The sequence below is a fragment of the Cenococcum geophilum genome, assembly GCF_001692895.1.
Source record: "Cenococcum geophilum 1.58 unplaced genomic scaffold K441scaffold_74, whole genome shotgun sequence".
NCBI lineage: Eukaryota > Fungi > Ascomycota > Dothideomycetes > Gloniales > Gloniaceae > Cenococcum > Cenococcum geophilum.
The window spans coordinates 627,889-688,836 of NW_027137632.1; the positions used below are offsets into that span (position 1 = coordinate 627,889).

General features: G+C 35.2%; 4 protein-coding genes across 4 annotated transcripts; 3 read left to right on the forward strand and 1 right to left on the reverse strand.

Annotated features, from left to right (window-relative positions):
- The first annotated feature begins 31,815 nt into the window (after positions 1–31,815).
- K441DRAFT_647346 (putative glycerol uptake facilitator) lies at positions 31,816–33,491 on the forward strand. Its single transcript, XM_067646853.1, has 4 exons — positions 31,816–32,349; positions 32,435–32,586; positions 32,684–32,866; positions 32,987–33,491. The coding sequence occupies exons 1-4, from the start codon at positions 32,151–32,153 to the stop codon at positions 33,398–33,400; spliced, it is 948 nt and encodes a 315-aa protein (XP_067497600.1). The 5' UTR covers positions 31,816–32,150; the 3' UTR covers positions 33,401–33,491.
- Positions 33,492–34,144: 653 nt separating this feature from the next.
- On the reverse strand, positions 34,145–36,204 carry K441DRAFT_528856 (HET-domain-containing protein; the record flags this gene model as incomplete). The annotated part of the gene is made up of 2 exons (XM_067642167.1): positions 34,145–35,625; positions 35,832–36,204. Coding segments are annotated over 2 exons (1,854 nt in total), but the record flags the coding sequence as incomplete, so codon positions are not given.
- A 550-nt stretch (positions 36,205–36,754) lies between these two features.
- On the forward strand, positions 36,755–41,447 carry K441DRAFT_700790 (uncharacterized protein). The gene is made up of 5 exons (XM_067653283.1): positions 36,755–37,028; positions 37,080–39,531; positions 39,584–40,276; positions 40,331–40,512; positions 40,572–41,447. The coding sequence occupies exons 1-5, from the start codon at positions 36,981–36,983 to the stop codon at positions 41,307–41,309; spliced, it is 4,113 nt and encodes a 1,370-aa protein (XP_067497602.1). The 5' UTR covers positions 36,755–36,980; the 3' UTR covers positions 41,310–41,447.
- A 1,570-nt stretch (positions 41,448–43,017) lies between these two features.
- Positions 43,018–43,934, forward strand: K441DRAFT_669713 (uncharacterized protein). Its single transcript, XM_067650177.1, has 3 exons — positions 43,018–43,414; positions 43,471–43,556; positions 43,613–43,934. Exons 1-3 carry the CDS (start codon positions 43,243–43,245, stop codon positions 43,649–43,651), a joined length of 297 nt encoding a protein of 98 aa, XP_067497603.1. The 5' UTR covers positions 43,018–43,242; the 3' UTR covers positions 43,652–43,934.
- The last annotated feature ends 17,014 nt before the right edge of the window (positions 43,935–60,948 follow it).

The window sequence follows — 60,948 nt, forward strand, 5'->3', positions numbered from 1 at the left end:
TGTCGCTGCCTATACCACTTTTAGTATAGCTATTAGAGTATATACGGCTTGTCCGTAAGGAAGTATCTTCTTATTACTATGTCGTAATAGCCCTTTATATGTCGTTCTTTAAACCTAATAGGGATCCCTAAATCCTCTTTATTTTCCAGTTTAGTAAGCCACTTAGCTTTTAGTGTGCCTATCTTAGGCCTATTAGTAATTCTTTATACTAGTGCTCTGTCCCTTATACGTCCCAATATGCTAAATCTTTTATCTAGTTTCTGCTCTTGCTATATAATAATTCTTTATCTAAACTCTTCTATGGGTTCTTTTAGTTTGCGTCTTATAAATAGATCCTTAAAGTCTTCTTGCTTTTTAATCTTAGTGTTATATTCTTTAATAGTCCTTATTCGCGTCTAAAAATCTTAATCCTATAGGATTCTTAATTCTAAGCTTGCTTCTAGCTTAAGCTTTACTCTAGCCTTAGTCTAATTAGGCTTACTTAATATTCTTATCTTATCTTAAAAGTCTTAAATCTCACTTATCTTATCTTAAGAGTCTTATACCTTTAGGAAACTTCGTCTTAAGCTTATTCATATATTACTAAACTAAGCCGTTACTCTGCTCCATTGGTTATCATCTATTATAGGTCCTTAAGCTTGCCTTATCTTATCTTAAGAATCTTAGTTATCTCGCATCTCGTCTTAAAAGTCTTAAGCTTTTGGCCTTTTACCTTTATTAAGTAATAAAGTAGCACTAGTAATTATCTGCTTACTTAGTCTCTATAAGATACTCTTTCTTTTATCTTATAAAGCGATAGATGCCGTATCTAACGGTATTATAATGCCCGTTACTAAACCTTACTTTATAGCGGTTTTAGTTTCTACTTCTAATATAACTTCTTTAGGGTTTATACGCTCCTAGTAAGCTACCCTTATTACCTTGTTATTATAAAATGTTTCGCCTATATTAAATTTATTATCCTTAATATCTAATCTGCAAACTAATTCGTTAGTTTCTCTATATTCTACTAAGTGTGGCTCCTATAGCCAATAGCTTACGCCATACTTAGCGTCCTTATAAATTTGGCATGCGTTATTATAACAAAACGTAAAACTTTTAATTAAATATTCTTTTGTTCCTCGTAGTATATTATTGTCCCTTTATATATATATATTGTCTACTAGTCTCGTTCCTTTTACTATATAGTAACTCTAACTACTTTTATAGTTTTTGGCGTAATAACCCTATTTTCCGTAATTTATATAAGCTCCTTCTTTAAACCATTTTTCCTATTATAGAGTCTGCCTAAATATCTTCTGTTACTAAGATCCCTAATTCGGCCTTTGCTTCTTAGACCTTTAATTACTTAATCCTTATCCTCTAGGTTTCTATAATTTCTTATTTTATTTTTTAGATTCTTTAATACCACTTAGGTCTATTAGCTCTGCGCTATACTATAGTTTTTAACTTAGCTTTGGTTGTTGTGTGCCTTACGCCTTATATAACTATAGAACTCTATCCTAGCCTTTCTTAGCCTACTCCCTTTAGTAGATCCGATTGTTAATCTTAATTGCTTAATCTATTAACTCCCTTAGGGTGTCCGCATCTTTTATTAGGATAATTACGTTTTAGACTTTAGCCTTAAGTCCCTATCTATACTATGCTATAAGCGCCTTATTATTCTATTTAACTTATATAGCTAGTGTCTAGAACTATGTTGTATACTTAATTACTAAGGTTTGTTATATAATGTCTTAGAGTTTTCTTTCCGCTATAGTTACCACCTCTAGGTCTCTAAATATTTGTGTAAGTTGCTCTATAAACCCTCCCTAGCTTAAGAATATAAATTGCACTTCTTAATTAGTGGTTGTTATTCCGTTTGCTTATATCTCTATAAGGTAAGGCTTAAACTACTTAAGTGCCCTTCCTAATAGGAATAGTCCCGCATAGGCTATTCGATCTATAGATATTAGTAGCTTTACCCCTTCTTATATAACTTTAAAGTGCATTTACGTAAGGAATCCTTTAAGTTTTAATTGCTCCCCTAAGAATCTCTTAATTAATAGTAGCTTAATCCTTACTGCGCCAACCCCATTAATTCTTTCTTCCAACGCTACATTATTTGTTATTAACTAGTTAACTATTTCTTATAGTTGTCTGACCGTTACAGGTTGCTATAAGTTAGTATCTACTATACTAGTATTACCTCCTAACCTTAAAGTAGTTGCCGCCGTTAATGGCGTTATAATAGCTGCTTTTGGTAGCATATTATTCAACTTTCTATATTTAATACCGTAACTAGGTAGTAATTATATAACGGAACCTTATAGCAAGTACTATAATAGGCTTGTTAATAGGCTAGGTGTATAGGTAATGTAAATTAAAGTTAACAACGTAATAATAACTGGTAGAGTGGTTGCCTAACAGATTAACTCTAATTATATTCTAAGAATTACTATAAGGAAGGAACTATCTAGGTAGGGACTAAGGGTCCTTAAATATATAACTATACTCCTGTAAAATCCTTCTTATACATAATATACGTCTTATACGTAAGGTACGTAGTGTTCCTCTTATTCCTCTCGTTTAATACGTAGCATATTATATGACCTTAGTTACTATTCCTCGTCATATAGTTCTATTGGCTCCATTCTAGACCGTGCCTAGATTAACTAACTAGCTTCTTCCGACTCCTCTCTAAGTAGTCGTAACATCGTACTTAAAGCGTCCGTAATAACTAGGTTAATATATAATCTTAAAGTTAAATTATAAGAGGTATTTAGCCTAACGAATTTAGCGCTATATTAATTGCTTTATAGTTATAAAGTACTATAGGTTTTTATAGTCTATTAATACGCGTATTAGAAATAATAATTCTTTAAGTTTTAGACGCTATTATTTAAAGTATCTAATAATTATAAGTAGTTCCTTATTATATATCTTATAGTTTAATTTAATAGGGGTAAGTTTCTAAAAGAGAAAGGCTACTAGGCGTAGCTTGCCGTTTTTATTATATTGCAATAATACTCCTCCTAGTATATAATTAGACGAGTCTATTTTAATAATATATTTAAGGTCCAGATTAAAGTAAATAAGAATTAAAGTAGTTATAAAACGATATTTTAGGTTATTAAAAGCTTATTTATATTTAGTAGTTTATTTAAATCTTATATTCTTCCTTATTAAGTTTACTAATAGCTAAATAATTTTTAAAAAGTAATTGATAAATTAATAGTAGAAATTTACGAATCCTAGAAATCCTTAAATATCTTATATACTACTAGGACTTTCCTAGTTTATAATTATAGCAATTTTCTTAGGGTCTATTTTAATTCCGTTATAGGATATAATTAGGCCTAAGTACGTAACTTTAGATATATAGAACTTATATTTCTTAATATCGCATTATAAGCCCGCGTCTTATAGGCGCTTAAGAACTATTTAGATATGCTTTTAATGCTTAAAAAGCGAAAATAAATAGATTAAGATATTATTAATATACGCGGTAATAAATATATTAAGGAATTTGCGAAGCGTATTATTAATATATTACTAAAACGTACTAGGACCGTTCTTTACACTAAACGGCATTACTAAATATTTAAAAAGTCCCTATTATATACGGAAAGCCGTATACTTTTTATCTCCTTTATAAACATGGATTTAATTAAAGGTAGTAACTACGTTAAGCTTTATAAAGTATTATATTTTTATTAAATAGTTAAGCATTTCTTAAAGCAGAGAAATTAGATATTGGTTTTAAATTATAATCGCATTTAGGGCTTAATAATTAATATAGAACCTTAAGCCTCCTTTAGGTTTCTTAATAAATAGTATAAATAAGGCGAATAGTAATTAACTAAGGTGAATAAATCCTTTCTCTAGGTGTTCTTTAAGGTATTATTATATTATAAGTAGCTCTTCTCGCAATATACCGTATAATAGGCCAAACTTTAGCGTTATACTAGGTTTAAGTTCTATCTTAAAATTATACTCGTTTTAATATAGGGGTAGTTAGTCTATAAATTATTTTTTAAACATATTAATTAGATTATAATATTCTTTAGGTATAAGAGGTTGGGGGTTAATATATTACTTCGGTTCTAACGCCTTTTTAATATCTTTTAGTATTATAGTAAAGATCTTATAGTCTTGTTTTCTTACTAATAAATAAAAGGGTACGGCTTATACTATATAAAATTTAAGGGGTTTTAATATATTATTGTTGCATTCTTTACTGCAATTAGCAGTTATAACTTTATTTTATTAGTTTAAGGTTTATAGTAAAGGTAATTTATATTATATTAAATTTAAATGGTTATATGCATATTTATAAGGCAAGTAGTATTTTAAGTAATAACTTCAGCAGTAGGTTATACGGAATTTTAGTATTTCTTTAACCCAGCTAATTAAAGGGTTATATTATTTTAGCTATCCGTATCTAAGTATTACCTTATAATACTTTAAGGGTATTATAAATAAAGAAATATATTTAAGGTATTTGCCTATCTATATCTTTATAAGAGTATAGTATATTAGTTTACTATATATTAAGGGTTTACCGTTAAAGCCTTATAGGCCTTAGGGCTTATTAAGTTTCTTTAAATTTAGGTGTTAGGTTTTTACGTAGTTCGTATTAATAAAGCCTATACTAGTAGCTCCGCTATTTATTAGGATTTATACCTCCTTCTATTTTTTAAGTATTTAAATTTCGCTAAGTATATTAAGGGAGTTATGTTATATATTAGCGCTAGAAAAGCCTAGACACTTATACTCTTCCACCTTTTATCTTAAGGCGCGACTTAGTCTTAGAATAATTTATTTTCTAAGTTAACTAAAGGTAAGATACTTTATAGTAACTAAGTATAATTTATAAAATAAGTGCGACTTAAGGACTAAGAGGAGCTATAGTAGACCTTTTTAAAAGGGTAAGTTTGGCAATTCCTTTAAATATATTCCTTTTTTCTATATCTAAAATATTCTCTATTTACGGCTTATATTCTTTATTTATTAGTTCCTAAGGATATATAGGATTAAGTAGTATTAAGGTCTATAGGGTTATATATAAGGCTTTTAGGTCTTAAAAACGGATTACACTTTAGGGTATATATTAGTTTTGTAAAGTTTTAAATATAAGGTATAGTTGGCTTTAGAAAATAAGTCTATTTATTATATTAAAGGTCCGTATTAATTCGTTAATATATTATAGCAAATTTAGGTAAGTCCTTTAGTAGTTCTCTACCTACTAACTATACTTTAATTTTATCTAAAATAGCTTAATAAAGAGCAGTAACTCTAGTAGCTTTATTCTAATCTAGTTTACTAATAAGGCCTAAAAATTCCAAAAAAAAGCTGGTAAAGTCTCGGTTCCGTTATTATAGGTTTTTAAGTTTAGTAACAGCTATATATTTATAGTTAGTGTTATTATATATTTATTCTAATAGAGAGATAAAGATTTTAAAATTAATAAAGGTNNNNTTATAGAAGAATNGGTCTATAGTTTATNTAGNNTNTTTACTTAAATAAGANATTCTATAGCNAATCTTNCTAGCTTTAGTAGGGTATTAGTTATAGTTTATTAAAAGTTTAAGATGGAGCTTAGTTATAAAGGGATATAGGTTATTTTAATTTCTATTAAACATTAGAGGGTTAAGGAGCTTTTTAGATTTTATAGTAGGTACTAGGTTTATTATAGGTATAGGTTAAGCTACCGTTACTAGTTTAGGGTTTATATTTAATGGTTAGGTTTATATATAGTTATTTTAATTTTATTTATAGGTGTTACTATTAGGGTCTCTAATATAAGTGCTTTAAGGTTACGGAGTTCTTCGCGGATTACTTCTATTAATTTCTAGTACTAAGCATCTAATCAGCGTGGTTTTTAATATTAATACTACTAATAATATTAATTAATATTGTTACTAATTAATATTAGCGCGTATTAGCAAATATTGGCACGGATATTCTTAGCACCCCTTAAAAAAATTTACACTATAATTGTTGGGAATAAAGGCAAGTAGTCACTATATAAGGTATATTGCCGTCACGTATAGCAAGTTACCGTTACGTACGGCAAGTTGCCATCACGTGCCGCCGCGGCACTAGCGTAGTGAGGAACCTTAAGTTCCTCACCCCTTTCTTTAAATTAAGAATTAAGAAGAACAATTATTATACTATCTACAAACCGTAGCTACGTAATATTACCTTATAAGACCAACACTAATTAGTAGTTAACTTCACTATTATACTACAGAGCAGCTAGGTATTCCACTAAGAAGAGACGAGCCACTATACTAGTGCTACTTATACTAGAGGAAGCTGTCTTTTAAGGTTAGAACTGGTCCTAAACCTTAAATAAAACTCTTCTATAAATCTAAGGATCTAAAGGCCAGAACTAGTCCTAAGCCTTCCTAAGATTATAGATTCTTGCGTCTATTATACAGAACAATACACTTTATAAGTCTTCGCGATTTAAGGCTAGAACTGGTTCTAAGCCCTATAACCGCAAATATACGTTATAAACGCGTACTAAATAATAAATATACATTACGAACGCGTACTAAACGATAATCCCTATATTAATAACACTTCCCTCCCTCCAAAAATATGGCTACGCCTACTTTAAATAACTAGAAAGACTCCTTACTACTAAGGGTAGCTAAGTACACGAAACTTATTAATAAAGATTAGGACAAATTCGCCTTTAATATAACAACTTATACCGCAAAACAAGTTAATAGCTTTCTCCTATACTATATTATATTCTACCAAAATAGATACTACGCCGATTTATAACTATAGGAGTATTTTAGGGAGGATTTTATAGAATGGACTGCTAATACCTAGGCACTTAGTAACGTTAATATTGTTTAGAATTTTTAAGACTTCCTCTATAGAAATAGGGTATATATTACTAAAAACGGTAACCTAATTACTAGCAATATTTAGGCCGTTATTATTAGTATAGAAGAACCAATATGGATAAAAGCTAAGATTATACGTTAACTACGGAAACCTAAAAACAACCCATATTCTTTAGAAGGCAACTTTAATTCGTATTAAAACCCCTAAAACGCTAACTCCCCACCTAAAGCTACTCCCCTACCTAAAGGTGCTCTCCTACTTAAAGTTACTCTGCTTTTACCTCCTCCACTCCAGCTAACCGGTAAGCCTTTACTATGAAAAGTCACGAATCTAATAAAGGTATATTTGGACGAAGAGAAGAAGTTTAAAGAAGAATTATATAACATACTTAGAGCAAAACTATAGGTCTTCTATAACTGTTGCAATAAGGTTAGAATTTAATACTACTAGTACCACTACGCTTTCTCCATTATATTAAAAGGACGGGCAGTAATATTTTATTACGACTATATTACGGGTAAAAACTATAGCTTTAATATAATGCTTTAGCTTATTAAAGCTTACTTTAAGACTAATAAAAATCACCAACTTTATATATCCGAATGGCGGGAAACTATATTTTAGAGAGTTATTGCTTCTAACCCAATAAAGACTTATTTAGAGTGCCTTTAACTACTTTTTAATAAACTCTAGAAAATCTAATATGGCCTTATTAAAACTTACCAAAATAAGAACAGCCTAAGGGACTAGGTTATCTTAGCCTGCTATAGCGTTCCTAAGTGCAATTTAGCGCTATATAAACCTATAAATATATTTAAAGGAATATATGCCGAGCTATGCTTTACTATAGGTACTATAATATAAATATAAGAATTTTAATAGTTTTATACCGAAAGCCTTACCTAACTAAGTATTCCTAACTAACATAATTATAACTAGACTAATTAAATATATAGTGGCCGTAGTAGGGAATATAAAAGAGGGTATAATTAACGTCGACTATAAGGTAATTATAGAGGTCCTTATAGAGGTTTATTTTAAAGTAATTGCTAAAAGAAGTATTATGTTTATAAGAAGCCAAATTACTAGTTAACTAGATATTCCCTTAATAAGTAAAAAGAGGCATATAATAAGTTCCGTTAAAGTATAAGAAATATTAGAAATTATAAGGTTACTATGGCCTACTTCTAAAGCTTCCTAGTACAATATAAAGGCGTAGAAGATCTTAAGGTTGAGGTTAATAAGGTTAAATAGCTCCTTATAGATATAGAAATTAAAAACTACTCCCCTAACTAATACTTTACTAAGTATAGTAAGGTAGATAGTATATAAACCGTTGCTATTCTTAATAACCAATCTACGCTCTATTCTATTACAAAGTTAGATATCTTTAATAAGCTAAAAGAGAGTTCCGTATTTTCCTTTAACAATAGATACTTAGTAAACGTCTTTTATAGTATTATACCAGATATAGGAGCCGTAGGAGTATTTATAGCAGGAGAACCTTAAGTTTAAGCTCTTTAGCAGCTTAATAGCTTTATTTAGATTAACTAATTAACGGCAGGCTAATATATAATTCGCTTTAGTAAAGGTACTATAATCTCTTTTAGCATAATTAGGGTCTAAACCCCCTTAGGATATATTACTTTCTATATTATTCCTATAAACACTCCGTTTCTATTTTGCATTAAAGATATAAATAAGTTAGGCGTTAGGCTTAATAACCTTAAGAATATACTTATTTAGGGAGATAATTAGGTACCTGTTATACGTAAATAGGGTTACCCCTAGTTGCTCCTTTATTAACTAGAAAAGAGTATTACTTAAAGCTACTTAACTAAGTTAGAATTACGCTAACTGCACTATTATTTTAGCTACCTATCCGTTTATTAATTGCTTAAGGTTCTTTAGTAAATAGGCTATAAAGTTAAGGTTAAGGCAATTAAGCATCTTATAAAGTACTACTATTACTACTAAATAAACCAGAAGTCCTCTAGCCGATTTAAGTTTACCCTTAAGAATAACTATAACTTTAATTTCTATATTATTATTAACGTTATATATTTTAGCGGCAAGCCAGTGCTCTAAGTTATTAACTTCTTAACCTCCTTCTAAGCCGCGCGTTTTTTAAAAGATATATTAGCTAGAAACGTATAGGATACCCTTTAGTTATACTAGATTAATATCTATTTAGGATCCCTTAATTAAATCGTCTATAATATAGGAAAGAACTTCTTATTTATAGAGTTCCAATAATAAATAAAGGTAATAGCAATTAAGGTTAAGGAAGTCCCTATTAAGGCATATAATAGTATTAAAAAAGTAGAATAATATTACGCGCTATTACGCCGCGTATATAAGATTATCTCTTTAAAACTAGAGGATACTAGTAAAGAACTTACCTTGCAAATAGCTATTAAAGCTATTAATAATTCTACTAGCCCAGATAAACTTATACCTATATTACTAGTCTTTAGCGCCTACCCTTAAATAACTAATAATTCTTTACTATCTCCCTCCGTTATATAATAAGCTAAGGCTATTTACAAGGCAATTAAAGAGGTATAACGTCTCTACGCTATACGCTAGGTTAATAATGTACTAGAAATAAGAAATGGCCTAAATACCTTAACTACGCTTAATCTACTACTCTAGTCTAAGGTACGCATATAGCGTAAAAAAGGAGGATAGTTAGGCCTATATTAACTCATTATAATAGATAGTTAGACTTATATTATTTAAATGTCTTATAGACCCACTTAATTCCGTTTAACTGTTATTAAGCCTTATTATAAAGATAATAGTTCTAAGCCTTTGCAGGATACCATAGAAAATGCCTTAAAGGAGAGCCATAATTAATATACTCTAAAAGGCGACCACAATTCTAATATAATTATAGTAGATACGCCGCAACTATAACGCGGTAGATGTCGCCTAAAGGGATTACAAAATCGCTAACATCTTGTTAATTTTAAAGAGTAATTTATTACCGCTATTAAGAATAGAGTCGAGCTGTTAATGGCCTTTATAACAGCTAAGGAGAAGGCTAACTTTAAGCTTATAAAACAGCTCTAAAAGGAAGGTTGTATTATAACTCCTAAAGCTCCTTTCTAAGCATCTAATAAGTAGAAGATCAATAGTCTTATTATAAGAGGAGTCTTTAAATTTAAGAAGTATAACCCTACTAAGTTTAATAGAGTTCGCATCTTTAAGTTAAAAATAGTTAATAAGATTAAGGGCAAAGCTACTAACGCCCTATTTAAGAAATTAAGGCTTATTATTTAAGGTTATAATAATAATAGTAAGGAAGTAATTCTTATATAATCTTCTATAATTTAATAAGCTAGTTAGCAAGTTATTATTGCGCTAGCTCCCTCCTTAATAAAGAATAGAATGGCGGTTTATTTATAAGATATTACCTAAGCCTATACCCAATTAGAGATAAACCTTTAGCGCTTAATATTAGTATACCTTCTAGAGTAAATTCGCCACCAATATCCCGAAGATATAATTATAGTTATGCTTAAGCTATTATATAGAATCGCAGAGATAGGAACTTATTAGTGGGCTATCTACAGCAAGCACTATAAAGAGAAGCTTTTAATAACTACTTCTATATTTAATTCCTACTTCCTTATTATAACTACGGGAACCCTATTTAGAATCGTTAGTATATAAACCAATAATATAATTATCTTAGGAGACGACTAATTCTTAGCTTTTAAAGAGGATAAGCTAATAAAAGTAAATCTTATAGCAAAGCTAAAGGAAAAGCTTAATTTAATAATACTATTACTCTTTAATAAATGTATCCTCTCCCTAAACGAGGATTCTATTACTCTACGCCAGAAGGGTTAAGGTAAGAAGATTAATATTATTAATATTAATTCTCTAAAGTAAGGATATATAGAGCAACGAGCTTGCGGAGCTTATATTACTTCTATCTATTAACCTAAGGCTTTATTTAATCTCTCTATTACGGCTTAACACTAGGAACTAACTAAGGATAATATCCTTGCCCTAAATAAGCGTTTTTTTTTTAGTAAATAAACTATCTTGATTGGGGACTACTCTATATGCCTATTAACCTTCCTACCACTAAGCTCTTTATATTTGTTAATAAATTGTTTATAAATAATAAAGATTTTAGCTCCTAGCTAGGATATAAGATTATTATTATAAACAAATCTACTAAAGAGAATAATTTTATAATCTACGGCAATCTTATCTATTAGAGCTTAACTAAGAGTAAGCGCGTTACCTAAAGTATTTTAGCGTTAGAGATATATAAAATAGTTAGCGGAGTTAATATAGCAATTGCAATCAGAACTACCCTAAAGATAATTATAGATCGGCTTAAACTTTCCGTTATTTCTATAATTATATACACCGACTTATATTCCCTCTATAAGTGTTTAGTTAAGCTTAGTACCATAAAGAAGAAGCGCCTTATAATTAATATTATAGCACTTTAGCAGTCCTATAAGCGTTAAGAACTCTTTAAGATTTAATAGATTAATAGCTAAGATAACCTAGTAGATATAATAATAAAGGCGAACCCAAATAAGGCACTAAAAACATTTGTTAATATAAATACTCTACGTGTATAAGTTAAAGGTTAGGTTAAAAGGGAGTCTCTAGAAATTTCTTAGTTATGTAAAGTCTTAAGATATCTAGGAACTTTAACCGGCGGTTAAAGTTGTCTAATTAGTTAGATTTTCTTACTAAGACTTTTTTAAAGGGGGGAGTATAACATTCTATAGACCCTAACTTAAACCAGCTAATCAGGATTTTCCATCCCTAGGATGGAAAATCGCTATTAGCTCGCTTACCGCTAGCGCCTTAGCGGCCCTACTAATAAGATACCTACCTACAACTTATAAGCAAGAAAGCACTATATGCTAAGAGGCAAATTTTAGGATAGCGAGACTTATATTATAATAGCAATAGCAAGGGAGGAGGATTAATATTTATTCTATTAGTTAAGCGGTATATATATATATAGATGGCAACCGCGAAAGAAGAGTTGCCAGTGTTGGGAATAAAGGCAAGTGGTCACCATATGTGGTATATTGCCGTCACGTATGGCAAGTTGCCGTTACGTGCGGCAAGTTGCCATTACGTGCCGCCGCGGCACTAGCGTGGTGAGGAACCTTAAGTTCCTTACCCCTTTCTTTAAATCAAGAATTAAGAAGAACAATTATCATACTATCTATGAACCGTAGCTACGTAATATCACCTTGTGTAACCAACAATAATATTATATACATAGTTATTATAATAATAGCTTCTAACGCGGGTTTATTACTTTTTATACCTATATTAAACTCCCTTAACATAGAGGAGTTATCAAACTCCAAATAAAAGAAGACTTTTAAGCTGTAGATATATACCCGGCCACCGTACAAAGATAAGGCTATATACTACTAGAGAATAAGGCTTATATACTATAAGCATTATATAAAGACAGTATATTGCTTAAAGTCTACTATAAAATTTTAATATTACCTAAGGTCTAAGTATAATATCCGTTCTGAAAAGTAAGAGGGCCCTATTTATACAAAAACCAGTACTTAACTTTATAATCTCTATATGCAGCTCCGCGATATAGAGTAGGTAAATAATATTAATGCGCTTGTCCTTTAATCTGTACTTAACCAGGAAGCTATTACTATAGCACTTATTTTATTAATAACCGCATAAAGGCTACTATTTTAAATTATTAAATAGCTAGAGTTTTACGCGTTCTATTAGGTCCTTAATCTAAAGGTTAAGGGTTATATTATAACAACTTATTCTATAGTTAATAAAATAGTCTAAGATATATTAATAATATAGAGGGACATTATATAAAAAAAGCTTTAATTAGTAATATTTAAGGTTTACCTTTTACTAGATATCTAGACGTCCCTAAATAGACATCTTCTACTTAGCGTCTGCGTATACTTTGTTAATTAAAATAAAAGACTATAAAGAGGCCTTCTTATACTTTATACGACACTATTATATAGCGGGGAGGACTAGTTCTAAACGCTGCTTCTAATACTTTAGGACTACGGTATCGTATAGAGACTTAGTGCTATTATCGCCAATAATATATCTATAAATAATGTCTTATATTATATAATCTAAAAATATCTCTAGGAAGATTATAATATAGAGTGGAAATTTCTATACTAATGAATTTAATATAATAGCCATATTATCTACCTTACTGTTAAGGCCTTCCTCTTCTAAGACTTGGTTTAAGAAGATAAGCTTTTATTATACAATATTAAAGATAAGAAAGGAATTAAAGTTAACCTAGACTTTAGGAGAAACTAATTTTAAACCCTTAGTGCACTTAGTAAACTTTATAATATTATTATATACACCTAGAGCTTACTAGGTTATATAAGAGACTTTATTACTTTTACTTAAAGACAAATCCTATTAATTAATCGTTTAAGATAGAATAGCTAGTACTAAAGGCTTTAGGTGGCCTTAGAACTTAAGTTAGTAATTAACCTTTATATAAAGAAGTATGCTAAGACCTTAGGCAAAGATTTCCTTACTCTATAGGATTAGACTACGCTTCGTATAACGTATAATTTCCTTTAGATATTTAAGAGGGTTATATTAGAAACTCAGAGCTATAATATAACAATCTTAAACGTTTTCTTTTTAATGAATATTTTTATAAGGCATTTTAAGCAGAGTCTTATAAGGAATCTTCTTCTCTTACTTTTAAGAGTTCTTTTAATATTATATAATAGGAACGTTATAAGAAAAATAGCTTCTTTTATTCTAGGATTTAAATTAGATAAAAGGTATTTAATAAATACTACCTTAAGTTAGATATATCCCCATTATATACTATAGCAATTATCTTTTATCCTAAACGTTGTATAAAGTATATCTAAGTAAATTAGGAAAAGAAGTAGCAGAAAGCTGCACTTAAAAAGGTTAAATAACTTTAGGAGAATTATTAATCGTAAGCTCTTAGGCCTAAGAGTTTTACTACTCTTTAGCTATCTGGGTTGCTATATAGGCAAGCCAGGCCTAAATAAGAACTTAATTCGTATAAACGGATTATTAAGGATCTTAATTAGTTCACTTGACCTTAGAGCTAAAATAAGTATAACGACTATATTAGCGATCCTTTAAGTTATATTAGAAAGCTTTCTGCCCTTTAATAGTGGTGCTAAGAGCAATAGCGCGTATAATGGCCACGACTATCGCTACTAGCAATTACTATCTTATTAATTCTAGTAATAAGCGATAAACCTAAACAACCCTTTTTAGGAGTATGTTGTATAATCTTATAAAAAAGAATTTAAATAGGTAGAGTATATAAAACAGTGGTACCAAACTAAACTCTTAGTTAAGGAAATTTAACTTATTTCTCATATAAAGCTCTAAATTTAAGGATCTATCTATATACTAATCTGTTTTAGTTTTATTATATAAGATAACTACTAAGCTTATACGGTACGTTAAGCCACAGATTATATATAAGTGCTAGTAATACCCCTAATTAGCTAGGTATATATAGGTTGCTAATATATTAAATAAAAGCTTATACGTACCTAAGCTAAAATAATAGTATTTTAGGGGTTACCCCCTAGCTAGTCTTCCTTCTTATCCTTAATTAACAATAGCGCCGCTACTATACTATTACCACCAGCACCGCTAGCCCCTACCTATAGCAAGCGCAGAGGTCCGCTACTACTATTTTTATCCTTATCTTATACGGAGCAGCGGGCTATATAGTTACGCCACTTATAATTTCTATATGCTCCGCTAAAGTGCCTAGGTACCTAATAATATAATAGAAAAGGGTAATAGCCTAAGCAAGCGCTAAGGCACGCAACGTATAGGTTACCCACCACCCTACCCTAAGATTATATGAGGATGGCGTTAATATATAAAGGCTAGTGCGTTGCTATTTAATAAGGGGAGATTGCGCCTTATATAAACTCCATATCCTATCCTAGAAGGGCCAGCAACGCTTAAGCCTATAGACTGTAGTAGCAGGGAGCTAGCTGCTGCTGTCCTACTATAAGAATGGGATTGACATTGGCACTAGTGGTATTAGTAGTAGTAATAGCGGCGTTATAGAGAACGAGAGCCCTAAGTTAAAGTTAGCTTTATATAAACTTCTAAAGCTAGGGTATAAGCTGCTCTAAAGCTATAGCAAACCTATAAAGCTGTAAAGGGCGCTAGCTTCGTACGAGCTATCCAGAGGATATACTCACATTATTGCTACTACTGCTGCTACTGTTACTAAGGTGAAGTGAGGTAGAGTAACGTTTAGAATTAATATTAAAATACTATATAAGGAAGGCGCGTAATTATATAATAACTAATTACGTAATTTAATTTAAAAACTTGCCAATATATGCCAATTCTTAATATAATCTTTTATTTTTAAAATAAATACGTTATTATTAGAGCTATTTTTATTAAAAGTGTTGCAAATATTAAATATTGGCATTTGCCGATATTTTATTGGCTAGATATTCGCTTATTAAAAACCACGCTGCTTCTAATATCGCTCGCTATTAGGCTAAAGCATCCATAAAGGACTGTTGTATTATAGTTAACTATTCCCTAACTAAGGCTATAATACTTATAGTTAACGCGGAGGGTTTAAGTTTGTTTACTATTTTAATAGTAGTTGTTTTAATGTAACGTAATATAAGGGCGCGAAGAGGCTTTAGGGAAGATTTAAAGGAATAATATAAATTTTATCTAAATCTAAGGGTATATAGCTCTCGCTAAGAACAAGACGTTGCGTAAAAAAGAGAAAGGGATAATAAGAGAATTATATAATTAAATAGTTAGGGGCTTAGTGATTAATGCGTACGTATATACGCACGCAGTCTTTAACAGACTTTAGTAGAATTTAATTGATCTAGTAGAATTTTGTTAAAGCGTTAGAATTTATCTATTAAGTTTTTTACTAAGACATTCTTACTATAACTAGGCTAGTCCCGTTACACATAGGAACCAATAAGGTCCGTAGGCTTTGCTATAATAAGCCTTAGGTTTTAAGCTTAGCGTTCCTAAGTTAGTTAAATTAAGTTGCCTTTTTATATAATTAAACCTCTATTAAACTTAATTAGAGTCTACTTAGTTAACTACTCTTACGGCTTTGCTAGGAACTTAGCTTTTTATAGTTTAGTCTTTTTAGCGTTTATAAAAGTCTAGTCCGCTAAGAAGAGGGTATTATCTATTTAGAGTCTAATAATATTAAGGCCGTTTAATAGGGTGTATAGAAGGTAGGGGTTATATATTAACTGCTCCATCTTAAGTTTATAGACGTAATGTTAGTAATATATCTTAAACTAGTGGTTTCTAGCTTCCGGTACTCCGTAAAGGGGTTTTATAACCTATAAAATTATTCCTAGTTACAAATTAAGCTTAAGAGGTAGTTATATATAGATGTCTTTACTTAGGTAGGTATTAGACTATATATAGGCTTGCGAGATATCCCGTAAGTAGAGGGCTATAGGTTTAGTTTACTGTAGTTTAGGCGTAAGTGTAAGTATAATCCGTTAACTAACTTATTAAATTATAGGCGATTATATAAGAACTAAGTCCTTTTTCTAGTTATTATAAGCTTATATAATAAGCCTTAATTTCTTAAAGGCTTTATTAGTACTAGGGTGCTTAATCTTGTTAATAAAGTATAAGTTAAATATACGGATGCCTTGCGGAACGTCTCTCTCTATTATAACTATAAAGACGCCCTTTTTAAGTAGTCCGTTAATCTCTTTGCATTATAAGTTTATAAAAGGGGTTTTCTATACTAGAACTAATATATTTATAGGTAGGAGTTATCTTACGGGTACGCCTATAGAGGTTAGGTAATTTTTTATTATAGGGTTCTTAGTTATAGGGTGCTTTTAAGGGCGATCTTAGCTACGCTTTATAGTAGGTTTAGCGGGTTTAGTAGGTTTATAGGGGACTTCTAGGGTAGGTAAGGGTGCTTCTAGTTTGTCTGGTTTAACGTTATAGGTGTTTTTAGACCAAAAATAGGGTTTTATAAACGTGCTTCTAAAGCTAGTTAGTTTGCTAGGGAGTTATATACAGTACGTTTTGTCTTTTATAGCTAGTAAATAATAAGGTCCAGTTTAATTACCACTCTTATACTATATAAGGACTTTAGAATTAAGCGGGAGGTTATATACTAAGGTTATATTAGGTCCGTTACGGTGGTGTAAAGCGCTATTAATAGTTTATTTGGCCCGTAACTTAACTATTTCGGCGATTGCCTTCCGTATTACAGCTACTTAATCTATAATGGACGGGGCAGGAGGGTCCAGTTTGCCTATCCTTAGGTAGGCTTTATAAACTAAAAGGGTGGGTACTAGTCTATTAGGGCCAGTGGTGTTATTAACGGCTTTTACGGCTATCTGTAAAGCGAGTTCCTTTTAAATATCTTTATACTCATCCGTAATAATCTAGTAAGCTCTCTATAGAGCTAGGTAAGCTTACTAAATAAGCCTAATAGACTAGTGCATCTTAACTAGAACGGCTTTTATCAAAATAGCCATAGCCATAGCGTATTATTGGAATTCCTTACTAATAAAGTTCTTACTAGCGTTGTAGGTAATATACTTAGGGGGTCTAACGTATGTATCGATCTAGCAGGTCCGTAAAATGTCCTAAGTATATTTTATGGATATATTTTATAACTAATAGGCGGCTTAATAGCGGGTTGCCTTGTTAATTATATATAATACTAGGCTGCTATTAATATATATAATGTCTATATACACTAAGTAGTTAAAATTAAGGTCTTTATAAAGAGTGAACTTAAATCAGCTTAGGGAACGTCCGTATTTCTAGCAGAAGGAGTAGTATTTAGTTAGGTGGTTAATTGCCTTTTTATTAACGTCATTATATCTAAAGCATTTAAGGACTCTATATAGCTTTTCGGCTAATAGGTGGCCGAAATAGCGGTATAGGCAGTAGATTTCCGTACTGGTGAGGTAGTATGGGTTATAGTCAAAAATTCCTAAATGTAGGTCTATAAAGTCTCTCCTCATATAAGGAACGGGTGTCTAAATTGTTATATAATTAGTAAGGTAATATACTTACTTCCTAGGGCAGTTGCGGGGCCAATTAGGGTGTCTATAATATTGTTATAGTAAACCTATAACCTATCTATATCCGCAAGGTAAAGTAGGAAAGGGGTATCCGCTTTTACTATATGGAAATTAACTAGACTAATTAGAGTCTTAACTATAACTAATCTAATTAATACGGTTAAGCTAATGCTAAATTAGACGTTTACGGCCCTAGTTTGCATAGTATTAATACCTATATTATTATTTGTAGCGGTCTTATATATAAGGTATTATCCGTAACCTATAGTAAACTTCTTAGAGGTACCTATATCGATTATAACGCTATAGAATTCTTTGGAGGTATAGCGTTCTATAGTAATATATGCAAATAGGTCCTATTTATAGTCTATAACATCCGTAATAGGTCCAATAAATATACTTATAGGTTGGTTTTTGGGTGCGATTAAGTGTATAAAGGAGTGGTCGGCTAATACGGTCGTAATATTAAAGGCTTAACCGTCCGTAAAAGGTCTAAAAGTAGTTAGGAACGTCTCTAAGGTCTCCTATTCCTAAGTATTTAAGTTAAAGTTAATTATAAGGGCTTCTATTAACTTGTTAAAAGACTCCTTTACTTCCTTTCCTTTATAGTCTAAGATAAACTAGTTAATCCAACTATTAAATCTCTTTTTAGACTTATTATATTCTTTCTAGGTATGCCTTATAGACTAATATCCTTTCTTACCGTATATAAAGCACTTCTAGCCGGTTTATTTATAGGGGTATACTTTTATATAGGAGTTGCTGCGGGGGTTATAGGTGGGGCTTAATTGGTATAGGTACTGCTAGCGGTAGCGGCGGTCCGTAAAGTAGGCATCTAAGTTAGTTTATGGGTTTTATAAATCTATAGTAAAGGCTTAAGTACTGCCTAGCGGGTTTAAAACTTTATATATTGTAATAGAGGATTATAAATCATTAATAAGGCTAGCTAAGGTGTCTATAGGCTTATAATAGGCGTGTTTATAGAGTTCTATTTCCTAGTAAGCTATAATAAGTTTATTATATAGGAAGTCGTCTATTTAAAGCTTAGTATTAAAGCCGTGCTATAGGTGCCGAAGGTCTTTAATAAGAATTTATAGGCACTTTATAGTCGATTTTTTGGTGTTCTTATTAATTACGGTCTATAACTTAATCGCATTTTATTATATAAGGATATTACGCTTATATTCTAGCCCTTTAAAGTAGTTATATATAGCTTTATATAGCTTATTAAAGGGGACACTAAGGGGGTTGCTTTTAAGGTTAGTATAATAGTGGTTAAGGGCTAGGCCGCGTAGTATAGTAGAGTAGGCTTAGCTAAACTCCTATTTAGGAATATTAGCCTTCTAATAAAGGTCTATAAAGATAGTTAGTTTAAAGTTAAAGTTATTATTTTTACTACTATATTTAGATTTATTAGTATAGAGCTTAGCTAGGTTAGCTAGCTCCTTACTAAAAGTCTTTACTTAGGTAGTTTATAGATCTATAACTTAAGTACTAGAAGGGTTTTGGTCCGTATTTTGGTTTATAGGGGTATTATAGTCTATAACTTAAGTACTAGGTATACTTTAGCCCGTAAGATTAATTCTTAGATCTCTTTAGTCTATAAAATAAATTTAGTTAAATAGGTCGTCTATAAGACCAGAGATCCTATTAAGTTTAAAAGAGGTAAAGAGTCCGCTAGTTTTAATGTGATTTAAGATCTGCTCTTTAGTCTATTCCGTTTAATCCTCCTTATATAATATATTATATAGAGACCGTATAATAGTAACTCGTTTGTCCTTTTTAATCTATATACCTTAGTGATATAAAAGGGTTTATAGGTTGTAGGTAGCTATAAGGTTATAAGCCTTAAAGATAGCTTCCATAAAGTCCGTAAAGTCTTCCTTATATTATTCCTATAGATCATTATTTAGAAGCTTAAAGTATCCGTATTTAAGGATTTTAAAATTAATATAGTTGTTAACGCCGTTTGTAGACGTGAGGTCGACTCCCTAACTCCACTTCTTTTAACCTTCATTAATTTGCTTGCTTATATCTGCTATATTATATAGCGTAGTATATATATATAAGCTGTAACGGGTTAAAAGGAGCTTGTGGTGGGTGGTAGTGTCTTATAGCGGGTGGAGGTCTTATAATAGTCCGTAAAATTAATTACTAGGTCCGTAATGGTTTATAGGAGGGTAGGGGGTTCCGTAAAGGTCTATATTCGCGTTTATAAACTTCTAGTAAACTATACTAAGACCTGAATAAGTATATAGAGATAGTAATATAGTCTATAATCCCCAACTTCCGACCTTCTAGCAGGTCGTACTAGGATTTAAACAGGTAGTCACTATTATATATTGTTTAGGGAAAGGTGTTAAGTAATTACTGATCTGTGCGCGCTTACTAATTAGTGTTTATATCAACTTAATAATATAAGTAAGTTATATCCAGGGGCACGAAATACGTGTAGTATCGTATGCTCTTTTGGATAGTAGTAACTGTCGATTCTATTAAGGTAGACTATATAGTCTATATACTAACGCGCCTCCCCCCTAATTAGTTAGCACTCTATAAATAAGTGGTTGGTGCACCAAACGCGTAACTACGCGTTTGGTATACCACGTGTTATAATTATACATTATCTAATATATACCTTTTAAGAGGGCCCGTTACACTTATATAGAAGGATATTATTTAAAAGCTTAAGGCTAGGGCTAATAGCAAAGGCAAAGATAAAGGCAAAGCTATTAGTAAAGGATATAGCTAGGTATAGCGGAAGCGGTAATTTAGGGGGGTATAGAGTTAGAGAGTGAAAAAGAGAACAAAAGTGTAATAAGGGCTGTAAAGAAGGCTATAATAGTGGAGAGAAAGGATTTGGGTGGTCTGTAAAGGAGATCTACTTCTTCCCCCCCTCCTCCTCTCCGTAGTTATCGTCTATATCTTTAAAGCTATCTTTTAAATCTAACTTTTAATACTACCTTACCCCTGACTTAATTACAAAGTAGGTATATAAAAAAAACTATATATTTAAAATAGCTTAAAAGACCCTATAGAGTTATCTATATTAATATATTACTACTTATAGTAATAACCTGAAATACTTATACAGGAAATATTTTATCTATTTAAATAGAGTAAATAAAATAAGCCTATTTCCAATCTATTACTTAACCCGTTTACCTATACATTAGGGTAATTTAGGATAATTACTTAACCTATGGTAGGCCTTAAGCCCACGTGATAATTAAGTCCTTATCTATAATAAAAATATATACTATAAACGTTAAATAAATAAAAGTATATGTTTATAATTATTATATTATACTAAAATATATATCACTTAGAATACTAATAAACTTACGCGTAAAAGCTTATATATTTATAGCTTATACTTTATCTTTTTTTATAAACTTATTTAAAGAATTAAATAGAGGTTTAAATAGAGGTTTTAGGAGGGTACTGTCGTTTCGGAAATATCGGGAACTTGCTTAGAGCCATAACGCGCGTATCTACCCCATAATTAAAATTATATACCCTATAGCCCTACTAATATAGCTTTAATTTATATAAATAGGGGCTTATTTTATAGCTCTACTTTAAGGCTATAAAATAATATATAATTTATATAATTTAAAGCCAAATTGGTAGAGATATAGGGGGTACTTTACTAAGGCTGTAAAACTTAATATAGCCTCTCTCCCTCTAAAAACGAGCACCCCCAGTAGCTCTACCAATTTGGCTTTAAATTATATAAATAATACCTTATTATATAGCCTTAAATTAAAGCTATATTAGTAGTGTAACGGAACCTTATAGCAAGAACTACGATGGGCTCGTTATTGGGCTAGGTGTGTAGGAAATGCAAGTATAAAAGTCAACAACGTAATAACAACTGGTGGAGTGGTTGCCTAACAGATTAACTCCAATTATATTCTAAGAATTACTATAAGGAAGGAACTATCTAGGTAGGGACTAAGGGTCCTTAAATACACAACTGTACTCCTATAAAATCCTTCTTATACGTAATATACGTCTTATATATAAGGTACGTAAGTTCCTCTTATTCCTCTTATTTAATACGTAGCATATTATATAACCTTAGTTACCATTCCTTATTATATAGTTCTATCGGCTCTATCCTAGACCGTACCTAAATTAACTAACTAGCTTCTTCCGTCTTTTCTCTAAGTAGTTATAATATTATACTTAAAGCGTCCGTAACACTATCTCCCTTCTCTTTATCTTCGTCCTTAAAGATTTAAAATATCTCTAAGTTATTTACTAGAGGTATAATATCCGTCTAATTAATTTGGTTAATATTATTGCTTATTATACCTAAAGTAATTTCTTCTTTATACGCCTAACGTCGTGCCCGCACTATTGCTGTAATATTATCTCTTAGTAAGATTATACCGTCTCCGTGTTCTTGTTATTTAAAAGAGGGGTTAGTTTATATTGCGTTGGTAAACCTATCTTTGTAATAACTGTCCTCTTGCTTAGAGTATACTAAAGCGAATATTTATTTGTCCTATAATATTTACTCTACTTTTAATACTAAATATACGCGACCTATTACTCTTAATAGTCGTCTAGTTCCTTAATTAATTTATCTTAGGGTTTTATATTTAATCTGCTGCTATATAGCTAGATGGTAAACTATTATAAGCCCTTACTAAGTTAAAATGTTCCTATGACGCGGAACAGAAGGCCCTAAATGCTTAAATTGCGGCGTCTGCTTATCTACTTCGTCTTAAGAAGGTTCGTAAGAAGGTTTATTTTAAGGAGTAAAAACTTATAAAATAGGGTCTATAGGAACTAGGTAATAAAAGAATGGATTCTCCTCTAATAGAGAAGGAAATAGATCTAAGTAGTTTGGTAACTGCTCTTCTTAGGTCCCCCTTAGGTAACTTATTCTTTGGCGATTTCTTTTTATTAATGCTGCCTAACCTAATCTCTTCCGATACTCCTATACCTTTCCTATAGCGTTCTTTAAATTCTCTAGTAGCTCCTAGGTAGTCTTAGTATAGCCTATCCACTTAACCTTATACTATATTTTATCATCAATATCCTTATAATTAACGATCTTTAAAACTTGCTATTTATCTTCTTCTTATCCTCTATACGTGTCTACTTTATAGCCTAGTAGCTTAATATTCCCATATACTGGCTCTAGCATTGCGATATACTATATAGGGTAGATCTTTATTTTAGCTGGTAGGTTTAGCTTAAACGTAACTAGTGAAATCCTCTATGTAATTTTAAAAGGTCTTAGTCTAATATAGTCCAATTTCTTACTTAGTCGTTAACTCTTAAAATTTTTATATAGTAGCCATACTTTATCTCCCTCCTTAAGATCTAGTCCCTTAGATCTCTTAGCATTATAGTACTTTTTTATTCTTTGCTGTACTACCTTAGCTATTTCTATAAGGTCTACATAAAGATTTATTAAATCCTTTATTCTTTCTTTAGCTATACTACTCGTTTTCTTTGCTTGCTATAGTAACAACGATATTCTTAGCTTATATCTATAATTTGCTTTAAATAGTAATGTGCCTATTCCTTCTTAAGGTGTTATATTATATATAAACTATATAACTGGTAATAGCGATACCTAATTATTCTATATATAATTAATATAATGCCTTAAATACTGTTCTAGTGTCTAGTTTAATCTTTCTGTTTAACCGTCTATCTGTGGATAATATACGGTGGAAGTTACTACTTAAACTCCTTGCTCCGCTAAGAACACTTCCTAGAATACTACTATGAATCTTAGATCCCTATCTAATATAATCTTGCTTAGTGCTCCATATCTTATAAACACTTCTTTAATATAGATTCTAGCAATATCCTCCGCTGAGATTTCTTCTGTACATGCTATAAAGTATCCCCACTTTATAAGCTTATCCACTATTACTAAGATCGCGTTATAATCTTGTCCGGTAATAGGATCTTTTAATTTTAGTAACTTAATAATAAAGTCCTATAATATAACCTCCTATAGTCTCTCTAGTATTTTAACAGGTTGTAGCCCTCTATATAGCTTATGCCTTATTAATTTATTCCTTTAGCAATCTAGATACTCTTTAGTGACCCTTCTAGCTATCCTTTAGATTCCGTTAATAATATACTCCTTCTAAAGTCTTAATACTAAGCCCGTGGCTCTATTATGTTCTTAAGTTAGTCCCTTATAGAAGTCCTTTATAAACTGCTCTGCTATGCTTCTTAGGATATACTTTACTTCTTAATTTTTGTATATATCCGTCTATAGATCTTCTAGCTATGCTTCTAGAATTCTTTATGCCTAAAAGCTTTCTGGTATCTTATAGACTTTCTCTAGTTTATTATCTTCTTAAGTTACTGCGATTTTCGGATAATTATACCTAATTAATCCATCTATATCTTTTCGTAATAAAGCCCCTAATGGCTTTTCCTCATTTTATAGTTTAGCTTTGCGGCTTAGAGCATCTACCCGTGTATTGTCTATACCTTTGGTATACTAAATCTTAAAATAGTATTCTGTAAGCATCTCTACCTATCTAACCTATCTTTAATTAAGTTCCTTTGTTGTTAGGAATCCTATTAGGTTCTTATAATCTATCTTAACTATAAATAGTTTCTCTATGCCTTATAAAAATGCTCTCTATTTCTTTAATACTATAACTATACCTAATAACTCCTTATTATAGATGTTATAGTTTAATTCTAGTGGTGTTATCTTCCGACTATAGTATGCTACTAAATACCATCCATTTTAATGCCTTTGCATAAAGTATGCTCCTAGTGCATAGTCTAATGCATTTGTCTTTATAACCGTCTCTAGTCCTAGTTAATAGATTTTAAGAACTAGCTCCTAGGTAAACAACTCTTTAACTTTCTTAAAGAGTTCTCTTTACTCCTCTCCCTATACCTATAGTTCTTCTTTCTTTATTAACCGCGTAAATGGCTTAATGTCCTTTAACCACTGCGCTATAAACCTCCTATAGTAATTGCAAAACCCTAGGAACAATCTTAACTATATAACGTTCTCTAGTTTCTACCAATTTACTATAGCCTTAATCTTCTTTAGATCTATGCTAAGTTAGCCTAGTTTAATAATAAATCTAATGAAATCGGTCTTCCTAGTAAAGAACTCGCATTTCTTAATTACTACTGGCATCTATTCTTCCTATAGTCTCTTTAAAACCCATTTAACGTGTTCCCCGTATTCTTCCTTAGTTATTAAGTAGATAATAATATTGTTAAGATATACTATAACAAATTTATCTAAGTATTCTCCTAATATATTATTAATACGCTTTTAGAATATTACTGGTACGTTTATAAGCCCGAATTATATAACTAATAGTTTATATAGTCCTTCCTTTAACCTAAAGGCTGCCTTCCATTTATTGCCTTCCTTAATCCTAATCTAATAGTACACCTATCTTAAATCTATCTTCGTGAAGATTTGCGCATTACCTATCCTATCTTAAATTTCGCTAATTAAGGATAAAGGATACCTATCCTTCCTAGTAATGCTATTTAACTGTCTATAATCGATACACAGCCTTAGTTTGCCATTTTTCTTTAGTATAAATAGTACTAGATAACCCGCTAATAATTGCAATAGTCTAATATATCCCTTTCGTAGATTTTCTTAGATAAACTCTTTTAACGCTCTACCTTCTTCTTTAGTAAGCTTATAGATTAAAAAGAACTTTAAACTTATTCCTAGTTCTAATTCTATCTTATAGTCCCATACTGCATATTCTAATAGCTTTTTACTTTCCGGTGACCATAGTTTTTTGCTATACTTATAGTATCTCTTTAGTATATAACTTAGTCCTTTTTTTATTTCTTTATAGGTTGCTCCTACTTAGTACTATACCAACTTAGCTTATTATTATATCTTGCGGCGTTAAGTATCTCTAATATTAACCTAACCTGTAATCTAATTAATCCTTAGATTATATTCCTATAACTAAGGCATACCTAATACTGCCTCGTCCCGTCCTAATGGTAGGATATTAAAAGACATCTTAACTTATCTTCCTTTGATAGTTATCTAAATAGGTCCTATTTTAAGATTAATAATCCCTCCTCTATAGGTTATTAGATCTCCTAAAATCGTAACTAATAGGTAAGGTTGCTCCTTTTGTCTATACAGTAGTCCTATTCTCTTAACTACTGCTAGTAAAATATGGTTTCGCGTTGCTCTACTATCTATTAGCGCTTCGAACTGCTAATCTTACCAATTAATTCGTAAATTTAGGTATTATCCTTAAATTCCTTTAAGGGTCTAAGGCTCTATTACTGGCTCCCTCTAGTCCTATAGGCCTCTACTTTTCCTAACTATTAGCTACTTAATCCTAGTACACTTAGCTTACTCTTTAGCTAATACCTAGTTCGCTTTTTATCTTTAATATACTATAAACATATATTCTCTAGGCATTCCCACCACTATTGTCTGTCTAAGCATTCTTCCGTAAGGAATTTTCCTAGTTAAAGTACTAAACTTCCTTCCTCTTAGACCTTTGCTAGATGCCATCTATATATATATTTAGTATTCCTATACTATTACTCGTCCGTTATCCAGTATATCCTTATAAGGTATTTCCAATTCTTTTCCTTTAGATTCTTATACATTTCGCATATATTATCTATATACGCAATCTATAATAACGTATGGTATACTAGGTGCTTTGGGTTAACTCTTAGCTCGTCTTTATCTCTAAGTTTAAACCTTTATTGTGCTAATCTAAACGTTATAACTTTATTCACAGGTACTAAAATACATCTCTTACTTCTCTAGTCCTCTAAACGTTTCTCTAAATCCTTTAACATTATAATTAAGGCTCCTTTAATATATGTTATGGCCTTTTCTGTAATTAGGTGGTCCTAGATAACTTTTTTATCCAACTATATATAGAAATCTTCCCACTTATTATTGTGCCTTTGCCTATACCACTTTTAGTATAGCTACTGGAGTATATACAGTCTATCCATAAAGAAGTATCTTCTTATTACTATATCGTGACAGCCCTTTATATGTTATTCCTCGAACCTAATTAGAATCCCTAGATCCTCTTTACTTTCCAGTTCAGTAAGCCACTTAGCTCTTAGTGTGCCTACTCTCGGCCTATTAGTGATTCTTTATACTAGTGCTCTGTCCTTTATACGTCCCAATATACTAGATCTCTTATCTAGTTTCTGTTCTTGCTATGTAATAATTCTTTACCTAAACTCTTCTATAGTTTCTTTTAGTTTGCGCCTTGCGCTCTAATCCTTAAAGTCGTCTTACTTCTTAATCCTAGTATTAACTTTTCGATCTTTAGGCTAAATACTACGTTCCCCTAATAAGTCTTCTGGGTTTATATATCTGTCTCCTAATCTAACTGCTATTTATATTGCAGATTCTCTAACCTATAAAGAAGCTCCTTACCTCTTGCCTATAGGTGTCCTTATTTATATTCCGAAATCTTAGTCCCTTAGATTCTTTAATCCTAAGCTTGCTTCTAACTTAAGCTTAGCTCCCGCCTTAGTCCAACTAGGCGTCCGTAATGTTCTTATCTCGTCTTAAAAGTCTTAAATCTTACTCATCTTGTCTTAAGAGTCTTATGCCTATGGGAAACTCTATCCTAAGCTCATTTATATATTTCTGAACTAAGCTACTACCCTGCTCCATCGGTTTTCATCTATTATAGGTCCTTAGGTATACCTTATCTCGTCTTAAGAATCTTAGTTATCTCTTATCTCATCTTAAGAATCTTAAGCCTTTAGCCTTTTGCCTTTATTAAGTGCCGAAGTAGTTTACTATCCTACTTCTCTTACGTCTCGCGAAGCGATAGACATTGTATCTAATGGGGTTTCGATCCCTACTAATATTCCTTATTCTATAGTAGAATTATCCTCTACCTCTAGTATAACATCTCCAAGGTCTACTTACTCCCAGTAAGTGGCCCTTATTGCCTTATTGTTACGGAATGTTTCGCCTAAGTCGAATTTATTATCCTTAATATCCGATCTGCGAACTAGTTTGTTAGTTCCTCTATATCTTATAGGTGCTAGCTCTTATAGCCAATAGCTTACGCTATACTTAGCGTCCTTATGAATTTGGCATGCGTTATTATAATAAAACGTAAAACTTCTAATTAAACATTCTTTTGTTCCTTGTAGCATATTGTTATCCCTCTATATATATATATCGTCTACTAGTCTTATGCCTTTTACTATATAGTAACTCTACCTACTTCTATAGTCTCTAATATAATAACCCTATTTTCCGCAATTTATATAAGCTCCTTCTTTAAACTATTTCTCTTGCTATAGAGTCCGCCTAAATATCTTCTGCTATTAAGATCCCTAATTTGGCCTTTGCTCCTTAGACCTTTAATTACTTAATCCTTATCCTCTAGGTTTTTATAGTTTACTCTATCTCTTATAGGCTTCTTTGGTACCACTTAGGTCTATTAGCTTTGCGCCATACCATAGTTTCTAACTTAGCTTTTGTCGTTATATATTCTGCGCCTTATATAACTATAAAACTCTATCCTAGCCTCTCTTAGCCTATTTCCTTTAGTAGATCTAATTATTAATCTTAATTACCTAATCTATTAGTTCCCTTAGGGTATCCGCATCTTCTATTAGAATAATTATATCCTAGACTTTAGCCTTAAGTCCCTATTTATACTATACTATAAGCGCCCTATTATTCCACTCTATTTATATTACTAGCGTTTAGAACTATATTATATACTTAATTACTAAAGTTCGTTATATAAGGTTCTAGAGTTTTCTTTCCGCTATAGTTATTTCTTCTAGGTCTCTAAATATCTACGTAAGTTATTCTATAAATCCTTCCTAACTTAAGAACATAAATCGCACGTCTTAGTTAGTGGTCGTCATTCCGTTTGCCTATATCTCCGTAAGGTAAGGTTTAAACCACTTAAGTGCTTTTCCTAATAAGAATAGTCCTATATAGGCTATCCGATCCACAGGTATAGGTAACTTTACTCCCTCCTATAAGACCTTAAAGTGTATTTGCGTAAGGAATCCTTTAAGCTTTAACCTTTCTCCTATAAATCTCTTAATTAATAGTAGCTTAATCTTTACTGCTCCTATCCCGTTAAGTCTTTCTTCTAATACTATATTGTTAGCTATTAGCTAGTTAACTATTTCCTATAGCTATCTGACCGTCATAGGTTACTATAAGTTAGTATCTACCATACTAGTATCACCTCCTGTCCTTAAAGTAGTTGCTACCGTTAATGGCGTCATAGTGGCTGCTTTTAGTGGCATGTTATTTAACTTCTTATATTAATACTATAACTAGGTAGTAATTATATAATGGAACCTTATAGCAAGAACTATAATAGGCTTATTATTGGGCTAGGTGTATAGAAAATGCAAATATAAAAGTCAACAACGTAATAATAACTGGTGGAGTGGTTACCTAATAGATTAACTCCAATTATATTCTAAGAATCACTACAAGGAAGGAACTATCTAGGTAGGGACTAAGGGTCCTTAAATACACAACCGTACTCCTATAAAATCCTTCTTATACATAATATACGTCTTATACGTAAGGTACGTAAGTTCCTCTTATTCCTCTCGTTTAATACGTAGCATATCATATGACCTTAGTTACCATTCCTCGTCACATAGTTCTATCGGCTCCATCCTAGACCATGCCTGAATCAACCAACTAGCTTCTTCCGTCTCTTCTCCAAGTAGTCGTAACATCGTACTTAAAGCGTCCGTAACAAGTAGGGCTATAAGGGGTATATTGTTTTAATTATAGGGTAGATATACGCGTTGTAGCTCTAAGCAAGTTCCTAATATTTCCAAAACGACAGTAATACGTTAAATCCTTTATTAAGATTTAGATTTTTAAAAGGCTTGTTTTTAGGTTTAAAAGGTTCTAGCTAGGCGTTAAAAATTACTATTAGAATTAATAAGAATATATTGCGAGAGAGAAGGAGGTATAGTATTATAAGAGAAACTCCTTAAATAATCTTATAGAAAGGAAGCATCTATAGGCGAGACTAAAAATTTTAACTCTTACCTATATATTAGAATATATAATATAGAATTAGTCCTATATTTACATCTTAATATCCTTTTACTCTACGATAAAATCTTTTTACTATACTATAAGAGCTTTCTACTACACTATAAGAGCTTCCTACTATATTATAAAAGCTTCCTACTACATTACAAGAGCTTTAAGTCTCTATATATTTATAAGAGCTGTTTAAATATTTAATTATTATCGCTCTTTATATATGAATATATCGTTATAAGGCAATGGATAAAAATACCATCGGCAATACTGGTGATTTACAATAGTTTCATAAAATAGATCTGCCTCGTTTACTTTGGGAGCATTGGCTGGGAGGGGTGGAATGGCGTGGGCATTTGGAGGCGGATATATGGTAGCTATGGACCGAAATATCTTTGCTCAATGTAATGGGGACACTTATAGGACCCAATAATCATTGATGATTTACAAGTTTGGCTATATACGTGCAGTGGCTTGTGATGTTAGCCAAGTAGGCCTTAGATAAAATGTAATTTTCTTGTCTACGAAGCGAACATCTTCGATATTTCTTAGTAAGGATTTATGTATCGTGAAAGCTAAACGATAATTTAATATCCTAGATCATTCTGAGTCTAATTCGAGACATGGCTGTCAAGTATTTTCTATATAAGGATTCCTGGAGTGGAGCTGAAAGAGATCGTTAAATAACTTCATTAAGGATTGCAAACCACCACTTGTGGTGTCTTAAGTAATATGTTCATGGAGATATAGATCAAACGGTTGAAAAGTACTCAATTGATGAATCTCGTAAGGGAGGGATTTCTTTCTGTGGGTTATCTGCCCCTTAGTCCATGAATAATTGCCTCATGGACTTGAAACGCGCGACTGCAAGTGAGTATTATCAAGAACCAAAAATGGGCTCTTCTAAGCCCTCCCCGAGATTATGTAAGATATACAATTGAAATCCTATATGCGTCGAATGAAAGGACCTCGGCTTAAAGACCTAGCGGGGTCGGCGTCTGCAGTGAGCGTAGCTAAAGGCGCCAGGAAGTAAGTAAAACCTAAACTTTTCATATTTTGGTTTTACAGCAAGTTATGCATCTCCACATATTCCAGCTGTCAAAAACGTGCTGTATGTGGAACCCAATTGTTAGCGTGTGGAGAACTGCCGTTTTCCCCGCGTCTTTCCCTGTAACTGCCGATCTTTTTTTCGCAAACCCCCCCCCCGGCTGCCACCTTCGTCCCAAGTCCGAGTGAAAACGCGTACATTGAACAAACGAGCCTATCCAATACAAATTAGGCTATGTGCCTATTCTCCTCTACACCAGTACACGGCTTATCCCAGAAAGTCGATGATAATTATAAACCCCCTAATTGATATTCATATACCTCCCTAAAATAGGCCTAGATCCTTCTATTTTAGTTTTAAAAATTACGTAAATTTAGCTTTATAGCTAGCTCTATAAAATATAAATTGCATTAATGCCTCAACTTATCGCAAGCTATTAGTATTTAAGTAAAAGCCGCATATACTAGGCGTGGGTATAGATATAGGCGTTAGCTATACCTATAGAGGCAGTTTATAGGTATTAAGTAGAGGTAGTAATACTTAAATTAGCCCACGTGATATTTGTTAGACTACTATATAATTTAATTAATTAAAGACTCCGGTAAAGGGATACCTTTTAACTAATTTGCGAACGCTTTCTAATTAATATCTAAATACTACTTACTTAATTAAGTTTAAATAATTTTGTTAAGAATTAAAGTAGGAATATTCCGGAATACTTAGTAATCCGGTATGAGGCAGAATAGTGCTTCTGCATCTGTGCCATGTACGACTTCTTCCCGTCCCGCTCTTCTCCGCGGGTAATTTGATACCAATCTGTCAAACACTAGAAGGGTTTGTACAATGCCGTGTCATCTTCCCTAATGCCGCAACATGTCTGGGGTTGAGGGGGCCTGATGCGGGATTAGAGGATCCATATCTTGGTGAGCTAGGTGCTACCGTTTGAACCGACCTTATATTTATTCCATCACGCTGCGTCTTCATGTTGTGGAGGCGTATCATCTTCCTCAAATTTTCTTATTAGGGTTTTTATCACTGCGTGGTCCTCTTAACCTTTTCTTTACGCTTTCCAGCATCCTATAAAACCATCGATTCCTTGCGCGGTACAAATATTACACTACCTAGCAAGATGGCACACCGACACAGCCATATCGAGAGGTTGCGCACGCACGAGATGGAATTGGGTGCTACAGAAGCAGTGCAACGACACTTCTCAAGAGATGTAGTTGAAACCAAACCAGTATCACAGCGGAAGCTTGATTTTGAACATAGCCGACCGCGGTGGCTGAGAGAAATGGCTGCCGAAGCTACAGGCGTATTCCTTTTCGGTGAGTAAAACTGTCCTCTTGGACTGTTTATCTCAACACAAATTTATTGATGGGCAAAAATGAAAGCTAACTGCCAAACTTACAGTCTACCCGGGAATCGCATCTATCGCCACATATATCCTCAATGAAGCCAACCCAGCATTTGGATCCATCCCTCAGATCGGTTGGGCGTTTGCCATTGGTATCGCTCTCGCCGTCATTACCTGTGCTTCAGCATCTGGTGGCCATTTTAATCCGGTATATCCGCCTCTTTCGAACCCTAGTCCAACCCTTTCCTACCTCAGATGCGCGAGGTCATACCGATCGTTAATCAGATATTGACTAACCCTTGTAGGCTATAACCATTTGTTTCGCTATCTGGCATGAGGAGATTTCTGCTTTTAAAGCCGCCTCCCTTGCGGCTGGAAAGGGTCTTGTGTACGCTGGCGGCCCAGCCAACATCCTTTGCACGTTCCCTGGCCCGAACCAGAACAATCTGAGCCTATTCCTAATCGAATTTTTCGTCGACAGCTTTATCGTAAGTTTTCTTGCCCATCTTAAATTTCCTCTTTTTTCTACTGGATAAACTTTTAATATTTGCACGCGCAAACACTTATGCACCGACTCCTGCACGGCCTGGCTAACGCCCTCTACCTAGGGAATCGTAACTTGGGCTGCTCTCGATCCCGCGAACCCCTTCGTTTCTCCGACTGCCGTCCCCTTCGTTATCGGCTTGGCATATGGAATTATGATTTGGGGTTTTGCCGACATCTCTGTCAGCACCAATATGGCCCGTGACCTTGGCGCCCGTATTGTAGCCGCCATCTTCTTCGGTGGTGAGGCCTTCTCCTACAAGAAGTACAGTTGGATCGCAATCCTGGTGAATGTACCAGCCACGATATTTGCAACTGGCTACTATGAGATGTTGATGCGGGATAGCTTGAAGAAGATTAGTAAGGGTCATGCAGTGCATGTGGAGGGAGAGGAAGGATTGTCAAGGCATCTGAGCAAGACGGGGATTATGGAGAATGGAACAACGGATTCGCTGAAGAAGGGATTTACCAATGTGTAAACTAGCAAGAGCAATCTACGCTAGAAGAGACGACAGTTGGAAATTCTGAAGAAAGACTATGTACTTGTAAAACGGAGACTATAGTTTAGGGTAAATACAAAATCCACCCTCAAAGTTTCGTTTATTTCGACCTCCACTAACTATAACTGAATCCACCTCCTGCTGATTGGGGTTCTTTAGTCGGTTAAAAAGGGGGGGATATAGCGCGCTAGGTTTCAGGGAATTTCTACAGTAAAAACTCTTTGATACGATATTTGATTACAACAATATACTCTATATTACGATCTGCATCTCTTAATCAAATTTTTTTGGTGTGTTTTACGATAAACTGACTTCTAATAATACCGTTAAGTCCCTGCCACCAAAATCAGTATAACCTGAAAAAAAATTGTATGGGAGGGAAGCTATTTAGCCCGTAAGGTAGATACCCTACGCCCTTTTCGGACACTTGGTAACGTGTCGGCCTCCTTTTTCCTGCTTATTAACCCAACACGCGACATTGTGAGTAAAAGACGTGATATTCACCCATCTTTATGAGAGATAACCCGTGTTAGGAAAAATTATCTATCAAACCACCACAATTTCAGTTTCGGTCCCGCCAGCGTGCCATTCATCCACTGGATAATGCTCCATCACACCGATGCGCTGATACATGCGCATCATGCCGGCGGAGGACAGGTCTTTACGTTCTGCAAGGATCAGAGCACGCTCAAATCCTTTTCTGGTCTGCGAGTTGAGTACATCAGTGCAGTAACGCAAACAATACACCTTCTTGCCTATCAGGCTTTCACAGTGGAGTACAAGATCGGCTCGGAAAGCAACAGAATGATCGTTTATCTTAACGAAAGCGCTAGGCGAGGTAATTGTTTCATTAACCATCATCAGAGTTCCCTCGACTATCGGTCCCTTCAGTTTGAGGAATCCAGTCGTGACTTCTCCAAAGGCATTTTGACCCTTTACTGTGCAACCGGCATCGAGGATAGTCACATGGTATATCGTCTCATTCCCTTCCGACACCCAGTCGATGGCGCGCTGAATCGAGGTCCACGTCCAGGAAGGACTGACATACTTCAGTGGTGTTTTCGTGTCTTGAGAGACAGACTTCCACAGCAAACCCCGTAGAAGATTGTTTTTCCATAGCCCGGCGAGGTATGGCCCAGTGAAGCTGGCAGCCCACCTTCCTGCTAGAGCAGAGAGCGCAGGCAGAATGTCCTTTTTGTACGTGATTTGCTTCTGCGAGTACTGCGCCACAAGGTCGCGCCAGACCTCGTAATGTTGCTCTGGATCGCGACCCGAACGACCCGTTTCATTCACAAATTGTCGCGCCGCTAGAAGCGGCTCGCCTTGAAAATGATCCATTGCACCGCATTCGCAATCTAGCTCCGTCAGGCATTCCCATACAATCTCGCTGCTTGTAAAGTGGATGATGCGGCGGCCTAGAAGGCGTTCTTGAAAGCACCAGGCGCGATGATAGAGAGGATAAGCGTCTAAGCCAAAACCGGTAAATGCATACCGGGTCGTCTTGCTAATTGCTGTTCGGCTTACATTCCAATTAAAGATAGTATGACTGCAAGCCTGCCTAGCAAAAATACTGAAGGGCGCTCCATGCTCGTCAATTCCAGACAAATCAACAGTTGGGAGCCTCTTGAACAAACATCCTCCGTCTCCATCTTTTGATGCCGTGGCGGCAACTACGACAAAAGCATCTTCGTAGATTGAAGCCATCTTCGCCGATTCGATTTCCCAGTCAGTTGCATCATCTTGTATAACGCATAAAGAATCGATCCATATCCACGAAACCCCAAGCTTTCGGGCAATAATTATAGCATCTTGAAATGTTCTCGGGAGCACCTCCCAAGGGATGTTCGTGCACCAGCAGTCCAGCGTCTTCTTTTCAGTTATAATATGGCGACTTTTACCCCAGCAATGGCTTAAAGCGATATAACTGGCTTTTCCACCACCTTGATGTAACCGAATTGTCGAGTTATCGTCATCGGATCCCACGTATATAACACGCTTCGGCAAGTCGCTTTCGCCTGTTATTACACAACGTGGGTGAGACTCAGTGCAGTGTTTTACCCAGTTGTTAATGAGATTGAAGCAACCCTCAGAATGCGGATCTAGTGGAACATGTCTTGCTTTGCCGCCGATCCAAGGGCGCGCTCGATATTGTGGGTCATGAGCAGTCATTGATGAACCGATTGTTGGCCATGGGCAGGAGTGACCTGCACGACATTAGCATAGTTCAGAGGGCAAGCCCTGCTTCGTACCTAAGAGCATATTACAAGAAATTTTGGGCCTGCAGTATCTCTTTCTAACGGACAAGAGCCGTTTCAACCACATGGAAATTTCTCTCTCCTGTGTCTTTTCACTAATAGTAATTCTCACTTCTTTTACATGACTAATGAAACCTCAACGCCATACGACATACCTGGCAGCGTATAAAGCTCACAAGTCAACAACAAATCACTGGCAACCCTCTCCGTTGATTCAGGGAAGAACATACTTTCTCCCTCGTCCTCCTCTTCCCTCTCAATGCGACTAACCCACACTCTCAAAACGCTACCTGGATGGTATACAAGACCCACATCCAATTCGGCCCCGCTCAAGTCAATACGTCCTTCACTTACCCTTTCAATTGCCTCATTTAACACCCAGCACGACGGACAGCCCCTCTCCGCTGCAGCCTTAACATCAGGAAGTCTCGCGCTGAGCTGCCACGCTGCCCGATCCATACGCGAGATGCCGGCCCAGTCCGGTCCTGACGCTCCATCGCCAGCATCTTCCTCTGCCGTACCGTTAAGGAGGTCCACGTCGGTACCAGAGTCCTCTTGCACGAACACGTCAGTTCTGAGCGTGAGGAGACTGTACGCGGTCTCGGGAGATAAGTTAGTACAGATATGGCAATAGGCTGGATGCGAAGAGAGATCCGCATGTTTGTGGCCGGGTGCCTTGACCGGCTTTGGGTGAACGGGCTGGGAGAGTTTGAGCATTGTGGCTGTTTGATACGGCGAGGACCTAGATAGATGTGGAGGTTGCGTTCGTGAGGTGTTTTGTGGCTGACCCGTAATAGAGCGCTTTGAATACGCCACTAGGAATTCTAGAGCGGTTGGAGAGTATATACTGTACTTTTTCCCCCCTAGACAAGATGAAGCTCTTCTAGGGCTATTGTCTCAGACTTCGCTTGAGCTGCGGTACAGTGATTCAGTCGGACGAATAGAGCTGATTAGCAGCCCCTCCATACGAAGGGCCAACCGAGAAGGCGGTGACAGAATTGTCCTCTCCGTCATTGCGCACGGACATATCGATGACAAAACACCATGAGGCTATCGCAGATTTCTCCCCACTTCAGCGGCCTCGTGCTTTGTCCCATACAACAAGTGCACCTTCCTCCTTAACAATTGTGACGCATAATTTTTTTTAAATTTCAGTGTATTCTACGATTCCACTTGAGATCTATTACTAGATTTCTTCCTGATACCTGCGTCAACTGCTCTCATGACGGCTAATTGAACTGTGAAGCTCTTTTCTTTCTCATCTTTCGAACACTCAACGCGCACAGAGACCCCAGCTTAAAATTATGGCGTGGGAAAAGAAGAGTGAACGAGGCATTCGCATTGCCATCGACGTAAGGACACTCTCCTCGCAATCCTAGCGACACCTGCTAACAGACACCTAGAGAGGTGGCACATTCACAGACTGTGTCGGCAATCCCGGTACAGGAAAGATGGAAGACGATGTCCTGATTAAGCTCCTCTCGGTTGACCCCTCTAATTACGACGACGCGCCCCTCGAAGGCATACGCCGCTTGCTCTCCAAGTTTACCAGCAAAGAGATCCCTCGCGGCGAGCCGCTGGACACATCCCAGATCGAAAGCATAAGGATGGGTACTACGGTTGCGACGAATGCGCTGCTGGAAAGAAAGGGGGAAGATATTGCATTGGTGGTGACGAGAGGGTTCAAGGACTGTCTGGAAATCGGCAATCAGTCGCGGCCAAACATCTTCGCGCTGGATATTCACAAGCCGAAAGTACTGCATAAAAAGGTCGTCGAGATAGACGAACGCGTCACGCTAGAGGATTACGCGGAGGATCCAGAGAGACATGAGACAAAGGCGGAGCCGATTGGAAAGGCGGGAGAAGATACGGGGTTAGTGCGGGGCCTATCAGGGGAGGCTGTGCGGATACTGCAAAGGCCATCTGAGGATAAGATCAGGTCGCAATTGCAAGAAGTATACGACTCAGGACTGAGGAGTATCGCTGTATGTCTAGTGCATGGTTATACGTATCCAAATCATGAGGCCCTTATTGGAAAATTGGCGAAAGAGATTGGCTTCGAGCATGTCAGCCTAAGCCATGAACTTATGCCCATGATCAAGTTGGTGCCTCGAGCTACCTCTGCATGCGCGGACGCATATCTGACACCAGCGATTAAGAAATACATTGCGAGTTTCGCGGCTGGATTTGAAGGGGGTCTAGGTACGGAAAGCGTGAAACGTGAGAAAGGCTCAAAGGGTGCACGATGTGAATTCATGCAGTCGGATGGAGGCTTGGTCGGCGTTGATATATTCTCCGGTTTACGCGCCATTCTTTCGGGGCCTGCTGGTGGCGTTGTAGGTTATGCACTCACGTCTTACGACCCAGAGACGAAAATCCCTGTTATTGGGTTCGATATGGGAGGCACCAGTACAGACGTCAGTCGATATGGCTCGGGCCGTTATGACCATGTCTTCGAGACCACTACGGCCGGTGTCACCATACAATCTCCTCAACTCGATATTAACACTGTGGCAGCTGGTGGGGGTTCACGCTTGTTCTTCCGCAATGGACTGTTTGTGGTCGGCCCTGAATCAGCCAGCGCACATCCTGGCCCCGCGTGCTACAGGAAAGGCGGCCCCCTAACAATCACTGACGCCAATTTGTTCCTTGGAAGACTTCTTCCCGACTTCTTCCCTAAAATCTTCGGCAAGAACGAAGACGAAGGTCTTGATGCTAAGGCAAGCGAAAAGCTATTCAGGGGGCTGACCTCACAAATTAACAAAGAGGTTGCGGGCGACGACAAGGAGAAGGAGAAGTCGCTCGATGAAGTAGCCTACGGGTTTATCAAGATCGCCAATGAGACGATGACTAGACCTATCCGCTCTCTGACGGAAGCCAGAGGCCACAACACATCAAAGCATCGCCTCGCTACTTTCGGAGGAGCTGGAGGTCAGCATGCCGTAGCCATTGCGGAAGCTTTAGGGATTTCTCAAATTCTAATTCACAGATACTCCTCGGTCCTTTCAGCTTATGGAATGGCTTTGGCAGACGTAGTTGATGAACGACAAGAGCCTGAATCGAAAGTGTGGTCCAACGACGCTGAAGTCCGAAAATACCTGCAGCAAAAGATGACAGAACTCAGATCCAAGTCTACTGCTACACTCAAGGACCAAGGCTTTTCCGAGGATCAGATACACTTTGAAGGATATCTTAACCTACGGTATCGCGGAACAGAGTCTGCTCTCATGGTTGTAAAACCTTCCAAAGAGGAGGCAGAGAAGGACTACAATGGCGATGACTGGGCATTTGGCAAAGCATTTGTCAAGCAACATGAGCAAGAATTTGGCTTTACTCTTCCGGACCGAGATATCATTGTGGATGATGTCCGAGTCAGAGGCATTGGAAGGACATTTGAAGGTTTAGAGAAGACAGTTGATCAGCAACTCAAAGAGGTCAAGCCGAAAGACGTAGCAAAAGGAGAGAAACACTACTCTACTCGTCCGGTGTACTTCGAAGGCGGACGACAAGAAACATCCATATATAAACTCGAGGATCTTGCAGTAGGCGATCGTATCAAAGGACCTGCGATTATCGCAGATGGCACTCAAACAATTGTAGTGACGCCAGACGCATCCGCACTCCTAATCGACACCCACGTTGTCATAAACATTGGAGAAAGCAATGGCATGGACAAGAAAATTGACACTAAAGAAGTCGATCCAATCATGCTTAGTGTCTTTGCGCATCGCTTTATGGCTATTGCTGAGCAGATGGGACGAGCATTGCAGAAGACCAGTGTCAGCACGAATGTTAAGGAACGATTAGATTACTCATGCGCTCTATTCGACTCTGATGGTGGCCTTGTTGCGAACGGTGGGTACACAGTGACCCTTATTCGAATTCTTTACTAACTTCTACGCCACAGCTCCTCATTTACCTGTCCACCTGGGAANCATGTCGACTTGTGTGAAGAAACAAGCTAATATCTGGAAAGGAAAACTCAAAAGAGGTGACGTTCTTGTCTCGAACCACCCTATGTACGGCGGTACCCATCTTCCGGATATTACGGTGATTACTCCAGCGTTCTCCGGAGACAACATTGTCTTCTATGTCGCTTCGCGTGCACATCACGCAGACATTGGCGGCATATTGCCTGGGTCCATGCCTCCACACTCCCGCGAACTATTCCAGGAAGGTGCAGCAATAAAGTCCGAGAAGCTAGTATCGGAAGGCCATTTCAACGAAAAGCGTATAACAGAATTGCTCCACGAAGAACCAGGCCAGTGGCCAGGTTGTAGCGGCACGAGGTGCCTTGCCGATAATATCAATGACCTCAAAGCACAGGTTGCGGCGAACCAGAAAGGTATCAACCTCATTGGCGCGCTAATTGAAGAATATGGAGAAGATGCCGTTAGATTTTACATGAAGAACATCCAGGACAACGCCGAATTAAGTGTTAGGAACCTTTTAAAAGAGGTCAGCACGCGCTTTGAAGGCCAAGATCTCTCCGCTGTCGATTACATGGATGATGGATCTCCCATTAAGCTGAAGGTTACAATTGATGCAGAGAAGGGTGAAGCTGTTTTTGATTTTGAAGGAACAGGGCCTGAGGTATATGGTAGGTATCCAACATGGCTATATCAATAGTGGGCGATTTGCTAATCTAGCCAAGGCAATATCAACGCCCCCGAAGCTGTTACGTACTCTGCAATCATCTACTGTCTACGTTGTCTCATCTCGGAAGACATCCCATTAAATCAGGGTTGTCTCAAGCCTATCCACGTGAAAATCCCCAAAAAATCGTTCCTATCCCCTTCTGACAATGCTGCTGTAGTCGGTGGGAATGTGCTCACTGTAAGCCCTTTTTCATTTGCCATATTAGCACCTCTCTACTCACAATTAACGTCCCGCAGTCCCAACGTGTCACGGACGTTGTGCTTCTTGCCTTCCGCGCTTGCTCTGCCAGCCAAGGTGACTGCAACAACCTGACCTTCGGATTTGGTGGGACGTCTTTCTCGAACAGCAGTGGCAGCCAATCGCCGGAGCGGACCGAAACAAAAGGCTTTGGCTACTACGAAACCATCGCGGGGGGCTCCGGCGCCGGACCAACATGGCATGGCACGTCTGGCGTACACACACACATGACAAACACACGAATTACTGATGCCGAAATCTTTGAGCGACGGTATCCCGTAATATTACGCGAGTTCGGGCTGCGGAAAGGGAGCGGCGGCAAGGGCGCGCATCGCGGCGGTGACGGTGTCGTACGCGATATAGAGTTCAGGATTCCCGTGCAGGTTAGCATTCTGTCTGAGCGGCGTGTTTACAGGCCCTACGGGCTCGAGGGCGGCGATAGTGCTGAGTGCGGGCTCAATATTTGGGTCAGGAGGGTCGAGAAAATGGATCCAAAGTCGGACGCGGCGAATGGGGAAGGGAGCAAGGAAGAGCAGCAACATATGTATATAAACCTGGGTGGCAAGAATACGGCTAGTATGAAGCCGGGGGAACGGATCATTATCAATACTCCTGGTGGTGGCGGGTGGGGTAAAGAAGGGGAGGAGAGTAAGACTGTTAAGAAGCAAGATCCTATGCATGCGTGGCGCAAGGGGAGTGTGGCACAGAGACAGCAGACGGCCGAGGCATCAGCATAGAATAGGTGAAGCCTATAATAGACTGGGTGTGGTAAGTAGGTTGGGGACCTTCTCATCCCTTACAATCCAGTTCAGGATCACCGTAACTTGCAAATTTGACGCGGCTGCCGATCTGAAGGAGTTTCGGATCAGAAGTCGTCAGTTCTACCGAATAGTTGCATCAGAATGGAGCTTCCAGATTGATTCTGAAGTTACAACCGAACGGCCCCTAAATTCGACGATGGTCTAAAGCGCAGCCAGTGCCATGTGTGACGTAGATCCATGTCCTACGCGATCACATTGAGTAGGCGCCCCGTTCCCCAGCAGGGACTGTCCCTAGTTCGAGCCGTTGGCGATGCGCCGATGATCGATGTGGCACGTGGAAGCTTCTACAACCCCTTCCCCCGTACAGATTGCCAGCGTCTAGGCATGCTTTGTATGGAAAGAGTGAATGTTCTCATATATTCTATGCCAAGCCGCTAGCAATCCGTACAGGGAGGTGAACAATCTTCTCCGCAGCCACTGCCACGACTAATAATTTTAAGGATTCATGGTAGGTGGGAATGAAATACTCTTCCACCATATATTCTAGCCGTTCCGCAGCTGTAATGGGAAAAGTAAGAAGGTTCTTCTTGTGATTATACCTGGGAATGCCTAGCCAGCCCCTTTCATCTTATACCAACCGTAGTGGCTATATCAGATTTCTGGTATTTTTTGGCGTGTTGCCAAGTCCTGAATTTACGTTTATTTATTGCATGATTCTTCACTAGCCTCTCATTTCGACAATTCTTGCACCTTTGGACGCCTGGTAAAAGATCGACCCTCAACCGTTGAAAGGATCGACAGTACCTACCGATGCCCGGATCGCCACTTAACGTTTCAATAGTTCCGATGTTATATTGCCACACCGTTCCAGAGACATTACTTGGCTTTGCAAGAACTGCCCCTTCTCGGATACTAACGACCATTGGGCTACCCCAGAAACACGCCTTTCATCATCAGCCCGCTGCAGGGCTCAACCTAGCTTTGGATAGTTGCCACGACTAGCACAGCCTCCATTCCTACATGTGATTCGCGCATGGGAGTTTCTCTTTCCAGAAACCTGAAAGGAGCCATTCGACCATCCACATATCGTGATTAGGGTGGCAAACCCTTTCACGTCGATCATCAAACGGCTCGGAAATGAGCCGTTAATGCCGCTCTCGGAGACTCTTGGTTGAACACTTTCGCGTCATACCCTGACCAGGCTTTTTTTTAATTCGATAAAAGACCTTGCAAGAAAGCTCCCTTTTCTGTGTCATAGGTCCGTTCCGCGACTTTCCATTCGGCAATGTGCCTTGAGAGGCACCGCTCGAGCCCTAACTGTCATCTTAGCCCGGCGAACCCGTCCGTATCGCTACGTCGCCTTCCGGAAAGTTCATCAGTCCCAAGAACAGCTATCTCTCTGAAAGTGGTCTTCAGAGCTACTTACAACTTGCCCTCGCCTTGAGGCCAAGGCAACTGTAACCGCGGGTTTTCTAAGCCTGCCATCGCGATTAACCACTCAAAATGCAATCCCTAGGGCATGGGTTCAACTTCATAGCTGAAATATCGTGACCAACCGTCAAGGATACATATCTAGCGGAAAGGGGAGCTTTTAGACAAGGTTATCGGATTTTACGTGTACTCAAGGCAAGCGCAAAGCTTCCTGGATGGAATCTGTCAACGCCCCACCGATTTCTAATGCAACAGTCAATCCTGCTTCTTCTGGGCCACAGTGATGACGATTCCAGCCTCGTCCTTGGAAAGAAAATTAGTTAAAGATACGATCTGAGACCGCTGAAATCGACCCGCAACAGATCATCTACAATTCGTAAAACATATCCGCCTTCATTGCCTTCATTATATCCCTAGTCAGACCGTTCACTTTACTATCCACAGCCGGACCGGAACTCAAAACTCAAACCCCCTCATAATGAAGTTCTTCACCATCATCGCCTCTGCCCTTATCGGTGCATCTACTGCTCTTGCTACACCAGCCTACCTCACTGAAAAGCGTGAAGTGACACTCTGCCCGGGTACCGACAGCAACGCTCAATGCTGCGCAACAGACGTTCTCGAACTTGTCGATTTGAACTGCGCGGACCGTACGCACACTCTACTTGCGTAGAGGGAGAGCCAGCCTGCTAACCCACAACCGCAGCACCAACTCGGCCAACCTCCACTGCTAACTTCATTGATATCTGCTCCGCCATTGGACAGCAAGCCAAATGCTGCCTCCTCCCAGTCGTAAGTCGCACCTGCCATATCTTCATACGCACTAGCTAACTTACGTACCTTCGTAGCTCGGCCAAGCTCTCATCTGCACCTCTGTTGTTGCATAAATAATTGAAATCTGTTCCCACGCACTGACTATGGGTTGGATTTGGAGGTTGGGATAATGTTCCACAGGGCATGTATATATCGGCGTCATTGCCGCCATCTGGGCTGGGCTTCATTCCTTTTGGATTGTTTTGCTTGCGGGTTATGGTTGTTATTCTGGGGCAGCGATATTTTTGGACTGGAGCCAATATGGAGTTTCAGGATGGACTGAGGCTTGCCCTGGAGTGGATCTAAGGTAGCGGAGCTCTTAGAGCTCCAAACCCTATACCTAATCGGGAGGGAGGAAAGGACATTATATCATCAGTGCGTAGGATTAGCTAATCGGGGGGTTGCGTAGTGGCTCAGCGTTCTTAATAGCTAGTATTAGCTACTAAATCTAGAACTTCTAGTTATACCTTAACCATTTACCGCGGCTATTATCCTCGCCGTCGCCCTTTTTACCTCCCTCCCCCCCCCTAGTACCTACCCTTTTAGTGTTATTCCTCGCTAACTAATATAGAATAATTGTCGACCTGAATCAGGTTGTCTTGCCACCCGACTCAGTTACCTACCCCTTCACTCAGTCACCTACCCCTGCTTGACTCGATCATCTACTCCCTATTACGTACCCCCCCGCTGGTCCTGCACCTACATCATGTATATATAGTCTCTTTTCTTTCATAGATCGATCAACGCGTGAGTTCTTCTTTCCTGAAATCTGCGCACGGTCTTCAGATCGACAATAATTCTTCTCTATCCGTATGCCTGTCTTAGAGAATATCCTTATTACTCCTAAAGAAATCAACCCGAACGGAACCGCCGCGTTAAGGAAGGTAGAGGAGTTTAAACTAAACGGTAAGTAGTATATTCGGTATTACGCCTTAACAAAGGCGCCTAAAAATACTAAAATACGAAGGTTTTTTTTTTAAGTCCGTTGTATTATACTACGTATAATACTGCGCATGCAGCCTCTAGGCTATGGCGCTATAGCTCTATATATATGAATCCTTTTTAGACAGCTTAATATATACTAGTGACTATGTCCTAGTAGTTTATAGTTCCTTAGTAAAAATACTTAGGTTACTAATAACTATTAGGTAATAAGAAAACGATAGAAAAGATTATAAGAAATAAGAAATCCTAACGCCTATCTCTGTCCTTTTGCTCACTATTATCTGTTTACTAGGAGCCTAGTAGGAGTTACCTCCTTCTAGAGATCCTGCTACTATTAGCCACTTTCTAGTAGCTATCCCTATCCTATCTAAGAATAGAAAAAGAGCTTCTCTTCCTTTCTTTATGCAAAATAGCTTCTTTAGAGAGAGAGAGAAGAGCCTAGTTGCCTTTGCATTTTCTTTCTCTCTTCTTTATATAGGCTGCAGTCTAGTAGTAGGTGCTTAGGGGTTTGTATTAGCGACTTAGTCAATCGAGACATAAGCACGGCAAAAGGGTCGCGCAAGCCTGTACGATTGGATTGTCTATAAACGAGAATCTAAAGCTAGGGAAAGGAAAGGAGAAGAAGAGCAGCGCCGTTTGGTGTTTTATAAGATCTTCGCGTCACATGATCGCAATATGCGGCAATCTGTGGCAATTTGTGGCAACTTGCCGGTGCAAAGTTCTGTCTATGCCGTAACATTACCCCCTCCTCCAAAAAAGCCTGCCCTTAGGCTTTGTCGCTAAAAGTCTTGGTAAGAGAATCTAACTAATTAGATAACTTCAACCGCCGGTTAAAGTTCCTGGATATCTTAACACCTTATATAACTAAGAAATTTCTAGGGCATTTTTATTCTTATATTCTTCTAGTAGCTTATTATCTTCGTTATACTAGCATTCTATCTACTTATCTAGGTACTTTAGCGGTCTAGGTTTATTAGGGTAATAGCTATAGAACTCCTAAAGCTTATAGGGACTACCTATAAAGTTCTATATAGGGTACTAAGTAGGGTCTAGGTTATATCCTTTCCAACTAATATAATACTTTAACGTTCCCTTTATAAGTTTATAGGCTAGCATTTCTTTAATTTCCTATTTATTATCGCTATTAACTTAAATTAGTAGGGGAAGTTTATTCTTTTATCTAGGTAGTAGGTTATTTATAGCTTTCTATAGCTTATCTAATAAGAAGATAGGGTAAACTTTAATTAAGTCTGGGAGCTTAACCTTATACGAGTTGCCTACTTTATTAAGAATCTTATATAGTCCTGCTATTTTATAGTCTAGCTTACAGCTAGGCCGTTCTATCTTCTGGTTCTTTATTATAATCTAGACCATATCGCCTATAGTAAAGTTAGGCTCGCGCCTATACTTATTTGCCTGCTATTTTATTAATTTTTAGGCCTTTTCTAGGTTTATATAGGCTACTTTCTAGGCTTCTTTTAAGCGCTTAGCGTACTGCTAGGCTTCCTTATAAGATAGTTTTTTGTATACAGTTTAGGGCCCTTTTGGTCTTTCCTAGTTAAAGCTTATATAGGGTAGGTAACCTATTTTTAGTTAAATAGGGGCAAATTCAGTAGAGTTATGGGGTAGGGTCGCTTGGGCATAGTCTATTAAGGGTAATAGTTTGGCCTAGTTATCTTAGAAGTAGTTAATAAAAGGCCGGAGTCTTTAGTCTAAGTATTAATTTATAATTTCTATTTAACTATCTGTTTAGGGGTGATATACTATAAAAAGCTTTAGCTTAATGCCTAAGATTTAGGTAAACTTATTTTAAAAGGCTAATATAAACTACGGCCCGCGGTTAGATATAATAGTATTTAGTGGTCTGTAAATTCAGTAGACGTAGTAAATATATAGTTAGGCTACCTCTTTAGCATTAATATTCTTATAATAGGGAATTAAGAACGGGCGCTTGCCAAAGCGGTTAACTAGGATTATAACTATATTATATCCGTTACGGTCTAGAGGTAGCTTATAAAAGTCTATAGAGACATATTACTAGGGGCGGTTGGGTATTAAAAGGGGTTTTAATAGTCCTAGAGTCTTATCTCGTGGAATTATAAACCTATAGCAGTTATTGCAGTTCTGTATATAGCGGTTAATATCTATAATTATTTTAGGCTAGTAGTAGCGGTTGCCAATAATCCTATAGGTCTTATTTTTTCTAGGGTAGGCCGTAGAGACCTAGGTATATGCTTCGGCAATAAGCCAAGTCTATAAGTTTTGTTCTTCTGCTACCACTAGCCGTTTACAGTGCTTAAGTAGTCCACTTTTAAGGAACTATAGGCTAGAAACGTTCTTTGCCTTTTCGCGGTACTCCTATAGAGAAGGGGCCATACAGTTTACCTATAGTAGTTTATTAATAAGGTCTAGTTCTATAGAGTTAATAGGGCATATCTTAGTATCTAAAGAGTCTATATTTAGTTCTGCCTATATTTAGAAGTTAAGGTGCTCTAGTTATAGTAGCGCTTAGGTCCGTAATAAGATCTTTACAGCTATCTGGTTATTTATATCCTATTTACGCCTTATAAGAGCGTCTACACAGTTAGTAGCGCCTAGCCTATATATAATTAGGAAGTTAAACTAAAATAGGGTGTCCGCTTAGCGCGCCTATTAGGCTATAAGGGCCTTTATTATTATAAAATATTCTAAGGCCTTATGATTAAAAACTACCTGGATAGACTTGGGGGTGCCTTCTAGTTAGGCTCGCCAGTGCTAAAAGCTAGAGATAATAGCTAGTATTTCTTTATCGTAAATTAGGTAGTTTAGCTTAGCATCTACTATAGTCTTTAAATAGTAAGTAATAGGGTACTATTCTCCGTTTATCTGCTTTTAGGAGTAAATGCTAGCTATAACACTATCTAAGGCATTGGTTTCTAGCATTAAGGGCTATTCTAGGTTAAAGTAGGCGAGTAAGGGAGTAGAGACTAGTCGTTTCTTAAGCTCGTTAAAGGCCTACCTATATGCGGTATTAAAGTAAAAGGGCTAGTCCTTATGGGTAAGTAGGCTTAGTAGCTAGGTAATTCTGCTATAGTTCTTAATAAAGCGTTAGTAGAAGTTACAGAACCCTAAGAATAATTATACCCCCTTTACGGTCCTTAGGGGTACCTATTAATTAATTACGGCCGTCTTTTCTAGGTCTGCCTTAATTTTATTTATACTAATAATAAACCCTAGGTACTTTATACGCTTAATACTAAATTCTAACTTCTTAATATTGGCTTAAAGGCTAGCTTCCTGAAGCCGTTATAGGACTTTATAGATATATTCTTTATATTCTAGTTCGTTTTCAGAGTAGATTATAATATTATTTAGGTATACTATATAGAAGTCATTAAGGTAGTTAAATAGTATATTATTTATATATCATTAGCATATGGCCGGTTCGTTAGTTAGTTTAAAAGGTAGTACTTTATATTTATACGTTCCGTAATGGGTCCGAAACGTAGTAAGGTTTTCTAATTTAGGGTCTATCCTAATTTAATAAAAAGCCTAGCGGATATTAAGCTTCGTAAAGATCTTAGCTCTACTTATTTAGGCTAAAGTCTTATTAAGTAAAGGTAGTGGGTAGCGGTCTTTAAGGGTTAAATTATTAAGCTTATAGTAGTTAATATAGAAACAAAGTCCTCTATTTAGCTTTTTNGNANNNNGNNTAGGTAAGTTAAAAGGGGCTTAACTAGGCTTAATAAAGCCCTTATCCAGGCTATTAATAAGATACTACTTTATAGCCTATAATTNGGCAGTANATTACTNTNNGAGGGGGCTATAGCTAAGGGTAACNACCTTATCCGGCTTAATTTTAATCTTATAGTCGTACGGTCGGTAAGGCGGGAGTATATTAGATACTACTTTAAAAAAGGTGTCTTTAAATTTCTAGTATTAACGGGGCAGTTTCTGTTCTACTAGCTCCTTATCTATAAGCTCGCCTTTCTCTTAGGCTAGGGCTTCTTTCTCTTTAATTATTTAATTAATTTTATATAAGCTAGTTATAAAGGTAACGGTATTAGGCTAAACTAGGTTTTAGTAAAATCCTATAGCGCTAATATAGCAGATATTAACTGGCGGGAGGTCTATAGGTTTCTTTATGGATATTTATTGGGCCGTATTTTGCGGTATAGGGTTTATAGTCTTCCTTAGCTCACGTTCCATTTTCCATAAGTTATTCTTCTGGTCTATTAGTTTAGTATATTATCTAATATCCCTAGCCTTTCTTTATAGCTGCGTAGGGCCTAAGTTCTCTATTGGGGACTTAGCTAGGCCACTACTAACTTCCTAAGTCTTTAGTGCAGGTGGTGTGATATAGGTAGTTTGGGGGCGGTGTAGTATATAGATCCGTTGCGGATTAAGCTATATATCCTTCTTAAAAGCCTAGTCCCTACGCGTCGCATTAGCCTAGTAAACGGTGTTTATCTACGGCTGTATAAGATTTTCTATTATAATACTAATCTCTTTTATAAAGGAAGGCGTTAGGGGCATAGTTTTAGGCTAGATAAGCTGCCTATTCCGTATATTAAGCTATAAGCCTAAATAGGCTAGCTATTTTCTCCTTAAGATTATATTATAGCTTTTAAGGTCCGTAATAAGGAAGGGGATATTATACTACCTTCGTCCGTTAACACGGAGGTAGATCCGCAAGATAGTTATAATAGGTAGTCCTATCCGTCTATTATAACCGCAAATAGGGACTAGTTTAGGCAGTTCTTTAAGGGGTATATTTAAAAAGTTAGCCAGTTTTGCAGCGCACTTTATATTAATTAAGGTAAAGGCATTTACTCCTAAGTTAGCTAAAGTAGAGGTTAAAACTTAATATCTATTACAAAATAAAGTATAAGGGATAGTGTAGCTTCTTCTACTAACTAGCCGACCTAAATTAATATATAATATATTAATCCCTTTTAACCTTAGAGAGGAGTCTTCCTTTAGGGTTCCTCTTTTTCCAGCTCCGTACTATCCTCCTAAATTAACAGGACCTTATTTATCTTTACCTTTGTTAGGTAGTTCCTTATAGGGTAGCCTATTTAACCGCATAAGAAGCAAGCTCCTTAATTACTAAGGGCCTATATATAGGGGTCGTTATATATAAACTGGGTGTATACCGGGCCCACAGTAAGGGTAGCTGCGCGGCTAGCTGCCGGGTTAGCTATAGGAGTTGCCGATTATACCGGGGCACTACAGGCCGTACTCGCAGTACTTACGGCCTAGTTTATAAGGTTTCTAGTTTTTAGCTAGTTAGTATATGCCTTAATTTAATAGAGGCCTTAGTTAATAGCTAGGCAATAGTCTATAAGTTTCTTTAATATCTATACCGTAGTATAAGCTAGTAATATAGCCCGCTATAGGTCTAGGGTAAGCTTATTAAAGAGGTCTAGCAGTAAGTCTTTCTAGGGGATCTAGGCCTGTCCTGCTAGGTGTAAAAAGCGGGTTTAAAAGGCCGAAAAGGTCTCCGTTATTTTTATATTTAGGCTTTTATAGCTAAGGCGGGCGTTTTATACTTTAAAAGGGTCTTTATAAATAGAAGACAAGTATTTAATTATTTCTTCTTTAAAGATAAAGGGGTCTGCTAAGTCTTTAGTATATTACGGGCGTAAATACGTCTAAGTGTCTTCGCCAGTACGGCTAAAAATATAGGCCATTCTGGCTCGGGCGCTAGGGAAGTAGTTTATATTAACTTTAAGCTTATCCCGTAATTAAAGCTTCTAATTATTAAATATAGGGTTAATTCCATCTATAAGTAGTAGGGGATCCGCAACCTTTGCTAACCGCTTTAGTACTATATAGGCCTTAGTAGATCTACTAAGGCGCTAGAATAGGGCCTAAAGGACTATAGTAAGTCTTTAGTTGTCTAATAATAACTTATTATTAGATATAGGGGTATCTCTGGCTTTAAGCAGCTCTTGTAGTTATTTAATTTTAGTATTAGCAGCCGCAAGCTCCGCCTAGGGGGTTAAAACGTTAATTATTTCTTCTTCTAAAGTATTTAAAGGTCCTATAGCTGCTTTACCTACTACTATAGTTCGTGGTATAGTAGTAGGGGTATTAGGTAATTCTAGGTAATTTCTTTAGGGGTTCTGGTCTATGCGTGTCTTATAAGTTCTTTCCTTAGGGTTTTATTCTTTTCTTTTAGGTCCTGTCCTTATAGTCCTGTTCTGTGTTCTTAAAGATATATTTAAGTTCCTTCTTAGGAAGAAAGAGTAGAGTGAGCTTTAGATAATATTAGTGACTTAGTTAATTAAGACATAAGCACAGCAAAAGGGTCGCGTAAGCCTATATAATTAGATTGTCTATAAATAAGAATCTAAAGCTAGGGAAAGGAAAGGAGAAGAAGAGTAGCGCCGTTTAGTGTTTTATAAGATCTTCGCGTCACATAATTGCAATATGCGGCAATCTGTGGCAATCTGTAGCAACTTGCCGGTGCGAAGTTCTGCCCGTGCCGTAACAGTTTGTATAGCAGTATATTCCCTAAAGCATCTACCTTTTTCGTAAATACGAACGTTACCAATATGGCGAGGGGGCATTAGAGGTAGAGTTCGCCGCTATTAAGGTGATTCTTAATTAAGGCGACAATACTAACAACGGCGATAAAGATAGAGAGGTTAATAAGGACGATAAGTAGAGAATCTAATATAATATTAGTAATATTTACCACCTTTACCTTAACCGCCTTAATACTATATTTATGTTAAGACTTACTATTTATAGTATATATTTGCTTCGGAGCTCCAGCTTTAAATGGGTTGGTAAAATGGATTTAAGTTTAGATCTACTCTAGTCTAGTCTAAAAAGATCATTGTTCTGCCTTAACTAAGCTAATAGTAATTTTTATACTGGGTATAGAAAATCCTAATTAGTCTATTTAACGATTAGAACTAGTAAAATATTATATTACTATTTAATATAAATATATAAAACGTAATAAGTTAAAAGTCTTAAAATTAAATTATTTTAGACATTTAGTTAAAGGGGGGGTACTATAATATGACTAGCCTAGTTATAGTAGGAACGTCTTAGCAAAATACTTACTGGATAAATTTTAACGCTTTAACTAAATTCTACTAGATTCTGCTAGCTTTATTATTAACTCCTACTAAGTTTTACTAGATTAATTAAATTCTACTAAAGTTTGTTAAAGACTGCGTATATATATATATATTAACCGCCAAGACCCCTAACCATTTAATTATAAGACTTTTACGTTATTCCTATCTCTTTTTTACGTAATGTCTTGTTCTTTATAAGAGCTATACCCCTAGATTTAGATAGAATATATTTTATTCCTTTGGATCTGCTCTAAAGCCTCTTCGTACTCTTATATATCATAATATTACGCTATAGATTTGTTATAGATCTTCCGCTATTTAAGAATAAGTAAAGATAAATATATAATTTAGTCCTTGTACTTATTAATAGGTTTTTAAAGTATATCTAATACCTTCCTATTAATAAGACGATTAACGTATAAGCGCTTATTAGCCTAATTAAGGAGAAATACTTTCTTAAAGTAGGTTAGCTGTACTCTATTATTACTAATAGGGGTAGTATCTTTATAAGCTAATACTAGTTAAATCTATACTTCTATTTAAAGATAGACTACTATTATAGTATAGCCTTTTATTTATAGACAGACAGGTAAATAAAACGCTAAAATTAGGAACTAGAGTTTTACCTATAAATATATTTAAACTACTAGTAAGATAACTAGTATAAGCTACTTCTATATGCGGAATATGCTTATAACTTAAGGCAATATTTATTGTATTAGTATGCACTAATCTAGATTTCCTATAGTATTTAACTATTTAGGTTTAATAGTATACTTAATAATTACTAGCTAAGGTCGTACAATTAATTATAGGATCCTACTAGAAAGTTTAAGGATATCTACTAAAGAGTATAAGAGTACCTTAAGGAATAGGAGGAGTAATAGAAGTATATAAAGCAGAGCCTATAAGATACCCAAGAGCAATAAAGACTTTAGTATAACCATAAATACTAGGATAAGTATTTTAGAGTAGGCGATAAGGTTTTATTACGTTTAACGAATATTAAAACCTATTAACTATTAAAGAAGATTAATATAAGATACCTTTGCCGGCTGCTGTATTTCTTAGCATAGTAGTATAGTTATTAAGGTAACTTTTAATAGAATTCTGCAGGGGTTCTAGTCTATACGTATTTTATAAATCTTATTATTCTTTTCTATTGTTTAAGTTTTAGTAATAGTCTTTAGGTCTACTTCTATATTCTATTCTTATTTATAGTCTATAAATATTTTTAAGTTCCTTCTTAGGAAAAAGAGTAGATAAGCTTTAGATAATATTAGCGACTTAATTAATTAAGGTATAAATACGGCAAAAGGGTCGCACAAGCCTATATAATTGGATTATTTATAAACGAGGATCTAAAGCTAGAGAAAGGAAAAGGGAAGAAGGGTAGCGCCGCTTAAAGTTTTATACGATTATCTAGTCACGTAACCGCGACTGTCTAAAATAGTAAGAAACTGTCTGCAATTGTCCGCTACAATCCACCGTTTTCCACCAGCGCTGTAATAGTTAGCTAGCTAGTATAATCTAGAACTATTAAGACTTTACTATAGCGATTATTAGTACTTATCTGCTAGGTACCTAAAGGGTAACCTATCTAATAACGTATTTTATTATGCTCTTTAGAAACTTAACGCGTATATATAAACTCCTTTCTATAATATACGGCGATCTTCTTCTTATTACCCCTATCCTTTACCCTATCTTTAAAATACTAACCTTGCTCCCTTATTAGGTATTATTAGCTAACTTACTAGGAGTTATAGGCAGTATAGATAGCCGTAGTATAGTCTTAAATGCGACCTAGATATTTAGTATTAGTGCTAAAAATAAGAGAGAGCCTAGGCGATATAGTAGTTAAAGATATTAAAGGAACGTCACTACTTAGGCCTAGGCTATTAAAACTTAAAGTTAGTAACAGAAAACCATCTAAAAAAAGAGGAAAGCTTACCTTAATACAACTGCCGCTCTTAGTATATATATACCAATTATAAGGACTAAGGTATTAGACCTTATATAGTATATATTTCTAGTAGGCTTCTATTAGGTTTTCTATTAATCCTTATATCTTTTCTCTAATTATATTTTTTCCTTATTAAGGTTTTTAGTAGTTTAAAGTAGGGGTTAGATAGATAGATAATGTAACGATCGCCTACTAAGCCAAACGAACGCAACTGGCCAAAAAGGTACAGTGTTGAACCAAATGGTTTAATAGGCTTGGTAACTAATATATATATATTTATTGCCCCTTATCGTCACCTAATAGATAATATATAGTAGTATACTAATTGTTATAGCTTATACAAATGCCTCTAAACTAAAGCTTATAAAATGCTGTATTACAAAGATACTAAGCTAAGGAGAAGGAAAAGAGGTTACTAGGACCGATATAAACAAATATATAGGGTAAGCCGCCAAGGCGCTAGCTTTAGGCAAGCCAATTATAGGTCGGTAGAATATAGCAGAATTTAGTAGGTAACGTGCGATAGCGCCGTTACATTACCCCCCTCTTTAAAAAAAAAAGCCTACCTTTAGGCTTAGTTAGAAATAGGATAGCACTAGGCTTATAAAACGTAAGATTACAAAATATAAGATAAGGAGGAAAAAAAAGAAGATATAAATACGTCTGGACTAAGTATAAAAGGCAACTATAGGTTAAGTAGAAGCACTAGGCTAAGAAAAGTAGCTATTACGGACCTTATATTGGCAGTAGTGCAACTATTAAGAATAGATATAAATGGGTTAGTTAAGATAGTATGGGAGGCGCTGGAACCGATCGAGCTATAGGACAAGGGGTAGCCGAGTTATATAGCCAGTTACGTTACAAGTTTAAAACGTAGGAACGTGGGAATATAGGAATGTAATGTACCGACGTACTAACGTACTAACGTACTAAACCTTTACTATAGAGAGGAGTTATATATTTAAGGATATACGGTCTTTATAGATAGTTTCTCTTTCTTATAGTAAATCTTAGAATATAATTAGAGTTAATCTATTAGGACAACCACTCCACTAGTTATATTTATGTTGTTAACTATTCTATACCTATATACCCAGCCTATTAATAAGCCTACTGTAGTATTTCCTATAAGGCTTTGTTATATATTTACTACTAAGGTTATAGTAAAAGAAGTTAAATAATATACTACTAAAAGTAGTAGCTATAATGGTGTCTACAGTGGCGACTACCTTAGGAATAGGTAATAATACTAATATAGTAGATACTGACTCGCAACTAGTTACTATTAGACAGCTATAGGAAATGGTTAATTAATTAATAGACAATAATAGGATACTTAAAGAAAGGATTAATAGCATTGGAGCAGCTAAGGTTAAGTTACCCTTAATTAAGTAATTCTTAGGGGAGAAGTTAAAGCTTAAGGGATTCCTTATATAAATGCACTTTAAGGTTACTTAAGAAGGAGTTAAACTAGGAACGCCTATAGATTAAGTTACTTACGCAGGATTATTCTTAATGGGAAGGGCACTTAAGTAGTTTAAGCCTTACCTTATGGAGGTATAGGAGTATGGTATAACAACTACTAACTAGGAGGTATAATATATATTCTTAAGTTAAAATAGGTTCGCGGAATAATTAATATAAATATTTAGAGACCCGGAGGCAACTATTATGGTAAAAAAAAAGCTTTAAAACCTAGTATAAAGGACTTTAGTAATTAAGTATATGACGTAGTTTTAAATATTAGCAATATAAGTTAAATGGAATAATAAAGCGCTTATAGCATAGTATAAATAGGGACTTAAGGTAAAAGTCTAGGACGTAATTATTCTAATAAAAGATGCGGATACTTTTAGGGATTTAATTAATTATGTAATTAAGATTAATAATAGGATCTACTAAAGAGAGTAGGCTAAGAAAGGTTAGGATAGAGTTTTATAGTTATATAAGGCGCAGAGCACGCATTAATAAAGTTAAAGTTAAAAACTATAGTATAGCGTAGAGCTAATAGACCTAAGTAGTACTAAAGAAAACTAAAAATAAAATAAACGACTATAGAAACCTAGAGGATAAGAATTAAGTAATTAAAGGTCTAAGAAATAAAGGCTAAACTAGGGATCTTAATAGTAGAAGATATTTAGGCGGACTCTATAATAAGAAAAATAGTTTAAAGAAGGAGCTTATATAAATTACGGAAAATAGGGTTACTATATTAAAGACTATAGAAGTAGTTAGAGTTACTATATAGTAAAAGGAATAAGACTAGTAGAAGATATACGCGTATAGAGGGATAATAGTGTACTATAAGGAATAAAAGAATGTTTAATTAACAGTTTTACGTTTTATTATAATAATGTATACTAAATTTATAAAGACGCTAAGTATAGTATAAGCTATTAGCTATAGGAGCTAAAATTATTAAAGTTTAAAGGAACTAACGAACTAGTTTATAGATTAGATATTAAGGACGATAAATTTAATATAGGCAAAATATTTAGTAATAATAAGGTAACGAAAGTAGCTTATTAGGAGTATATAGACCTTAGAGATGTTATATAAAAAGTAAAGGATAATTCTACTATAGAATAGGAAATATTAGTAGGGATTAAGACCCCACTAGATATAATATCTATCGATTTATAAGACGTAAGAGAAGTAAAATAGTAAACCACTTCGGCACTTAATAAAGGTAAAAGGCCAAAGACTTAAGATCCTTAAAAAGAGATATAAGGTATTTAAGATTCCTAAGACGGGATAAGATAAGCTTAAGGACCTATAATAGATAATAACCAATGGAGTAGAGTAACGGCTTAGTTCAGTAATATATAAATAAGCTTAGGATGAAGTTTCCTAAAGGTATAAGACTCTTAAGACGAGATAAGTGAGATTTAAGACTCTTAAGACAAGATAAGAACACTAAAAAAGCCTAGTTAGACTAAGGCTGGAGTAAAGCTTAAAATAAAAGTAAGCTTAAAATTAAGAATCCTATAGGACTAAGATTTCTAAATATAAATAAGGACTATTAAACAAACCAAGATTAAGAAGTAAGAAAACTTTAAGAATCTATTTATAAGACGTAAACTAAAAGAAACTATAAAAGAATTTAGATAAAGAATTATCGTATAGTAAGAACAGAAACTAGATAAGAGATTTAGTATACTAGGCCGTATAAGGGACAAAGTACCTATATAAAGAATTACTAATAGGCCTAGGGTAAGTATATTAAGAGCTAAGTAGCTTATTAAATTAGAAAATAAAGAGGATTTAGGGATCCCTATTAGGTTTAAAGAACAATATATAAAAGGCTGTTATAATGTAGTAATAAGAAGATACTTCCTTACGGATAAGCCGTATATACTCTAATAGCTATACTAAAAGTGGTATAGATAGCGATACAATAATAAGTAGGAAGATTTCTATATATAGTTAGATAAACGAGTTATCTAAAACCACCTAATTATAGAGAAGGCTATAACTTATATTAAAGGAGCCTTAATTATAACGTTAAAGGATTTAAAGGAACGATTAGAGGACTAAAGAAGTAAGAGATGTATCTTAGTACCTACAAATAAAGTTATAACGTTTAGATTGCCACGATAAAGGTTTAAACTTAAAGATAAAGATAAGTTAAGAGTTAACCTAAAGCACTAGTATACTACACGTTATTATAAATTGTATGCATAGACGATATATACGAAATATCTAAAAATCTAAAAAAAAAGAATTAGAAATACCTTATAAGGATATATTGGGCGCTAGATAAGCAATAGTACAAAAATACTAAGTATATGCACGGCTGGTATCTAATAGAAGTTTAGGAGTTAGAAGACTTAATACTTTAACTAAAAAGATTCCTTACGGAAGAATACCTAGACGGATAATAGTAGTAGAAATGCCTAAAGAATATATGTCTATAGTATATAGAGGACAAAAAGCGAACTAGGTATTAGCTAAAGAATAAGCTAAGTGCGTAAGGATTAAGTAGCTAATAGTTAGGAAAAGTAAAGGCCTATAGGACTAAAGGGAGCTAGTAGTAGAGCCTTAGACCCTTAAAGAAATTTAAAAATAACACCTAAATTTATAAGTTAAATAGTAAGATTAGCAATTTAAAGTACTAATAAATAGTAAAGCAACGCGGAACTATATCTTACTAATAATAGTTAAGAGAATGGGATTACCTTATAGATAGAAGAAACAACCTTACCTATTAATTACGATTTTAGGAGATGTAATAGCCTATAGAGGAGGGATCATTAATCTTAAAATAGGACCTATTTAGATAACCATTAAAGGGAGATAAATTAAGATATCTTTTAATATTCTACTATTAGGATAGGATAAGGTAGTATTAAAGATGCCTTAGTTATAGGAATATAATCTAAAGATTAATTGGATTACGGGTTAGGTTAATATTAGAGATACTTAATAATATAAAATGCGATAGCAAACTAAGTTGGTATAGTACTAAGTTAGAGCGATATATAAGGAGACTAAGCGAGGCTTAAGTTATATACTAAAAAGATACTATAAATACGGCAAGAAGCTATAGAGTTTAGAAAGTAAAAAGCTGGCAGATTATATAGTATGGGATTATAAAATAGAGTTAGAACCAGGAACGAGTCTAAGGTTCTTTTTAACCTATAAGCTTACTAAAGAAGAGTCTAAAGCACTTAAAGAGTTTATTTAAGAAAACTTATAAAAGGAATACATTAGACTATTATAGTTATTAGTAGGTTATCTAGTATTATTTATACTAAAGAAGAACGGGAAACTTAGGCTATGCATTAACTATAGGTAGTTAAATAGCATTACTTAGAAGGATAGGTATCCTTTACCCTTAATTAGTAAGATCTAGGATTAAGTAGGTAACGCGTAAATCTTTACAAAGATAGATCTAAGATGGGTATACCATTAGATTAGAATTAAGGAAGGCAATAAATAGAAGGCAGTTTTTAGATTAAGAGAAGGACTATATAAGCCATTAGTTATATAGTTTAGGTTAATAAATATACTAGTAATGTTTTAGAAACGAATTAATAGTATATTAGGAGAACACCTTAATGAGTTTATTATAGTATATCTTAATATTATTATTATCTACTTAATAAGTAAGGAAGAATACGGGGAATATGTTAAATGGGTTTTAAAGAGACTATAAGAAGAATAGATACTAGTAGCAATTAAAAAATGCGAGTTCTTTACTAGGAAGACCAATTTTGTTAAATTTATTATTAAACTAGGTTATATTAGTATAGACCTAAAGAAAATTAAAGCTATAGTGAGTTAGTAAGAACTAGAGAATATAATACAGTTAAGGTTATTCTTAGGGTTTTGTAACTACTATAGGAGGTTTATAGTATAATAATTAAAGAATATTAAACTATTTACTAGGCTTATAAAGAAAGAGGAACTATAGGTATAGGGAGATAAATAAAAGAAGTTATTTAATAAACTTAAGGAGTTATTTACCTAGGAACTAATCTTTAAAATCTACTAACTAGGGTTAAACACGGTTATGGAAATAGATATATTAAACTATATACTAGGAGTATATTTACTATAAAAGTATAAGGACGTATAGCACCTAGTATTATATTATAGTAGAAAGATAATACTACTAGAGTTAAACTATAACGTCTATAATAAGGAGTTGTTAGGTATAGTTATAGTACTTAAAAAATAGAGAGCATTCTTATAAGGCGTAGAGAAACTATTTATAGTTAAAATAGACTATAAGAACTTAACGGGGTTCCTAATAATAAAAGAACTTAATTATAGATAAGTTAAATAGGCAGAGATGCTTATAAAATACTATTTTAAGATTTAGTATACTAAAGGGACCGAAAATGCAAGAGTAGATACACTTAGTAGAAAGGCTAAATTATAGAATAATAAAAAGCTATTAGGAGTAATGCTACGCAGAGATAAGGATAGATAGATTAGATATAACCACCCTAAACTAATAATAACTTAAGAGGATAATAAACTAGAAAGAGTCTACAAGACACTAGAGAGCTTTTAGAAATAAAGAATTCTAGAGGTATAGCTAAAAGATCTATAAATAGATATATACAAGAATTAAGAAATAAAGTACATCTTAAGAAGTATAGTAGAGCATTTTATAGAAGACTTCTATAAGGGAATAACTTAAGGACATAATAGAGCAATAGGCTTAGTGTTAAGACTTTAAAAAGAATATATTATTAACGGAATCTAAAATATTACAAGGAAAGTAATAAAAGAGTATTTAGATTGCTAAAGGAATAAACTAATAAGGTATAAGCTATATAGAAGGCTACAACCTATTAAAATACCAAAAAGACCATAGGAGGTTATATTATAGGACTTTATTATTATATTACTAAAGTTAAGAGATCCTATTACCGAACAAGAGTATAATATAATCTTAGTAATAGTAGACAAGTTAACTAAGTAGGGCTACTTTATAGCATATATAGAAGAAATCTCAGCGGAGGATATTGCTAGAATCTATATTAAAGAAGTGTTCGTAAGATATAGAGTACTAAGTAAGATTATATTAGATAGAGATCTAAGATTTATAATAGTATTTTAGGAGGTATTCTTAGCGGAATAAGGAGTTAGAGTAGTAACTTTCATCGTATATTATCCGCAGACGGATAGATAGATAGAGAGATTAAATTAAACGCTAGAATAGTATCTAAAACACTATATTAATTACGCATAGAATAATTGGGTATTGCTATTACTAGTTATATAGTTTATATATAATGCAACGCTATAGGAAGGAATAGGCATATTACTATTTAAGGCAAATTACGGGTATAAGCTAAGAATATTGTTATTACTATAATAAGCAAAGAAAACGAGTAGCACAGCTAAAAAAAGGATAAAGATACTAATAAATCTTTATATAGACCTTATAGAATTAGCGAGAAAAGTATAAAAAAGAATAAAAAGGTACTATAATACTAAGAGATCTAAGGGACTAGATCTTAAGAAGGGAGATAAAGTATAGCTACTATATAAAAATTTCAAGAGTTAACGACTAAGTAAGAAGTTAGACTATATTAGACTAGAACCTTTTAAAATTATATAAAGAATTTTACTAGTTATATTTAAGTTAAACCTACTAGCTAAGATAAAGATCTACCCTATATAGTATATCGCAATGCTAGAGCTAGTATACGGGAATATTAAGCCACTAGTTTATAAAGAAGACACGTACGGAGGCAGCGGTCAAAAGTGACGGACCCCCCTGCGCCACCAAAACGCCACCAAAACGCCACGTGATTAGCTCTTGGCGTTCCAAATTAGGAAGTGGATGATGGATTTGGCTCTCTACGACGGGAGGTATAGATAGATGACGTCATATTAGACACCTATTGAGGTGTTAATATATACA

Bases quoted from the DNA above. Each gene is read 5' to 3' on its own strand.
- K441DRAFT_669713 (XM_067650177.1), top strand. From the start codon at position 43,243: ATGAAGTTCTTCACCATCATCGCCTCTGCCCTTATCGGTGCATCTACT. The intron at 43,415-43,470 runs GTACGCACACTC...CCACAACCGCAG, and splicing joins CGATTTGAACTGCGCGGACC to CACCAACTCGGCCAACCTCC. The intron at 43,557-43,612 runs GTAAGTCGCACC...GTACCTTCGTAG, and splicing joins AATGCTGCCTCCTCCCAGTC to CTCGGCCAAGCTCTCATCTG.
- K441DRAFT_647346 (XM_067646853.1), top strand. From the start codon at position 32,151: ATGGCACACCGACACAGCCATATCGAGAGGTTGCGCACGCACGAGATG. The intron at 32,587-32,683 runs GTATATCCGCCT...TAACCCTTGTAG, and splicing joins CTGGTGGCCATTTTAATCCG to GCTATAACCATTTGTTTCGC. The intron at 32,867-32,986 runs GTAAGTTTTCTT...CCCTCTACCTAG, and splicing joins TTTTCGTCGACAGCTTTATC to GGAATCGTAACTTGGGCTGC.